This window comes from Phaseolus vulgaris, chromosome 1, assembly GCF_000499845.2.
Source record: "Phaseolus vulgaris cultivar G19833 chromosome 1, P. vulgaris v2.0, whole genome shotgun sequence".
Taxonomy (NCBI): domain Eukaryota; kingdom Viridiplantae; phylum Streptophyta; class Magnoliopsida; order Fabales; family Fabaceae; genus Phaseolus; species Phaseolus vulgaris.
Genome location: NC_023759.2, coordinates 50,160,789 through 50,232,877, shown reverse-complemented (window position 1 = coordinate 50,232,877; position 72,089 = coordinate 50,160,789). Strand labels below are relative to the sequence as shown.

The following is a 72,089-nucleotide window of genomic DNA, read 5'->3' as shown; positions in this document are numbered from 1 at the left end:
AGAGCAAATAAAAGAAACAACATAGAGAGGATAATAGTCAACAACTAAATATTTAAGACAGTAGGGACAAGGAATATATAAGATGATTAATAGTTCAACTCAGAGAATCTAAAATAGACACAGCTGACATGGAATTTAACAATTTATACCTCAAAATAGTGGGAATGGATAAGCTTTGTCAATATTCTTCTGAAATGTAAACTCAAAGTCCCTGTTATATACTTTGATGTAGAATGAATGGTTGACAAAAGGAAACACAAAAGAATATTTTCTGAAATTAGCCGAAGAAACAACGGTACACGTCGAAGAAAAGCAGCACGAAATAGGAAGCCTTGCACTTTAGCTAGCCTGTTGCTTAAAGCAGTTCGCAACACCTGCAAATACATGCAGTTCTAAAAGTCATTAATTTTAAACTCTATGTCATTTATTTCTTTGGAGAGAGGGTGTTACCCCAATATATCTCATTTTCGTATAGTTTCGGATATCCATATACTTTTCTGTATACGAGGACCAGTCTCTCATGGTTTAGACAAACAAATAAAAATATTTCATCTTTAATTTTCTCCAAAATTTCATTTACTAGCACAGGCTTCAATACTGAGATTCTAAGCGCCTGTGTTCCAACAGGTAAGCAAGTGCAAAATGAAATCTTACACAGTCTGAGAGAGCATGTATATTATATACCCATACCCAGTAATAAAGCCAAACCATACTCATATTTAAGATAAGAACTTAAGACCTATGGTTTTATCAAAACTTCATGCTAATAAGATACCTCCTTCCTATTATAGAAGTATTGTGTTTTTCCTTCTAGACCATGCAGCTATCACTGGGTGTATCAGAGGTAGAGAAACTACGGACTTTGACATGCCATACATATAAAATAATGCAGTGAAAAAAATAAAGTTGATACTTTTTTTATTTATCTTCTCTTAAGGAGGGCTATTTTTATATTTGAAAACTTGTAACTCTTTCCATTCTGTACTATCTTCTTTCAATATACAAATCATATTTTTTTTTATTTTCCACTCTACAGTCTACACTTTTATGGAACACTCCACCCCAAATCCAATAAAAGAAAAAGAAGAACGACATAAAGATCTTCAGCCAAAGTTCCCAGAGCATCTAATATGACAACCCAGTGTATATAATTTACATACAGCACTCTTGATGTTGAGTTGCAGCAGGAGAATCTGAACCATATCTGCCCATTCAAGGTGTGCATTACAGCCTTCACATTTGGCCCCCAAATAAATGACATCAACAAACTATTTGGTTTTTATTGATCTCTTTTACCAGTATAATGAGTATATATTACATGTGGTGAGCACTAAATCAGGACTAGATTTCATAATTTTAAACATAAGTAGATGTCATAAAAAAACTTGATGAATACACACACACATACATACACATTAAATTATGCCTCATTTAAAAATTGAAGGCATGCATGAAGCATAATGATCCAGAATAAAACAGACTTACCGCTATAGCAACTAAACCTAAGAGATCCCTTGCACCTAATTTCCCCATGTCAGATAGTAGAATTGAAGCAAGGAGTTGGAGTGACTTCAACCCTTTCTTTTGTTTATTGTTTGACGCATTAAGGCCAGCCTCCTCTGTGAATTCTCTATCATTGTTGTGCCCATTGCAATGTCCAAATAAATCAGGTCTATTAACTCTAGACCTTGATTGCATATATGCAGCTGTTCCGCCAGCAATTAAGATACCAGATGCAAGTAATAAAGTTTTCCTGTCATCAACCCCGCGGAGAAAGCATCAGCAATGTTACAGTGTAGATGGAAATTAGTTAAACAATAGGTTTCAGTGGTACAAGTCAGCAACAAAATTTTGGTGTATTATGAGTACAAGATACTATTGCTAATACATGGAAACAGGGTATGAGCAAAGCAAAACAAACATTTCTCAAATAAATGTATAAAGGTAATGTCAAAATCATGAAGAATAGTGCAACATTTTATGCAAATCAATCAACCCAACATAACATCCATTGCCTTTAAAAATAATTGAAGTAATAGAGAAGAAAATTTCAGATCAAATATGAAAAATTGTACAAATGCTTCTTCCAAGACAGACCTGTCTCCTTCCTGGACAATACTCATTGCAATAAAGTCTGCTAAGTTTACATTTCACAATGCAAATAGACCTGATGATTTGGAAGTTTTATGGGTCCTAATGGCACTCCGCAGCAAAAAAAGGGAGGAAGGGAGGCACTCCATGTCTATTTTACTTGTTGGGAAAATATAGAGAATCTATTTTACAAACGACATTTATTAACTACAACAATCAGTTTTGACAAATGGGAAGTTAAAAGAAGAGAATAAAGATTAAGAGAAAAAATCAGTTACAGTACGCAATTATTATAGGAGTAGAATATGGGGGAATTGGAAACCAAAATGGGATGTTACCTTCGTTATTGTTACAGATCAATGTTATAAATTACCAATTTCTAAGAGCTTAAACTAAATTAGCACGAGAAGTCTCAAGATTGCATCATGGGCATTTTGAAATGGTATATATAAGCATTATATCATTCTATCATTCGATCTTCGTAATTTTAGATGAAACATGCATCACTGCTCAGTACTGCCGAAATTCCCAGGTATCATGATTGTTGGGCTTATGTACTCCATTTTGGCCAGACATTCTTACTAAACCTCCACCACTACACTTCTTTGGATTCAAAAGTTACTTAGTGAACTTGTTATCCCTCATTGTGTTCCAGTTGTTTATTGTGACAATCTTAGTGTTGTTGTTGTTAATATTTCTCGTAATCCCCATTCTACATGCCAAGTCAAAGCACTTGGCACTTCATTTTCTTTGTTTGAGAAGAATGCTTGCCAAGCAACTGATTGTTCAATATATTCCTGACATGATTAGTAGTAGACATTCTTACTAAACCTCCATCTCCTACAAGACTTCTTTTTCTTAGATCCAAGCTGGAAGTGGTTGATCTACAAACTGTATTTCACCCACCTTGAACTTGTGGGAGGTTGTTAGAAATATTTCTCTTTTCTGTTTTTTCCTTTATAACAGTTGTAATTCTCTTATCTATATATAGGTTTTTGTAACAGAGAATTACTACTCTTTTTAGTGTGTACACGTTCTTTTAGCATCAGTTTCTTTCTTCATTCAATAGTAGACAAGGCAGAGTATACAACCAGGTGTGAAACATGAACTTCAAAACATACCTAGGAATAATGAGCAGAATAGCTGATGAAAATATAAAATTGATATTTAAGTCAAAAAACAAACAATTTGAGTCTAATAGTAAGCCAGATTCAATGCTTGGTATGAAATTAAGAATCACCACAAAATAAAAGTACAGTTCAATACCTTCTTGAAGCCAGAATACTCTGGCCACGCCGAGTTAGTTGCAACAGTTGAAGAGAAGACATTATGGAAGATCAACCTTTCCCGTATAAAAAAATCAATGGGTTGTAGCTTCTTCTCTTTTGATCACGAACAAGAAAATCTAGCATACATTGAATTTCATACAGAAATGATGAATCAGCAGCCAGAATGCTTTAGGCACACCATGCTTTTCAAATTAATGAGGATCCCAAAGACAAGTCAAACAATGTGAAAATAATGTTTAGGTAACATCGGTAGAGAATTATGTTCTAAGGTTACACAGAATTATGACCTGAACTAATCAAAAGATTTAATCAAATAATTACAGCTTTGAAGCTAGAAACAAAAAAGCCAGTGTTGCATTGCAAGAGCTATTTCTTGAGACTAAATAGCATTTATGTACACTTTAAGGCAGAAATAATTAGGGTATTTGCATGAATCCAAAAACCTCAAATGTGAAAACATAGCCAAGCGGAGATGATGTACAGACAAATATCAGGAAAATTAAAATTATCTCTATTCCATTCCCCCCTGTATTGTTGTTTAATTCTTGGCAGGAACCATTTTTTCCATCATTACAGAGTGTTAATGAGCACACATAAATCTGAAAATACTAAGAAAGTCATATAATCTGCAAAAGGGATGTTATAGTCTGCCTTTCAAAAGTTTATGGGAACTTTTTATCTTCTCACTAACCATTTGCACTAGTAGATTTTACCCACTGAGTGGATCACATGTTCGAAACAGTCAATGCCTCAAAGCTGTTTGTTTCAGACCTCAATTAAGGTTAAAGCAAGCATGCCACTAAAGGAACAAACAGTACAAATAACCCATTTGCCTATCAAACTAGTTAACCTATGACACATGGGTCCCCTTAAACAATCTCCTAATCCGGACTAAGCCCAAATACTAGTACTTAATGGTAAACATAACTATATATCAAATGCTCACTTATTTCTCAAGTACACAATTCAGTCTATGTAAAATACTAAGTTTTGTCACTTTTGATTTGCTACTACTTCGCTCCTTCGAAACCTGTCTTCTTTAAATATTTCCAACGATTAAATAACTTATTGTTTCCGTTTTGATACTTCTATAAGAAATCCTGCTTTATCCATACCCTAGTTTTTTTTTTTTATTACTGACACTGTACCCCTACGCATAAACCATTTACACCACCAAATGCAGATTGCAGACCTTAACGCTGAGGCATAAATCATATAGAAACAAAAAAAACAACCAACAACGCAATAGTATCAATCAAGTAATAGAAAAAATAAAAAGCGACAGAGATTACTAACATTGAAAGGTGGATAACATTAACCATGCTCTATCACGTCGAAAGCATGGTCAGAGAGCATATTCCTCTCTAAAGAATAGATATCATCGATTGTAGTGAAAAATGAAAAATAATACTCAGCAACTACCAGAATCTGCAACGAAGTTACAGTCATTCCATTAAACACGAGAAGAAAACCTCAATTAGAATTACCACGTGGATCATCAACAGATAACAAAGCAGATTCATGGAATTCAGACGTGGTACAGAGTGTGAAGCAGTGAGTGAATTCAGCAAAATAGGAAACATTGGAAACCATACCTGTTGATTAATTTAGTTGAGAAGTGAGTCACGCGTTTGGAGATTGAAAAGAAGAGCAGAGAAAGAAGAAAATGAAATGAGTTTGGGCTTACAGCGGTATGGTCTGTGATCGGGTCGGGTCTAACGGGTTTTTATAGCACCGTTCCGTCACGCCAACTTTGTTTTCAGTATATTAATATTCTAAATTACTATGTAATGTGTTTGGGCACGAAAGTGTAAAATTTTGTGTATTTTTTACTTAAGGTTATTGCGTACGTCTTTGCAACTCGAATTAGAAACTTTTTTTTATAAAAATTCTGAAATCTGTTTCAGTTCTATTTGAAAACCGACAAGATGTTGCTGTATAAAACTTTGAATAAATGGATCTTTCATTCCATAAAAGCTTAAAAGTGAGTTATTGCGTAGCTCGTGTGTTGCTTTTAGATGAGGTGAATTTTCAATGAGTTGTTGTTGATGGTAACGGTGAGAGTTTGGTGTATGAAGATTTCGTTGATCAAATTGGTTATAGTAGGGATGCAGAATTGAGAGCTACAAGATTATTAGTAGAGATAAATTATGACAGTATTACTGAATAGAAATCTTTAAAAAATGTGATGCACGATGAAAGTATAAAACTCTTTGATAGAGATTACAATTTAAAAAACAACTATCCTTTGTTTATTATATCTTTTAGATATAAATATATTTTCTAGTCTTATAAAATGAATTTTAATTATGGTTTATATAGAAAAAAATATTTTCAGTCATCTATTGGATTAAAATTTCCTAAAGTCGATTTAATGTTATTATTTCAAAATTTCCATTGTCTTTAAATATAATTGAAGATATTTTTTAGCATATAAAACAATCTTAAATACATGTAACTGCTAACTTTAATTATTATAAAAATAATATTGGAGATTCTATATTAATAAAGATATTTCATAATATATAATTAATCTGAAATTAATAAATTTAAGTTAAATTTAAAGTGCATTATTTAATATGAGATGAGAGTTATTGAAAGTGTATAATATCAAAAGTTTGTTTAGTTTATCAAATTTATAGTTTAGGGTTTAGTTCGGTAGACCAGGTTGATTCTGGTTCGCATTTTTTACAATTTAAGTCACTCAATGCGTCTACATCAGTTAATTTAATTTTGAGAAGCATTTGGGTTGCGAGGGTGAGTGAGATTTGGAGGCGTATAAACTCTTGTATCTTTTGAAGGTGGAATGTCTGATTACTCTGAATTTTTTTCTCATTTCAATTAAAGGTTTTGGACTTTGATTTTTTTTAAGGTTCCTTCGATCTATTTCTTTACTCTGATTGGTGCTTCAACTCATGGTATGTATGTTTCTGATTAAAAGTTTGTGATTGATTTAGGCTATTTTGAGGGAAAATTAAGTGGTAGACGTTTATGTTTTACTTTTTTGTTGACTTGGTTGGAATTGTTTTTTTTTTGGGACATTTATTAAGTGTTTTTTTACGCTATATATAGTTTTTTTTATAATTTAACTGAGATTAAATATAAAAGATAATTAGAATTGCGCGGAATTAAATAGTGCACCAACATTAGTGACTGATATAAACATGAGATGAATGCAGTATTAAGCAAATAGGGTGTGTTTGGATTGAAATCGTAGAATGAGAGAGATTTTGAGTAATGTTGAGGGGTAAGTACCCTTTTCATGAGATGACAGTGACTTCCACTCGCTTCTTCAGAAAGCGACTTGCATCTAACCACGACGGCCAAATTAATGAGCGCAGGACCAAAAATTTATGCAAAAATTCTTATGATAGCATGTGGATATTTTATTTTGTCATGTGTTTGAATGCATGAAGTGTGAGATTTCTCAATCTGCAAGCACTGTTGTGGCTAAGAGAAGAGAATGTAAGGAAGGTTGAACCTGTGCTGCTCAAGTTTCTGCCATACCCCACCGACACATGCTGCTCTACACATTCAAAAACCGTCGGTGCTTCATTAAATTACTATCATGGCCTCTTCACCCAAGCACCATTCTTATTAATTTGTTTGCAACCTTGTCTCCATGTCATTTGTTATACCATGAAATCGAAACCAGAATGGCCCGGTCACTAGACAGTCTAACAATGTTTTGGTAAAAATCAACATCCACGACATATAAGATTAAGGATGTTAATCCCAATTAAAGATTAAAAAGTAGAATTAATGTCTAACTTAGTCATTCTAAAGGATAAAACCAACTAAAACAGTATAAATAAGAGAGAACTCTCATAATAAAAAAGTAATGTTACTCTGAATCCTAAACTAGATCATATTCACGCTAATTTCATCTAACTTGAGTATCAGAATAGTTTTGCAGTTATCCCCTCTCAGACATCCAAGAAGAAGAACCAAAATTAAAGAGATGACGGGAAGATTTCGATGAGAGATATTCAACGTGAACATCATTTGTTGCACACAATAAACCACAAATGTACTTGAGTTACAAAGATTTTGGAAAATTAAACTCTTGGAAAAAGCAAATAATTGATAAAATACGAGTGAAGTGACCCGAAAACAATGTTCATGTTCTTTGCATTATTATGATTTAGAATGATGCATTATACAAATTATACGGTGATCTTCGTTTATTTATGAAATGAATATGAATGCGGGGTGATACAAATCAAAAGCCAGAGTCTTACGACACTTGGCTAGAATAATAGAACTTTGGTAGGTTTATTATTTTAATTTAGAAAAGAAAAGGCGAAAATTAAGTATAATGTATCAGTTTTTCTTGCCCTCTTCTCCACCTTCTTCCAAGTAGGTCTTCTTCCTTCTATCAGCTCCGGCAATAAGAGAAATGAGGAAAAAACACGCGGCGTAAATGGCGTGAATCTTCCAATTGGTCTTGGGCGGTTGCTTCAAGACCACCCTGTGAAACACCGTCATGTAGTAATGCAACCCGACGGAAAAGCCCACTAAGGTTTGGGCCAGGCCCATGAACTTGGTGGCGAGCCCGGAACCAGTGGAGAAGACCAAAACGAGGTACATTAGGAGGAGCAAAAGGTAGAGGACGTAAGCGAGAGTTTGGAGAACCTGCAAGCAGAGATAGGTGGAGCGCGAAGTAGAGTAGAAAAACCTCAGAGGTTCAAGGCCAGTGATGAACGAGGAGAGACAGAGAATGAAGAAGTAGATGGCGAGATAGGCTTGGATGAAGATGAGGAGCTTTTGCAGTGAGAAATAGGCTTTGATTTTGTTCAAGAGCACTGAGGCCAAAAGCAGAGGAATCAGAGCGAAGGCGCAAGAGAGTAAAGTGGCAATGGTGGGCGCGTACTTGTTTCCGACGTAGGGTTTGAACCCTTTCGTAATCTCTTTGTTGGCTTTTCTGATGTACGCTTTGGAAGTTGTGGAGATTCGTTCCAGGTCAGGGATCAGTGTTTGCTGGAACTTCATGGGTAGATCCTTGAACTCCGAAACCAAATCCTCGTCCAACTCGTCTTCCATCACCCAACTGGGTTGCTGTTCTTTCTTCTTACCGCCGCCACTCTTCTTCTCGGATTCGGTCTTTTTAGTCGGTTCCTTGTCCTTTGTGGCGGCGGCTTTTGTCGTTTTGTTCTTGCCGCCGCCGCCACCGAGATCCAATGAAGACGATGTCTTGGTGGAAGTGGAATTCAGCTTCTTGGATTTGAAGGTGGTGGAGTTGAGTTTCTTCCCGACAACCTCTGTGTCGGTGATGACCGCGGTTTTGGTTTTGGTTTTGGGTTTGGCTAGCTTGGTTTGGTTTTTGTTGGAATTGGGGTTGATGGTTTTGGTTTGGTTTTTGGAGGAGTTAAGGTTGCTGGATTTGACGGTTTTAGTTTGGTTTTTGGAGGAAGGAATGGACTTTATGAATGGGGTTTGGTTTTTGGTGGATTTGTTTTTGAGGGGTTGTTGAAAGTCGTCTTTTTCCTCATCCAACTCCGACATTCTCCTTGTGGTGGCAGTGGAGGAAGAGGAAACAGAGAGAAAAAGGAAGAAAAGAAGAGAGAGGAGGAGCAGGGTTCTGCAAGCAGGGTACAAGCGTGGAGCCATTTGGATGCTCCAAGATCTGAAGGGCCAAATAGGTTGTGAACAAAACGAAGACAAAGGTATAGAACAGCAATAAATAGACAGAGATATAATTGCAAAGTTATGAATCAATCTGGGAAAAAGAGCAGTGAAATGGTTATGGTTTTATAGTTCGTAGCATAACAATTACGATTCTACTAATAGTTTTATGGGGCCACATGCCATGAGAGAGAAGTGAGTAACTGAAGTTGAGATTGAAAATATTTATTGCGCATGGAGACAGAGAGTGTGGACTTCCTTCACTTCACCACGCGGTTTCAACTTTCAACTATTAATAATAATGAAATCGATACTAATGTAATAAATTATTATTATGACAGAATTCTCTTGTGTCTTAAGAAACTGCTATAACACAATTGGCCTCAGATTTGGAAAATTATGCATGCATATGGGAATTGTTTTCTCTGCGCGGTGCTCGGTGAAAAACAATTTTATATTTCAACAAGAAATAGCAATAAAGCAATTAGGGTGGGGTGAGTGAGTGAGTTCATATACTATGACTTTCGTAGGTAGGTCAATAATTTGAAGGAGTTTGGTGAGGAATTGGTAGAGACAAAGTTTTTAAAGTGTAACGGAATGTGTTCTTCTGGCCCACAATGTCCACAGAGACTACTCCGGTTGCTTTAGAGTAATAATTAGTTCACCCCTTATATATTCACAACCATAAACCATAAACTATATTATAATGGTAAAGAGAAATATTTTTTTTCTAAGATTTGATTAATATTGAAAAGAAAATTCTATTTAGAGATCTCTTATTGTATACAACTCTTCATTTGACAATTTGAAAAAAATTAAATGATATAAAAAATTATTAAAATAATGTTATTATTAATTGTTAAATGATTGTAAAAGATGTTAAAATCTCATGACTTATATCGAAATTACATTAGTCAAATCACAGTTATAATTAATGACTTTTAATTGTTATGAAAAATAACATTTTTCTAATTAATTATGTCAACTTTTTACATTTTCAAGTTGAAAAAACTACTTTATAAACTTTATACTTAAAAGCATGAGATTAACACTTTTCAAAATTTCTCTATCTCCTAATATACATTTCAGTAAAAGATTATTTATCATTTTACTTCTAATAATTATAATCTAGATCAATTAACTATTGAGTTATTAACATATCATAATTCTTTCATGACATCAACCCACTCATCTCAATATGAATTACTAATGCAATTATTATTTGTTTTTATACACAAATACATAAATGCATTAACTAGGGAGCATTTATTTTGCTATGCATTTTTAATGAATAAAATTATAATGTAATAAATATAATTTAATGAAATAACAACCATCACAACTAGAAATTGATGTACCAAAAATAATTATATTTCAACATATTGCGAGGGTTTCGATTTTTTAACGGTTCTGTTAATCACGGTCTTTAATTATCGATAAAACGATTTTCATTAGTAAGAACGTAAGAAAATGAAAAGCAGTAACAACCTACGAGTTTATAAGTTCAAATGTTGTACGAAATATACCTTTTTTCCCCTAACAATTCTGCTGGAGTCAAATTTGCCATTTGAGGAAAAGGTGGAGTAGCTTATTTTCTTTACCAAAATATGTTATTTATGTTTTGATAATAAAATATTTTAAGATTTTAAGTTTAATTCATCAAATTTATAGTAATATAAGATTTATATTTATGGGTCGTGATAATGGTACAAATGTTATACACAAACTTTGATGATGTAATATTAAAAAATAAACTTTAAGTTAAATTTAATATTATAAAATTAATTATAAGCTGATGTTACATTCACTAACATATTATTAAATATTTTGATATAAACTTCAATCCTATTTTTTAACTAAGATTTATTATATTGAAAATTGATAGTTGTTATAGTAGTACAGTGAATTAGAAGTATTTTGTAAAAGTAATTGTTCAGTCGCAAAATAACACAAAAACATGTTAATCTGAAACGCATATAGTTTTTATTTTACACATAAATAACTTTTAAGACAGTTAGAGTTTTCAGGATCTTTTGATAATTTATAGTAAAAAAAAATCTATTAAAAGAATAAAACAAGTGGAGTAAATAATTACTGTAGCAGTAGCATATGCCTTTTCATCTTGATCTATTCTTATATATTTATATATTTCTATATTTTTTTAATAATATTTTTTATTGATGATAAATAATAGTTGTTATTTGAGATATCAGTCTAACTCAAATGTCAATGTAAAGTTCCATAAAAAAAAATTATATAAAAAAATAATATTATTGCAGTAATTAATGGAATTATACGAAACATTAAGTAGGTGGATAATTAACTAACAGACTATTGACATGTGAAATTTAATAGTAAGAGAGAAGGTGGATCAGATCTGGATGATCCTAATTACATTGCATTTTGCCTAATTACTTCAATTACCTCAAAAACCACCTAACACTGCCTATTGACGTTGACATTAACGAAAAGCTACGCCTTTGACCAGACTACACATAAATAATTTAGGCAACAATTCACTCCCACTATTATACATCAATTTAATATAATGCCACTATCATTTTAACTATATTTAAAATTAATAATTAATTATATTATTTAGTTTTTAGTATTGTAATTTACTTAACCAGCCACTTGCTCTCCTTATTTCCTTCAAATTTAGTTCCATTTATTTATTTTACAAATTATTAATAGGTAAATTTAATTATAATTTAGTTTTACTTTCAAATTATTAGTTATCAATCACAGTGATTCCTCAAGAAGAGACACAAGCTGACCAAAGGTGGAAATTGTTGACTTTTGTTCAAGAAATTCTGCTTTCATGAATCTCATACACACTGATAAGTGTGATAAATACTTAAATAGAGTTTTGTCAAGTTTGAAAAATCAATTTGAACACTACCTGCATATACAACATTCAGTTAATCCTCTAATTTTAAAATAGATATTAATTTTTTTTATATTTTAATAAAATCTTATTTATATTTGTACTGTTAGATGTCCAAATGATTTTGGGACATATTGATCGAACAACATGGAGTAAATGTATTAATTAAATCATATATTAACAATGATTAAACCTGAATGGAAAATTAGATAATACTAACGTTAACAAAATGACACATACTTTAATTTAAGTTTAACAGTTAAATGTTTTATCAAATAATATAAATAAACACAACCACCATCACAAAATACGTAATTATTATAATATTTATTGCGAATATATTAAATATTTATTTAAACTATAGAAAATCTTACTTAGGTGAGAGCTAACAAAAAAATAAACAACTGAATGAATAAATCAATTATTTAGTCGATAACAATTATTTTTGAGCCCCTCACATTATAACAATATATTTTATAATTTTTTAAATATACACACCTTTCTTATATATTTTGAATATTTTTTTTATAATTTTAATAATTTGAACTCACTTTTTTTATTTTATTCTTAAAAAAAATATTTTTTTTAATTTTGAAGTGAATGAAAATAAGTGAAGGTTGTTCTTGTCGTGGTGAGTAGCTTCTGGATAGGTAATGTCGGTGCCAAATAAAATCCTGTAACCCTGTGTTCTGGTTGTTTAGCCCCCATTATTGACCTTTTTTCTTCTAATTATTGAAGCTAAAAACTAGTGTCCTCCATTGTTATGAAAAAATTAGTCTGAAAGAGGACATCAACAAAAGCCAAGACAAAACAAGAAACATAAATTTTATGATCCAGAAGCATAAGTGTTTGGTTGTTATTTGTAGTTTCTGAGATGAGAAGAAACTCATGAAAGGTGTTGGGACCCACATGAAATGAAGGAGCATGGGGTCAAATGTTGTGCAGTGTGGTGTTGGTGAATCAACTTGTGTTTTCGAGCCACTCACAGTCAACGTTCCTTTCTTCTGTTCAAATTCAATTATTCCAGAGAAGTGATTTAAGACCTGTCAATTTTTTTGGCACAACGAAGTTGGTGATTTAGATCTTCCAACCAAAAACCAATTCATCAACTCATCAATAAATATTTTATCTTTAGAAATTGTACTGGCATGAGCAAGATCGAGACACGTGGAATTGATTGAGACTTCAGAAATTTGATCGAACCTTTAGAAATTCTCACGGTCGGCTTGACCAGCCGACCTATACACCCATTAACACTCAAACCAATGTCAGTGAAGTTAATCCGTCATTAAAGATTAGGTAATGCAACCCTAAGTGAGATTCACTTCACTAATCAGACCCAATAAGGTAAGTTCATTAAAATAATATAAATAGCACACATACCAAGGAGAAAGGTACGTCATTTATTACTGTGCACCTACCCGAATACTGATTATCCGCTTTACTGACTTGAGTGTCGGAGTGTCTTCGCAGGTACCTCATTCGGTGTTTGCCCGAGACAAAATGCCGAAGGAGAAGCACGGGGACGAGAAGAACCACAATTCATCACCCAACAACTTGTCCAATCGAAGAAGAAAAACGAAGACTTCAATAATTTTATAGGTCTCATCTTCCTAACAAAAAACGTAATACATTAAAAGTATACAATATAAAAATATGCTTTTCTATTGTTTGTTATTCAATAGAAGAAGATGTGAAATTTATCATTAAGACACTCTTAGTTCGTAGTAAAAATATGCTCTCTGTGTGGATTTAGCTAACTTTTTAAAAAAGCAAATAACCTAAAACACGGAACGCGTAGTTAATAAGTCAAACATTTGAGATTCCATTTTAGGTACATTTGATTGTTCTAAAATTGATTTGTGAGTATGAGGGAAAACAGGGACAAACAAAGATTTTGACTTCAATAATTTTGTCTCTGTCAATTCTTGCATCAGACGATGAAGATTTTAACAAAATCAGAGGCTAGAATAAGATATAACAAATAAACTGAGTGTATTTTGTGTGTCAGAATCCTATTTCCATTTCAAGTGAAAAACAATACATATATTTTGTAGAAACACAACGTGGAGTTGAAGCTAGAGACCGAAACCCCTTCACATAATGAAATTAGATTAGATTCTTGTTGCTTTAAAAATGAACCTTTTATAACCCAAAAAATCTTTTAGAACAAAACCTAAAAGAGAGTAAGAGAAGTGAAAAGATAAATAGAAAAACGTTTCACAAGTAGTGAAATAAAAAATTGTACTTATTCCTTGGATGGAATGGCATCAAAGCAACATCAATAATGTTTGTCCCGTAATCATACTTAAGATTTTTGATCAAATAAATTGAAACTTCACTCAAGATTAAAGGTGACATTATGAATTTTATCTTGAACATGAAATCTTCAGTTTTTTCTCATGATTTGAACTCTGAAAACTAGTAACTTACTGTGAAGCGAGAGACATTGGCCTTAAAAGTGAAAAAAATTGAAATTGGGGTGAGAGAGGCTCGAACTCTCGACCTCAGGATCACTCAGAAGCTATGAGACCTACGCGCTAGCCAACTGCGCCACCACCCCATTTGATATTGCATTGAAACAATATATAAATAAAATAAATAAATTAGTACGGCTACAATAGTTTTGGGGCGAACTAGGTCCATGGTTCACTGGTGGAGACGGACCTGTTTTGGGCCTTTTGGTTGATAAAGATGTCTTCTGTCATTTTATTAGATTGCTGATTCTCCGTATGTTTGTTTTGTTTTTAATAATTTATTTATTTTTATCTTCTGGATATTTATATTTGTAATTATCATAAAGTTCTGGATATATAAATTTAGAAATAATATGTCATTTCTGGATTTCGTCATAAGCAAACATAAATGAGTTTCGGATTTTGATCCTCAACACCACTTACAACACATCATCCCGGACATGAAAATTCATAACTCGTAACTCACTTATGGATATGACTATCTAGAAGTTTAAATGAAGCACGAAAATAACGTTTTGAATATCTAAATTCAGAGTATATAACAACTACTTACTGCATTCGTAAGGAAACATGAAGTGAAGAACAATGTGAATTTTAAATTTTATGTTAGGTGCATGTTTTTTATTAGATATTGAGTGTGATGAAATGAATTTTTCATTTTATTTTTATTTTTAAAAGAAGTATCTTTGAAAAATAAAATGTATGTGAACTACTATTAAATTTAATTTGGTACTTTTTATGCAAAGGCAGTGTTTTTGGTTTTTAAATCAGATAAATGAGTCCATGTAAATAAGTCCGGTTTTAAAAAATCGAAAAAATTGCCTCTTGAAGCATGATTTCCAATAAAAAAATATTTTAAAACATAAATTTGTTTTATTTGCAGTTTTATAATAGTAGAATCCGTGCTTTAAAGCATGATTTCAGTTTTTTCTTATTTTAAATATAACGTGTTATTTAAGAAAACAATCTAGCCATATCTTAAATTTCAAAATTAATCTCTATGGTGCAATTTAAATGTGATGAAACAGCATTATTGGAGGGGCTGGAGTTGCTGAAAGTAACAATAGTGGCAGACAGAATACAGTTCATGAAAACCACATCTGACTCACAAAAGATAACGTTAAAACTCTCTTTCCCTTCAAAATTAACCTTTTCAAACTACAATTAAAAAACCATTCACCAAAATTACTACTTTTATATCATCTTTTATAAATCATATGTACACACACTTTAATTACCAATATTTTTCCATTATGCATAAATAAACTTCCAAAAATTTAAATCATTCACCATTACTACCGCTTTGTTTTTCTAATCATAATAGTAATCATTGATGTGATAAGTAAATCAATGATTCTAAAAGGTATTAGAGATTCCAACAACCGTCCATGTTTAATTCATTCATGCACTTGAACCAAAAAACAACACAACAAATATCTTTAGTTTGATTCGATAGATGTTTTTGAAAGACAAAGCTACGTGTAACTGAAAATACTTGAATTAGCTTTAGAGCAAGGGCTCCCATGGCAAAAGTTCCCTTACCTTAGACTTCAGAAAAGGTTTCAAAGGAAGAATGACAAAGACAGTAGATGGAGTGTTTGTGAACTTCAATGCTTCAAAGATTCAATCTCAATTCAAATCTTTACTTCCCACCACTATAAAAAAATAATAATATTAAATACAAATTATTTTTAAACACAAAAAATAATTAATTGTTATATTGAATAAATTAGATACTATTTTAGATACTAAAAAAAATTAATTTTTAAATTAATTTCAATTATTGATAAATAGTTTCTAAAATAATATCTAATTAATCACCAAGATTTTTCTACCGAAGTTAAAATCTAAATAATTGGTAGTTAAAACATTGATAGCCAATTAGAAATCAATTTATAAACCATCTATCAATAATAAAAACATCAATAATAAAAACTAATTTAAAAACCATTTTTTTTAATCTTTAAAATAATATCTAATTTAATCCATATAATAATTAATAATTTTTTATCACTAAAATTTGTGTCTATTTAATAATTTTGTGTTACTCCATTACGTACTATGACTACCTCAAATAATTACTAATATTATTTTTGTATTGAACTTACGCATAAAATATAATCACATGAATATTTAAATAAATACTAATCAAACAATTTAAAATATTCTGATAATATATAAATAATAATCAATCAATCACAAAACTAATACAACGCGGACATTCTAAACATATAGTTTTAACACTTAACAAATATTGTTTATTAGGTGGTTATAATTTAATTATTTTTACAAAATAAAATAAAATTATAATTACATAATAATATATTCTTTCTGAGAAAACAAATTTTTTATTTGTGTAATAAAATGTTATTTAAATTTACTAATTATCTTATGAGTTAGTTTTACCAAACATTTTGAAGTTATTATTAAATTAGTTTGGAACTTATAACTCCAACCTTGAGTGTTGTGACGTAAAGAAAGCAAAAATGAATGACATGATTGGTATAATGCAAGAAAAGACTAAGAGGGTAGAAAACCATAAAGGTTTTACATAGGGAAGTTTAATGTATTTTGAAAGTTAACGAGAGGGATGAATTGATCGAGATGAAATGATGCATTTTGGATGAAGAAAAGAATTAGTGTTATTGTATAAGTTGATGAGTAATTTGATGGTGGTCCTGATCTTGTGTGAGTGCCAAACACAGATATATTTAAACGTTGACTAATGACTAAAAGTGTGCAATTTGAGGAGTGAAAACTCTCGGCTACAGCTGCTTCTGGGGCCATCTTTCTTTAACTTCCATCCATCAACAGAGGACTAGTTAAGGAATGTTCTAAAAATGAAAATCCACCAACCATCAATTCCATCCATCAAATAAACTTTTGAGCCTGGATTCGACCTATATGCTGCAAGGGAAGATAATAAAACCAGGACAAAATAATGCAAGGGTTTCAGATGATTTTGTTTTAGCATGTATGTGCTTCTACATGTACATTATAATTATAGGCTGCATTACCATAAAAAACAATCATATTTATTAATAATATAGAGATAAATATGTTTTTCAATCCCATATTATGTGTAGGGTGATGGATCTAATCTGACACTATAGGAAATATGTCGTTTTTGATCTATATGTCCGGTTATGGTGTTACTTTAATACAAGTCAAAGGATCTCGATTAATTAGTCTTAATGACTCAAGTAGGGCAGAACCATTACCATATTCAGAGAAGTCACTGACACAAAGATATCTCCTACATACTAGTTGAAGGTCCACTTACTTTTGACCACTTTGAATGTTAAAGACTTAAGATTGTATACTCATTTGTTTGAAACACTATGTTTTCGTACTATAAAGTAAATTTGATTGTTGTTGCGGTCACATAAAGGTTAAGATCGAGGAGATCATTCACTTTGAAAAGCGGAAGGATGAAGATTGATCCTCCTTCTTTTTTTCTATATATATCTATAGGATAAAATCATAAGCTACATGTTTATCTAACTCCTCTATAAAGAAGGCTTTTATGGTTGGTGTGAGACAAGAAGTTTCTAGTTTAAATTTAAATCTCTTAAGACTATTTAAATTAGTCTTTAACAAAACAAAATTATGTAAGAAACAAATTTAATAGTTTTTTTATTTATTTTTTATTACACGTGTTACTATACCATCAATATAGTCTCACATTGTTTAGAAGTCGAAATTAATAATAGTTTATATATTTTCTCCTCCTCCAACCTTAAATACAATGATTGATCATAAGAATGTTATCTTTTCTACCTAAGTTGGAACAACTTATATACAGAAAATATTAAGGATAAAACATGAAATTATACTGACAAAGATATAATTAACTTTTAATATTATTATAATAAATAGAGGAAGATCACAGGTATATATATATAGTGCATAACAGCAGGATTGAGGATTGATTGCGCGCATATTCCATAATCGTAGGGGGGTGGAAAAGTGTTAATTAATTAATTGTTGTTTAATGTTTGGAATCACGAGTGAGGAAATCTAAAAACTAGATTTGTGGGACAAGACATTATGTTTAATGTAATTTAAAGGATATGGTGTGGTTTGTCTTTTTCCGGCATAAGGTACTTGAATTGATGCTTTTTCCTGTGAAGGAATGGTTTCAAGGAAAGAGGGCCAAATAGTGCAGCCTTATTCGCGAGGATGCCTAAAGCTGTTCATCTTTTTGAGTTTACCCTTTAAATTGTAGGGCACTGCATGTTTTCCCAATTTAGACACCCAAACCCACTACCATTAATACAGGTTCTAATAATTATTAATGTAAAAACTTTGTTGTTAGTGTTATTTTAAACTCTTGAGAATTTTGGTAATTTTTTGAACTGAATCAATCTAAATTTTGAGGAGGGAAAAGAGAAAAAGAAAAGAGAGTGATGAGAAAAGGCATGATTGCTAAAGAGGAAGTGAAAGGTTTGTTCATTGGCATGGGCCCTAAAATGAAAGGTCAAAGGTCACGGCATCAAATCTAACACAAGGCCTGCCCCTAACAAATCTCCCAAAATCCGATGCCTAATCATTTGAGTTTTATTTAAATTTTCATAAAGTCTTCCAAAGTTTATTATTAGTGTAAAAAAGTGCACCCCTTTTGCCCCCATGGTTTTCCATGATTCATGTGCCTCACCTTTACAACAAGGGATTCAATTTTTCCATTTTATTTTTTTGAATCCCTCTCATGTCTCATCATTCATTTTTAAACCCAAAGGTGAAACGAAAAAGATCATGCATGATATATCAATCAATGAAATGAAAAAGATTACAAACTTTTCATGCAAAGGGACACCTCACTTTAGCCTCACAAATTATAACCATTTCGGTGAGTTTGAAGCACTAGACTCTCCATAATTTTTTCAACCCTTCAGAAAATTTTCATAACTGAACATTAATAAGAGTGGCTACAATGTGCTTCTTTTGTCACAATGATGTCAGACATAAAGATGAAATTCTCACACATTGCTTATCACCTCCCTTTCAAACCTAACTCCCTCTAGACGATTTAAATGCACTATCAAGAGTGGGGTAGACCATCGCATAGTATTATGAACTCTTAAACTTTTGACATGTCAATATCAGAATGTGCTTTGGATTAAATTAAAAGATATGTGGAAAGGCAAAGTCGTGTATTAGGTAAAATTAAGTGAGATTTAAGAGTTTGAAGGGTTAGGACATAGAATGGACGTAGGTGCATCAATGTTAATTAGTGCAAAGAGAGTACTTGTGAAGTTCAACCAACTAATAAACCATGGCATCAAAGTCTGATTCCATTGAGTGGTTTCTTACTTTCTTTCTACCTACACCAAGTACTTTTAAATTTATAGAGGTTCCTTGCAGATCCCACATGCATTAAATCCATCAAGATAAAAAGTCTTATTCATGAGTGTAATAGAACATGCACGCGTACCACTTTTCTTTTCTCTTTCCTTCTTCAGACTAATAAGCGTATGGTGCGAAATCGAAAACAGACAAAAAGTGATGGAGAGCTAAATCAATGCCCCCTTTTTCATTATCATTTTTTCACCCTTTTAATATATTCATAATTCATTATTTGTTCACCTGCCCACATCTTTCGCACATCATGCCTACATATTATCTAACTAATTATACGCATCAAATATTCCTCCTCAAATTCAATCAAAATTATCAAAAATAACAAACATTCAAATAAGCTTACTTTTGTGTCTGTAAATTGCAGTAGTTTATCAAGTCACTCACTGATATATACTTACCAAATATTGCTCATTTCATTAACGCAATAGTTCAAGAATCAAGAAATGATTATAAAAAATGGCAGATGATATTCATAACATAAATGTTTTGATAAGGAACCATAGTTTTAATGCAAATATAAATCACTTCCTTCAATAATGATCACATGGCAGGTTTTGATGCAATGTTTTCAAACTTTACTTGATCTTTTAGTATATAGTAACAAGAAGTGACTCAGATTTAGTTTGCTGATTTATCGGCTTAAACTTTTAAGAGAAAAAACAAAGCATGTGATTAATTATCAAACAGATTCATTCATCATGTGCTGAGAATTCAATGCAACAAATTGTTTAGTATATATAGTGTTTAAAATATATCATAAACAGGGAATGTTTTGAAAAAAAAATTGATTATTGAAGGTGTGAATGCATAGAGCTATCGATAATATATAATACACAATTGGCTTTCGTTTTGTTTATTTTAAAAGTTGTTTTTAAACTTGTGCTTTTGTTTTGTTAAGGAGCAGTGAGAATGAGAAACTGTTTTTTTTTTAAAAAATTTTTGAAATGTCTAAAAAAACACATGAACAAGTCTTTGATTTTGATATAAAACGAGATTGCGGCAACCTAGAATCCCCCAAATCTTGCCACAAATTACTCCTAGAATCTAGAATTTTATAATGACCGTGAAATTAAAAATTGGAAAAGAGAAATAAAGTGTGGATGAACAGAAGAAGAGTGCAAGGAGGAAGCGGACAAAATGGCAAACAAACATTAGAGGTAAAATCAGAATAGAAGGTGCGACAAAAACAGGAAAAGGAGAGGATATATACATACAGTCTTGTCTGTGTTGTTCTATCTATGCTGCACATTGTACATTCTCTGAACGATAATTTCACACAAGTCAAAACCAAAATCCATATACAGTGACATGAACACAAACTGATGCTGCCGTTTCTAGAGACACAGATTATGAAACAAACGTCCAAACGATCGAAACTTCACCAGGATTCTTTCGTGTGTGTATATATATTATGTGGCTGAGTGTGTATATCAATCAAAACCACAATTGAGATTTTTTGACGATAACATACAAAAAAAAGTAGAGAAAGACAAGGTAGTGCTACTTATTTACGCATAATTCTTCTAAAGGACACAAAAAAAGTGTTTGATTAATTTGATGGTCATGGTTAAGCTGAGGATAGCAATTACCCATATTCTGTCTCTCATCTCTCATGAATTAAAGCGTATGAAATTATATTTATGAATCTATCTGATCAACCCTTTTTACTTTGTTCATATTCTTTTCCCATTTGATGGTTGGTTCCTGCTCTAATCAGAAGAACAATTAATCCACGATTCGACCATACCTTCGCTTCTTGCAGCCACAGCACAATCCGGTGCTCCCTTCTCTCCATGAAAATCCGAAACACTGCTTCTGTAGTTTAAGGTGCCAGTGGCAGTGCCTCCACTCAGAGACCTCAAAACCCCTCCATCATTGCTGCCGCCAATTCTTTGGGCCTGGGCCCAGTCTGCTGAAGAAGGACCACGCATGTTGTTGTTTATGCTGATGTTGTTGTTGACCCTCGACAATGCTCCATCCGATGAAGAAGAAACCATGTTCATGTTTTGATGATGATGATGATGACCGCCAACGTGCGCATGCCTCAATCCCAGTTCTTCCAAGCCACTCATCTTAAGGTGCGAGTCCACAGTACCGGGCGTGATTTCCAAGGAGGGTTGTTGTTGTTGTGTTTTGGAACCAACAAGAACAGAAGAGTCGTTGTTCCCGAGAATGGATTGGAGGCTGAGAATTGGGTTGTGCATGTTTAGAGAGTGCTGCTGGTAGTGAATGGAGGCTGAACCGGAACCCGAATTGTTGTTCGAAGCCAAGGTGTTCAACATGGAAGAAAAGGAGTTGTTGTGTGGGATTGAAGAGGGTTGAGCTTGGACTTTGTGAGCAAAGGGGCGAAGAAGATAGGATGGTGTTTGTGTATGCGTTTGCGAAGAAGGTTGTTCTAAATGAGAGGAAGCGGATCTCAATAACACGGAGGAAGAAGCATTAGAAGAAGCAAAGAGATCCAACCTGGTTCTCGGGAAGGGTGAGGAAGTGAAAGGAGGAGCTGGGATGCCTGTAAATTCCTGAACCATGGCTCGGAAATTCGTGGTGTCCGTAGTGAGCACAGTAGTTGGTGCACGCCTAGAAGCTCTCGACCTCTTCTTCGGGTTTCGAACCACGTTGGTGTTGGCGTTGCCACTGTTTTGTTCAAATCCTCCTCGTGGAGAACCACTTTCCGGAGCAAGACTGGTGGGAAAAGCAGAAACAGCAGCGTTCACAGCTCCTCCTCCGCGTGTTTGACTTTGACCCGCCCCCAGCTGACTTAACAGAAAGCCTTGGTTGTTGCTGTTGTTGTGCGGGGAAGGTGAAGAAGAGCTAGGCATCAAGCCAGCGAGATCGGGTTCGGATCTGGCAACCGTGTTCCACACCATGTCAAGATTAAGGATTTGGGTTGCGTTGGGGTGCGACTGCGACCTTTGTGTTGGATCCAAGTAATTGGATAAAGGGTCGAAGACGTGGGTTTGGAAGGGAGCAGCAACGTGGGTTGTTAACGTTGCTAACGTTGTTAACGTTGTCGGTTGCGGCGGAGGAACCGGGTTGTTGTTGAGGAAGGCAGAGAGTGAGGAAGAGGATGAAGGGTCGGCGCGTGAATTGTAGTCGTCGTCCCCGGCGGTGCTGGAGGATTGCATACTGCCACTGTTGGGCGAATCCATGAGAGCCGAAAACGGAAAGACGTGAGAGATTTGGTTGAATGGTTATTGGTTATTATGAGTGAGTGGGAGAATGAGGTATATGGGTATGGGAGAAGAAGAGAGAAGAAGCATTAGAGAGAAAGAGAGATAGAGAGAGAGAGAGAAAGGGTGTTTATTTATTGTTATGTGGGATGAAAAGATATATAGATATAGAGTGTACCAACAACACCCACGTCTCGGAGGCTCTGATCTGCAAAAAGCCGTACAAGGTGTGTGGGTGTGCTCTCTTCTTGCCTCACTTTTACCTAATTTGTCTTTCACCAAAAGGGTGGAATGGAGGATACACGTAAACAAGGGTGTATTTAATACTACTCCCACTCTCCAGAGAGAAGCTGTGGGTTGGTTTCTCTGTTTGGATTGAGAAAGAGAGAGAAGTTGTGTTAGGGTTTCAGAAGTGAAACAGAAAGAGAAACAGAAAGAGAGAGTGTGAGTGTTTGTGTTTTGGGAAAAGGAGGGGCCGGGGGAAGAAGAAAAGGATGGTTCTCTAGCCTTTTCTTTCTCTTAAAAAACACCCTGCTTTGGCTTCTGCTTTCATCTGGAAATAAAATATCAGAGTGGGGTACCATGCTTCCAATGGTCAAAGTATGCGAGACTTGTGGTTCTCATTCATACCAACAAGAAAACAGATACTTAGAATTCAGGGAGAAGATATTATTATGAGTTGCTTGTCAAAATATGAATAGTTATTAGTGGTGTTAGAAGTAGAGTGATGCTGCTATGTATCCCAATCTGGACTCGTATTCATGGCAAAAAAAAGAAGAAATGAATGTGATTTAGATTTGACCCCTCGGTTTGTGATTTATTTATGTGATACCAGCTATGATCAGAGATAAAAAATGCATAAAAAAAGATAAAAGCTGAAGGAATCTTTCACAGTCTTCCTCTGCTAAAAGATGCAGAAGGAAAATCATGATATTTATCATGTAAGCCTATATATTCTGCTTTCAGATGATTGCTTTTCTGTAACATCTTTCTTGTGCTTCTCATTCTTCTATGTTGTTGTTGTTGTTCAATAGCTGAATCACTTCAACAACCATCCAAACTAAATACCAACGGAGCTGTTGCCTTTTATCATTATTATTATTATTATTATTTGCAGCTCCCATCCTCACCATTCAATAATAAATTAGATTTAATAATTTTCTAAATAATCAACTTGGTTTCAAGAATATGTAGCGGTCGTTGTCATTTGTACGTGTAATATTTATATGCTTTTTCCTTTTTCATACACCTATGGTCTGTATTTGCCCCCTATATTAATATATATATATAAAATATCATATAATATAGTGAAATCCATACCAAAACCAAACCATGTACACCCTTTCTCTCACGTCTTCTAGGTCTACACGTAATACATGAATGTAAGATAATTTAGTAACCAGAATTGTTTGAACCACTTTTCGCGCTAATGACTTATTCTGCTACCTCATTTTCAATTTGAGTTGGAACTTGCAATCTCATTTTAGCTTTTGTCGTATAAACGGTGTATGTAAGAAGTTAAGAAGTTAGAATTATGAGAACGATTATTTATTTTTTTAGTTGATCGATTTTTTTTTTCTTGAAATAATTTTCGTGTTATTCTTCTATTGATATATTTCTTGTTTTCGTCAACTTTATACCTAAATGATAAAAGACACTTTGATATTCAAGTGAGACTTTGATGTTCGGTACTCGATGTTATTAGCACTGAATGATGACATATCTAATTCTTAGAATCTGTGTCTATTTATATGATTATCATGGACTTTTTATTATTATACCAGATTAAAATTTTGGATCATAATTAAATAGTGTATTATCTAATATTTGATCACTGATTAATCTTGTTAATTTTCTGATTAAACGTAATGATGATTTTAAGTATGTCAATCAACGTTAACCGAGTATTAAACTTCCAAATGTCATAAGCACCCAACGGATAAAATATTGTTATGATGGAAATTTTATTGCAAATTACAGAAGAAGCTGGGAGAGAGGGTGTTGTGATTTCCCAATATATGTTACACCAATACATGAAAGTTTAGCCTTTTACTATAGTTTTAATTAAAAATGAAGTAGTTTTTGGTCTTACAAGGAGAAGCTTTTCAGAGTCCTTTAACGTGAACAGCATGGGCCCTGATATGATTTTCTGAATTCAAAATTTGTTTCTGATTAAAGATTTATCGTGGTTACATTTATTTGAAGTTCTTCTGTATTCAATGCCACAAACACGCATTTAAAGTAGATGAATATAGAACATAGCCTCACTGCGATCACTGAAAGCCTGGTAAAAAATGAAGCACCCAGAGAAGCAACGTGCTCAGACTCCGCCACTATTTTTTTTCTTTTCATTTTTCATTTTTCCTACTTGCTAGATAATAAACTTACTATATATAATAATATATGATTTAATAACATATAAAAATGTATTTATTTCTCTCATTTTTTATACAATTTTCTTTTTAGATCACTTTATTTTTCGTAAACATTTTTCCCTGGTTCTAAATACACATTATTTGAAAATGTTAACCATAACGATTTAACAATCACGTATATAATAAATGGCTATTATAATCCAGGCATATAATTGATTAGGTACGGTAAAACTAGTAATATTTTTTTTTAAAAGTTATATATCTAGAAACAAATTATGACCAAAACTGGTTATTAGATGACTGAGTTTGAAATTTTTAAAAAAATATAATTATACATATTTTACTGGTACGACCGGTCGAGTTGGTGACTCGGCCAGCTCGAGGACCAAACCGTGATCCAAACGATAGGGTCGATCACATCGCACACATGGCCGACTGACACATAATGCTCAAGTCAAAGGTTAACCGGATTAGCGAGACTAATTCATGGTTAAGGGTGACCTGACACAATCCTAATCGCAAACCAACTCCCTAACCTGACCCAACAGCGAAGGCCCATTGAATTAATATAAATAGCACGCATTTAAAGAAGAAAGGTACGTCATTATCTACAGTACTCTGATAGTCGAGTGCCAATACCCCATTAACTTGAGCGTTGAAGTGTTTTCTACAGATACCCACTCGCCAGAGAAGTCGGACGACCAAGAAGGCGAACGCATCAAAGAACATCAAGAATGTGAAACCGACCGAACACATCAACAAAAGCAATCGTTCTCCAGAACCCCAAACTCCAGACCCGTTCAAGAACACATATCATGTCATACATATATGATCATCTCTTCCTTTTATTATAATATGATCATTCATATATAAAATTATATAAGTTATATAAATAGTTCCATTTATCACGTGATAAGTTTTCTAAGATTTAAAGTATGATGATTTTATTTAAATGTTTTTTAATTAAGTTTATTTTTTTAATAAATAAGTTAGGCAAAATTGAAGGCTTCCCTAGCCGCCTTTGACCTATTTTATGGTGCATGGCCCAAGATCTTAGTTACCACTAATCACATTAACTAAATAATTAATAGCAGAACTTTGATTAGAGGAATAGTGCATTCAAAAACGGGGTATATTATTATGCAGCATTTTCAGAATCTAATTAAATATTGAAAGTAACCTTTATTTCGATATAATTTTAATCAATGATAAAGAAAATTGGTTTCATTAATTCCACAATTAGAATTATTTTTTGATAAAATATAATTTTTAAGTAACTATATTATTTATGTTAGTTGAAGATATAAAAGTGGTTTAAGTTGTATTATTATTAATTAATTGTATGTGGTGACGTACCCTCCACCTAGAAAGATAAGTGGTAAATGAAAAGAAAGATTGGGAAATGATGATGGGACCTCTAACCTCTAATCTCCATGGCCATTATTCAAGAATTCATGCTTCCAATCTTCCACACACTCAACATCTTCCTTCTCTCTTTCATTTTTCTTTATCCACCCTATCACAATAATCACCATTTTTGTTGCTCAGCACAAAACACAATAAATTAATTTAACTTTTAATTATTTGTTTTTGGATTTGGGGGCCTCATGCCCCTCCTCTATCTTCTCCCTGGATGCTTCCACCAAATTTACATCAAAATGCTTTTTCTTCCTTTCTCTTTACGATTCCTCTTGGCAGTGCCCTTTCAGCATATGCACCAACCAATTAAACAAACTAAGTATGATTGTAATATTAATTTGTATAAAGGGAAATTGGTTTTTCACTTTAATCCAAACTTTAGATATTTTAGATACTTGTAATAAGAAAATTATCGAAATAACTATCAGTTCACTACAAGAAAATCATCAAATAGAAACCAATTTTTAGAAATCAAAATAATTAGTTGCAATAGTAACTAAATTAGAGACCATTATAGAAACTAAAACAAAAATGAGTTTCTAAATTAGTTTCTATTATTGTTAAATAGTTTCTAAATTGGTATCTAATTAACAACCAAGGTTTTAACTACCAATTATTTAGTTTCTAAATTTGGTATCTAAAACCTTTGTTGCTAATTAGATACCAATTTAGAAACTATTTAACAATAATAGAAATTAATCTAGAAACCAATTTTTGTTTTAGTTTTTAAAATGGTATCTAATTTAGTTACTATTGCAACTAATTATTTTGGTCTCTAAAAATTGGTTTCTATTTCATGATTTTCTTGTAGTGGTTTTTTTATGCAACAAATTAATTTTTAGCGTTAATTATACTATAGTATTATAACATCTACGCTAACAACTTCCTAGTTTATACTGAAAATTTTTTTGACACGTAAATTTTTTTTACAATGATCAATTCTGATAGTTTTCTTACTACAAATACCTAAGTTTAAAGTTTGGACTAAATACGAAATCAATATCGCGTAAAAATAATGGACCAACAAAAAAAAATTAACTCTTTATTATATATTTTTCATATACTGCTAGAAAATTATTAAATAGAAACCATTTTTAGAGACAAAAAATAATTAGTTGCTATAATAACTAAATTATAAACTATTTTAGAGACTAAAAAATTATTATTTCTAAATTAGTTTTGATTGTTGATAAATAGTTTTTAAATTGGTATATAATTAGTTACCAAATATAATTATATTTAAGTTTTATAATTTTTCTTTCTTATTTGTTTCAAATAACCATTTCAAAATTCTTTTTTGGAGCCTTTCATTAAAGTCCAATTCTATTTTCCTTTTTTTTTTCTCCCTCTCTTTGCATTTTAAGTTTCCATGCATGTTTTTTCTTTTTCGTTTTCTAGCTCTTCTTTTTTAGATCCTGACTTGAATCTTTTTCTTCTTAATGAGATTCTACCTTGTAAATAATAGTTGATTAAATTCTACCTTGTAAATAATAGTTGATTAAATTCTACCTTGTAAATAATGTCAAGTTAAGGACCACACGCGAGAACACATTTAATTGGACTTTTATAAAAGACTAAACTTATTTTTGTTATGTAATCTCTTTAATCTTCATAATATTTCTTAGTTTGTATAGTTGATAGCTTTAATTTTTCTCAACTAGCTTAGAACTTTAATTGGTATTTTGGTTGTTTTGGAGTTAAAAGCTTAGATGTTTATAGTTTTGGAATTTTAACTCCATCACATTTCCCTCGATTTTAAGTTAATGTAAGTTAAGAAGAATTAGTTTAATTTATTTAATTGAGTTGATTTTTTTTATAAGAATTAAAAATATGATAATTTATTATATTGTTTTAAAAAATATATGTATTGATGATCCGAGTTATATAGACTAAAGGTGAGGAAAAATATCAATTTCTGTTTGCACCATATAATACCAACATACACCCAATCTACTATTGAAAATGACAAAAATACTATTCCTAAATGATGAAAATAACCTTACACAAAAAGAAGATCTAAATAAAAATTACTTCCAAAACCTTTTATTTGGAAATATTCCAAATTTTGATTTCCGGAACATATTTTTGAATTCCATAAATTTTTATTCATAATGCATTTTTAATTTTGTGTTTCGAATTTTTTTTTCATAATGTATTTTTTATTTTTGAAATTTACTTACTATTTCAGATTTTCAAATCCAGAATAAGGGTAATTGTGGAATTTAAAAAAATATATAGGATGTTAGTCAAAATTACATGTATTGATGATCCGAGTTATACATGAACCCAATCTACTATTGAAAATGACAAAAATGTCCTTCCTAAATTTTAAAAATAATGGGTATAAATAAAAATTACTTCCAAAACCTTTTATCCAGAAATATTTCAAATTTCGATTTCCGAAATATATTTTTGAATTTTGAGAAATTTTTATCCATAATGCATTTTTAATTTTGTGTTCTTAATTTTTTTTTCCAGAATTTTTGAATTTTATTTACTATTATGAATTTTCAAATTTGGAATAAGGATAATTTTGGAATTTAAAAAAAATATAAGATGCAATATGGTGTAGGAAGAAATTGCCATGAAAAAGTTGACGTGATCACGACCCAATTTGATGTATAAATATGAGGTGCACTAAACTCTCCTTTATCCATAAAGTTGACAAATGACCCAACAATTGAGGTTGTTATAACTTACAGTGTTGGATTGGTAAAGCGAGAAAAGTGTGAAATTCAATTGTCTTCTTATTTCCTTGTAATTTTCTAAATAAAGTATTGCAATTTCTAAAATTTTAGAGATACATGCAAGGTTTATCATCGAGTTTCTATTATTTTGATCCATATAACTTACTCCTTTTATTATTTTTTGGAGTTTGTTTCTTTTGTCGGAAGAGAGAGAACACAAAGCAATTTTCTTTTATCTCCTGCCTTCCGCTTTGGTCACTGTTTGGAGGGTGATGGAGAATAAAATTGCTACTAAGGTAAATTTGGAAAGGCGAGGGGTGGTGGTTGAGAATCTGGTGTGTGGTTTGTGTGAGAAGGTGGAAGAGTCGTCCTGTCATCTGTTTTCCGTCTGCGAGTTTACCTGGCGGGTGTGGTGTCTTTGTTTTGAGTGGCTTGGAGTGTTGTTTGTTATTCACAAGGACCCTTTGGTAAACTTCCAACAATTCAGGTTGTGTTCTACTTCTGATGTGGTTAATGACGTTTGGGGAGCGATTTGGGTTGGTGTTGTGAGTGGAATTTGGAGACATCTCGGTGACCTTCGACAGGGGCGTGGTAGATGCGCTCGAGGTATTTGCACTAGTTCAGGTAAATGTTTGGTCTTGGATTTTTGCAAAGTCCTGTTGTAATTCCTTTACGTATCCCAACTGAGTTTTGAACCCAGTGGATTGTATGAGACTGGTTGTTTAATGCTTTCTTGAGTTGCTTTGGTTGTTCCTTATTTAGTTGAAAGGTGTTCATTGGTTGGAGGTTGGTAAGGCGATAGCTATTTATGTATAAGGGTTGGACCACCCTGAAGTGGTTCCCATTTATTTATTTTTTATTGCTGATAAAAAAAAATTGTAAATTATCTCCTGGGTTAAGCAATTCAATTTTTATATATATTTTTGTATTTAAATTGATTTCTTTCAAGTTACTATTTTTTATATTTCTTAGTTGCAAGAAATCAATTTTCTTGGGAATGGCCTAAAGAAAAAGACCAGCCAAAACAAAAAAGTAAAATATTGTGTTACACATGACGATAATAGAACGTGAAAGGAAAAAAATGAGGAGCGATTGACCTGAGAGGAAACCTGGTTGTGGCTTAATAACAATAATATTTGGACGAAACAAATCAGTCTCTGCAGGTTCTTCTCCCATTGCCAACAATTTTGAAAATTTACCAAAAGATGAAAAATGGGAATGTGTTGGTTCTAAAGATTTTGTTTCAAATAATGATGTTACAAACTCCTCATCTCATTCAATCTCCAATCCTCATAAGCCAACTCGTGTTGTTAGCCATGGGAAACCACAAAATTTGAATGAAATAAAAAGGAGAAAACCCTCACCCACTCAAGGTTATGTGAATCAAGGAAGAAGGGTTCCAAAAGAAGTTGATGGTATCTTTGATGAACTTGAAAGCATGATCAATGATCAACTAGTGTCCAAGAGAGGTAATAGCCCTGCTCAAGCTTCTTCCAACAATGTGATGTTGTATGGTAATTTAGGTAACCTCGGAGGAGGGGGAGGTGGATTGGATCATAAATATTACAGTGAAATGAATTATAGTGTTGGTAATGTTTCAAAGAGAGGACATGAATATGGTAATAGTAATTATAATAAAAAAACCAAACGAAGCAAGGAACCATCAGATTTTCTATGCAGGACTTTGTCTACAAAAATGGATCCTGAGCGATTGAAAATAATGGGCAATGAAGATTACAAGAATGGAAGGTTTTGCGAGGCATTAGCCTTGTAATGCTGCCATTGAAATTGACCCTAATAAGGCTACTTATAGGTATAACAAAACTGCTGCACTAACTGCTCTTGGTAGGCTTTTGGAGGCTGTTTTTGAATGCAGGGAAGCCATTCAAATTGAGCCTTGTTACCATAGAGCACACAATCGATTGGGAAAATTGTATTTCAGGTAGGTTTGCATGTTTCATTTTGATATGTGGAATGTGTATTTTGTTTCATGTCATTGTTAATTGCTATCACTTCTAATTTGTGTTACTTTTCATGTATTTTTTCTTATAGATTAGGAGAAACAGATAAGGCTTTGTATCATTATAAACAAGCTGGAGCAGAAGCTAATTCAGATGAGATTGCTAAAGTAAAGATTCTCCAAGTATATCTAAACAAATGTTCAAAGACTCTTAAGTTGGGTGATTGGAACACACTTATAACTGAAACCAACATCATTCTATCATCTGGTGCAGATTCTGCTCCACAAGTGAGTTGCTACTTCTTTTACATTATTATGTAAATCAAAGTATTAGAGTTTTGTTTCTATCTTATTCACCCTTGTGTACTTGTGTCCATTTTGTTAATATGATTTTTCTTTGGTCATTAAGATATATACCTTACAAGCCGAAGCCCTACTAAAGCTTCATAAACATGAAGATGCAGACAAAGTAATGTCAAAATGCCCAAAATTTGAAGTTGATGAGTACACTAAGTTCTTTGGACCAATTGGTAATGCAAACTTATTGGTGAAATGGGCTCAAGTTGATTTAGTTAATGGCAGGTTAGCTAAAACTTCAGCATTGTTAATGAAGTAATTTTGCATCACTTCTCTTGATTTGTATACATTCATTATTTGGTAGGTTTGAAAATGCCTTGGAAGGAGTAGAAAAAGCAATTAAGTCAGATCCTAATAGTAAGGAAGCACATAAGGTGGTAAGAAAAACTCAAGCTGTGACAAGTGCTCGTGCAAAAGGAAATGAGCTTTTCAAGGTAGCAAATTTTAAGGAGGCTTGCATTGCCTATGAAGAAGGCCTTGAACATGATTTATATAACTCTATTCTACTGTGCAATAGAGCTGCTTGTAGATCAAAGTTGGGCCAATTTGATAAAGCAATGGATGATTGCACCATTGCCCTTAACTTGCGTCCCTCTTATAGGAAGGCTAGGTTGAGAAGGGCAGATTGTAGTGATAAGGTGATTCATCTATCCTATTTATATTCACTTCTTTGTGGCACGTTTTTTACTAAATCCTAAACTCTAAACCTTAAATCCTAAATCATACCAATTTTAAAAATAAAAAATAATTAATTTTTATAGTGACCAAATTAAATACTATTGTAAAGACTAAACAAATTATTGTTTTTTAAATAAGTGTTTATTATTGAGAAATAGTTTTTAAATTAATATTTAATTAGCTACCAAGAATTTTGCTATCAAATTTACAATCTAAATAATTGGTAGTTAAAACTTGGTAGCTAATTAGATACAAATTTAAAAACTATTTATCAATATTATAAACTAATTTAAAAATCAATAATATTTTTAATTTTTAAAATAATTTTAATATAATTACTATAACAACTAATTATTTTTTGTCTTTAAAATTGATTTTTATTCAATGATTTTCTAAATACATGTTTTTAAGTTTTAACTTTCTATAAATATGACTGCGTGATGCTTGTTTTGAAATTATATAGTTGAAAAGATGGGAAACTTCAATACAAGATTACAGAATCTTGTTAAAAGAGACACCAGAAGATGAAGAAATAAAACAAGCATTGTTGAAAGTTCAGACACAGATTGAGAAACAAGATCAAGATCCTGAAAGAACTGAGACATATGAAACATTGTAAATGTGATAAACATGTAAGAAAAATAAAAGATTATAGTGAAGTAGATATATAAAGTGTTGTAAGTATTAAATCCAAGAAAATTGTTTTTATCTTCTTTAGCAAAGAGAAATATCCGAAATATATGAGAAGATAATGAATCGTTAAAAAGATATTTTTTGAAAGATGAATTCTTTTCATCAGATATGGAAGATGAATAAAAAAAACATTTTGGATTTTTTCTTAAAAAAACTCAAATGTGTGCAAGGTTAAAGGAAAATGTTGAAGTTAATGCTTGGAGTAACTAAATATGTGTCCCATTTAACTCTTTTTTAAGTTTCTTTATTCTTTTGGGATCAATTGTACCACACTTATATTTGAAATATATTTTACTATTCAAAGTCTCGTCTTAATGTTTTTAAATTTCATTTAATAATTTCTTTAAATTTCATCATTCCTATTTTTTTTTTAAATCAACTAAATCAAATTAAATATTTCATTGTTCAAAGTCTCGTCTCAATGTTTTTCTTTTATAAAGCTATGCCAAATAACGCCACGCACATATTTATTCATTTTAAATGAAACATGAAATAAAAGCACAATCTAAAAATTGAAAAGTACAAAGATCAAACGTGAGTAATTCAATTTATAAAAAAAATCTAATGTTACAGATAAGCCAAGAAAGCTACTAAAAGTATACTCAATAATTTGTTTCCCTTTTTTAGAGTTTTGTGGACACATGTAATGCAGTTGTCATTTTTTCGAACATAACCTCACAACATAAAACTCCAAACGCAACATCCTTTATTCAATACTAATAAACAATAAAAATACAACGTGGTACTTCTCAGCAATGCCAGAACAAGGTTAAGGAGAACGCAAAACACAAATTGTAACAAGAGCATCCCCAAAAAAACACGTGTTTCACAACACATCCACAACGACCACTTAATAAATACTACATCCCTACTCCCGAACGTTTGCGGGCCAAAACAGAGAAACCCGACCCAGGCCTATTTTGAGAGCCCACAACATCGCGTATCTGGGCTTTATAACGGGCCTCACCCAAGACTTTTGGGCAGTTGTTGTATGCGGCCCAGAGCTGATACGGCGACCTGTCGGTTGCGAGCCACTCCTCCACCGTGAACTGCAACTGAGAGCAGGGCGCGTGGACTCCAGTCGAAGTGACCTCGATGTAGTTAACGTACCAGCCGTGGTGGGGCCCCGACCCGTCCGAAGTTAGATTGACGGCGCAAACGGGCCTGTCCAAGCATGGGCCTCTACCGCTGAAAATGTCGAGGTTGCCCCGCTCGAAGTAGTTGTGACCCGGATCCATTAACCCGCCCCAGGCCTCGAGGTTGGTGATGTATAACCCGTAGCCGAGCGCGTCGATGAGCTTGAGCCCAATTATTGAATCAGTTCCTCCATTGATGACGGAGCCCGTCCGAATATAAACGGTGTAGACACAATCATCGTCCTGCATCAAATTAACATAAATATTTGTTTTATTATTTTTGACAAAATTAAGATAAATAAATATAAAAAATGAAGAGTAAGGTAACAAGAAGGCTTACCGATCTAACGGTTGAGACAAAGCATAGCGAGAGTAGAGAAAGGATCAGAAGGAGGAGGCGCGTTGGGGTAGCCATGCGAGTGAGAGGAAGATGAAGAAGGAGTGGGAGATGAGTTAAGTTTGATGAACAATGAACAGAGTGTAATAATATAGCTGTTGAATATTTTCTTTCCTATTTCTTCTTATTATTCATTTTTTTTAATTTATTATAACTCGTGAATTTCGTTGAGTTTTATATTTAAAATATATATTTTTCTTTTCAAAATAATTATATTAAAAATGAATGGAGAAATATACATTTATAATTTTTCTTTTTAATTTGTCTATGATGAATTATATTAAAGTTTGTAATAAAAAAAAACTATTTTATGATTATGAAATGATGGTATGATTGTGAAAATTGACTAAATCATAAATTTACATAATAAGATAAATTATAGTTTTAAAAATGAATGGAGAATATCCTGTGATTCCACTGGTTGAGATTTCCGTCATCGATTTGGTATCATAATAATAATTGGTAGCTGTCTCAATTTAATGTCATCAAAATGGTTGTCATAGCCATAAGGTACCATTTTACATAAATAAATTAATTTTGAAAAAATATCAGATTTCAAATAAATTCTTATTTTTTTTTCTGGCTTAGATATATTTTGAGTTTGTATGTTGACTTTGGCCTTTTTATATCTTTCTGGTTCTTCATCTTCTAAAAGTAAAATTATTATTATTATTTACCTGTATAAAATAAATTAATTTTGGTCTTTATTTCTTGAATGATGATTCGATTTTTTATTAAATATATAAAATATTAATATGTATTGTATAATAACATGAACTACAAATAATATTTAATCCTTTTTAAGTGATGAAAACTGAAGAAATAATTTCAATAACGAAAATAAAAAATATTTTAATTTTTGGATTAATTATATATTTAAGAATTTGTTTTATAGAAATTTGCATAATTTATATTATATATTAAATAAAATGAAAAAGAGGGGGTCCATGGTTGCCGACGTGAATGGGACCAGAACAAGCAACTGAAAATATGAACCCCCAGCCATTCCAAATTACAGAAATAATTTCTGTAATAAAGATTAAATTAATCTATTATTGGAAATTGTACTTAGAGATAAATTTAGGAATATGTTTAGTTTAAATAAAAGGTAAGTAATTTAAAATTCAGAGAACAGGAAATATAAAGCTAAATTCATAATACTAATAATTATAATAAAAAATAATACCTTTTCCATAAGAGTTGAGATTTAATAATTTTAAATCATGTAAACTAAATTTTAATATTAACAAACTGCATCGTACGAAAATAAGAAGACAAAAATATTAACAAAAGTTTCTTCAAAGTATTAAATAAGGACAAGATTATATATATAACAAAACAAAATAAACTCAAATATTTAACATGTACTGTTTTGTGGCCTATACGTTATACAAGATAAATATTTTTGATGTAATTATAATAAAATAAATTAATATTTTTTAAAGGTGAAAAGTGTATCGGAATTATATAATTTTTTAAAAATTTAAAATTATAAACAAAATTATATTTAGAACCATTTTTTGTCAAAAAAATTAAAAGAATTATGGAGTTGGGGGAAGAAAGTATGGAGGTGCAGAAAGAAAACGCTAAGTTATCAGTCTAGACCGAGAAACCCTGATGAAGTTCTGCTTCGGCCTTCTTTTGGGTTTTCTTATATGAAACTGGGCCTAGCTTGTTTAGTCTATGCACCAGGTACTGGACTGTTTCTTGCTGCACCTCCGTACTTTCTTCTCTCACCTCCATACTTTTGCACACATATTGACAATAAAGGTTTCTTTTTCTTCATATACCCCACTGATGGTTGATGTACTGGGGGCAACAATTTAGTTTCTGCTAACGAATAATATTCAAAAGAATTTACGTTTAAAGACTTTATTTTACAATTGAAAGCAGGTGTTGAAATCATTAATTGCTACTTAAACAATAACTATATATTTTTTTTTTGTATGTTATTGTACACAATTTCCAATGGGTTTATGGATGAAACTGAATAAGTTTAGATTATTATTTATATAAGCAAATGGGTGGGTGTTTGGCGCCATGCATCTGTTGTTAGTATGATTTTGGTGTTATAAAATATTCACATTAATATTTTAACTTTTTATGATAAATAAAACAAATTTTGTACTATTTATTTTCTACATTTTTTTTTCTCAAAAGTAAAATAATTATAAGTTAATATTCTAATTTAAAATAAATGTGAGATCAATAATTATAAGTTAATATAGTAATTTAATTAATTACTATATTAATTAAATTATATACTATCTTATAGATTAAAAAATTATTAATATTTGAATTATTTTTTATTATTGATAAATAATTTTAAATTAATATCTAATTAACTATTAAATTTTAAATGTTAATTTTAAATCTATATTAAGAGATGTCTTTATCGTGTTAAGAGATTTTTTTATCGCGTTAAGGATAACCGGCTTCATAAACCAATTATTTTGTGACTAAACTATTAATTAGTTGAATAGTTATACGAAAGATAATTTTTTATGTATGATTGGATTCAATATTTGTTATGTTGGTTGTTTATAGCGTTAAAGAATGATTTGAAGGCGTAATGAAGTGAACAATCGTAAACGAGTTTATTGTAAGCATGAGTGTTGTGGTAAAATGCGTGGTAATGAACAGTAATAAATAGTTGTAGTATCAGAGAACCCAGCCCAAATCCCGTTCCAGAATATCACAGATATTAAATAGAACAGTGATACCATGACACGACATCTACGTTAAATAATTCATGAAGACATAACGTGCCATGCAACAGTTCCCTATCGTATCCTAATTTGTAAAATTTGAGGAATTGGAATAAGGTTATAGCATATTCTTTGTTTGTTACCTCATTGGAAACGTTATAGCAGGTAACAGTAAACCTTTGCACAATTTTTCTCAAACTAGGACTTATGCCACTTTCGCCACTCCATTCAAACAAATTACAAGGATTCTCTAAATATATTTCTATTGTTTCCGAGATATGGTCACTGTTACTTCAACTTGTTCGAATATTGTTTAGCAGCCATTTTGGAAATATCTTTACAACACTGTTCAAATTTAAATTAATGTTGGTATAAGAATCGGTTTTAATATTTTGAGCCATGAATCGAACTTCAAACAAAGCCGCATACAAGTATTAAGAAAAGAGTGTCTTGTTTGACGAACATTCTATAAACTTGGATAACGTAATTGACCTACTGTTCAAATTGACCATTTTTAACATCACGCGAATGTCGAAAACTGTTTTGGTTTCTCCAAATCAAACTCATGATACCAAAGTTAGCATAAATTAATGTTTTCTAGTAATTTAGTGATACAATATTGAGTCATTCAGTAGCAGGACCATAACATTGGAAACCTTCTGACCTGGCAAATTTTGGAACTATCTGAGACGAGTAATCCAAAGCTATAATTATATAACCATAAAAGGTTATATCTACTTTCCTAAATTTAGACTTTTGTGAGTTCACTTTCTTCAAATCGCTGGCTCGTGTTTTGTTTTCTTTATTTCATTTCGCATATTGTGGGAAATACTTTGAACATTTCAGATGCTTTCACACTGTTGTTTGTTCTAAATAAAAATGGAGTTGTCAAAGAGGACAATTTTAATGTAACTGGAATTGTTCATGGGACTTGATCCCATAACAGTCCAGAGGATCCCAGTGCTTTTTATTTACTTGAAAAATATTCATCATACCGAATTCAAAATCAACCGGCTTTGTTTTATTTTTATGGATTCACATGAGTACATTCATTTACTCATTTTAAGGTAGTGTAAACCTCATCCCATGAGTCGATTTTATGAGATTAAGTTAGACTTAAAGTCCACTTTATAATATAGTATCAGAGTCATTTCGAACCTATCCTAACGAGGGTTTGTGTTGGGTCTATCGTGCCACCCAAAATCGGCCGCTATCGGACCAAGAGTTGGCAGTCTCGACGTGAGGGAATGTGTTGGAGATCCCAAATCGATTAGAGATTAGAGTCTTTTATAATATATAAGTGGGTGCAAACTTCACCTCATTTCATGAGCCGGTTTTATGGGGTTGAGTTAGACATATCTTTTTCACCGATTGGTAAACGGAGTGATTTTGTAAATCACCATATCAATAATCATATTAATAATTAATAATAGTAAATATATGTAGGAAATTAGAAGATTTAAGTCACTTATAATAGGTGTGTTTGAGTAATTTCTTTATAAAAACTTTTGGGATGAAAAAGTTAGAAGGAAAGATTGTGTAAAAAATTAGCTAGGAAGAAAAATTAAATATTTTTTAGGCATATATTATTTTGATTCATAAACATATATTAATTTAATTAATTAAATTATTTTTCTCTTTTGAAAATGTTTGTGGAAATTTATGTAATAGACCAATGTTTCTTGATTTGAAAGAAAAGATAAACACTACACTTTGAAGATAGCACCTTGTTGTAAAACAGAAGCAACATAAGCCAATGGGTGTGGATATTGTGCAGTTTTTGGGAGTGGTGAGTGAGATTTGGGTTTCTTTATTCCAATTGAAAGGCAAGTGGGTGTTTATATCCAAGAAAAAAAGGTGGGAAATAAAGGTCTTAGTTCTAGTCGTCTTAAAATATATTATATGTGCATGTTGACAACAACAAAAAAAATCCCAAAAAATTAGCCAAAGGGTAATAGCCAGAGATTATATTTATTAGAATTGATAAGAATACTTAAATCAGTTGATGAGATTCCCATGCTGATGGAAGGAACTTAATTATCAAAAGCTCCAATTCCAACCCAAGATCCATGTCTCTTCCTGGATAAGGACCAGTCTCAACTTCCATTTCAATTATTTTTAAATGTTTCAAACGAGGTACAAAAATAAATGTGAAAATATAAAGTTAAAAATGAGTTATTTCATATCCACCTCTTAAATAGTGTGTCTGTATCGAACATATGTATCAAATACGGACACTTGTAAAACATCTAACAGTGAAATGTTCAATTTTTGTTAGATTTTTAACAATTTTAACACGGAAAAATAGATTAATTTTTTAAAAAAAAACTTAAATTTATTATATAAATTTTTAATATGATTATAAAAATAAGTAACAAATCATTTTGCATCACCATTAAAAACATCTTTCTGCTAAAAATCTGAAACATACTTCTGCACATAAATCTTTATTATCAATTTATATAATTATGTAATATATAAATATGTGTTACTATGTTCTACATTTTAAAAATTATTACACGTATATATGTCCATGCGTGTTAATGTTTATATTCTACGGTTTAAGTTTACAATAATTTAAAGAAGCGATGCGAAGATTTATTAAAAAAAAAATATATATATATATAAGGTTGAGAAAAAGAAAAATGAAAGTTTCTGGAAGGCAAAAGAGGGAAAAGGAGTGTTGGATTAAAGGAGTAAGATGTTTAAATTAGTTGTTGATTATGAAGAAAGTAGGAGTATTGAAAGTTTAAAATAAGCGTGGTTTGTAGTGATGAAAGGGGCCTTCCACCTTTTGGTGACTGTGCTAGAGCATGAATAATACAATGGCACATGCCTAGTGGAACCAGTCATTGTAACAGCAAAACATGTTTTATTCCTTTTTCAATACCAGGGAAAACTGGGGGAGGGAGGTTACATCAATAATCATTATAAATCTGTATTTTCCTTGCATATACAATCAAAATAAGTCATGGGATTTTAATGAGCCAAGAGGTGCACATGAAAGGAAATGAGTGAACTCAGATGGGGTATAGCATATTTCAAAGAGTTCACAGAGAGCATACAATTCAAATATGTACCTAAGATTCATGTATTAAATACTAAGTTTATGGGTTTTCTTTTTAGCAAAATTTATGGATCCGATGATCGGTCAGCATTACAGATCATTTGATCACTCACTTACGATAACGAAAGTTGCGAAGTAGAGCGTGACCGACTGACCCATGACGACGAGTCATAAGTTGAAGTCAGCAGAGTTAATCTATAATTAAAGGTTACTTAACGTAAATCTAAACATGAACATATTTCCTAATCCGATAATACCCATTAAGAAGAGGAAGATTGAACACTATAATAGTTTGAGTACAACAATCATTTTCTATACCCAAATACACGAAGGAGAACAATATTTTTTGTGTACAACTATATATAGTTTGAGTAAGGGTTTTCTGCTTACCTTTGGATTTGAATGATTTGAATTGTATGAGCTCATTCTCACAGTTATCCCGTAGAAGTTGCATGCACGTATAGTATTTGCATAAATGCCTTTCAATTTGTATATTTTCCATATGTAATTCGTGGAGCCACGTAGTTGTTTACCCCCACCATCCCATTGTCATGAGCCAGTGGTGTATGAACACGTAAGAGTGGGAAAATAATTGTTTGAATGCACGTGATTGTGTACACTGGAACATCACCACTGAGGAAGAGACATTGAAACAGTGGTGGTATAGTTGAAGGAGGTTTGAAGTATGGTATAATTAAAAGGTAATAATAGAAGTGATTATAAGAAAGTAGGTAGTAGCAGCATTTTAAGGGATCACATGGAGGCCCATGTGGGGAAGGAATTTAGACTTTAGCAGACAGAAGCACTAAAAACTCAAGTAAGGTAATATTTTATAGCTTAATGAAGTAGATAATGAGTGAGAAATAATTAGTTATGTGGGAAGAAGTGAGAAAACGATGGTATTCGCAGTCATTTGTGGGCTCGACCCTCAAAGCGGGGAGCGATTCCCCAAAGAAACGAACACAGCATTTTTGGTTTTGCAGCAGTCACAACCAAACACGTGTAATCAAACACCATTGCTAACCAGCTAAGCTTCTGACACCTTCAATGTCAATGCCACTCTTCCTCTGCTAAGCTTCCTAATACTTTCTCAACAACATTATTGCTTCAAATACTTCATCCACTTCTATAAATACACACTTCAAAAACTCATCATCTTTCAGGACTTTTTTCTTATATTTAAAACTAGATTTTGTTGTATTGCTTTTAGTTTTTTAAGATACCATTGTCTAATTTTAATCTTCTCAGTTTAATTGAATTGGATTTCAAGTATTTTATTGTCTGATTCTTGTTCTTTCACTGTTTTTTTTTTTTTAAATTTAAGATATTGTAATGACATATGTGATAATTAAATTATTACATAAAACATAGTTAACATAGAAATTTTCACCAAGATAGCACCACACTTAGAAAATTTATTATATCAAATATTTATCAAAATAGTATACTGTGTTAAATAATTAATCTAATTTTTATTTTTTTTAAATATTATCTTAAAAAGATATAAATAATTTTGAATAAAATTATAAAAATATATATTTAAAAAAATAAAAATTTAGCAAGGTAATTATATTGAAAAATAATATTTTAGAGAAATAAATATATTTAAAAAATAATAATTTAGAAAAGTAGTTATTTTGAGAACTAATTAATTGATAAATTAAAAATGTGTAAATTTAATTTGTTAGGAAATTAGATATTTAGGTAAGTGATTATTTAGCTTTGTATTGAATTAAAAAAATATTAATAATTATTTATTTATAAATAAAATACAGATTAAGTAGATGTAAATGTAAAAAATGCAAAAGAAAATTATATATTGAAAAACTATTCTAAGTCAACTTTCAAAAAATTTATTTATACAATTTTAAATTTTTTTATGATCATACACTATTAATAAAATAATTACGATAATAACAATATGGATACAAATTAAGGAATAGTGTTCTTTATAAAAAAATATTTTTATAATTTATTAATTTTCTTTGAATAATTATTTACAAAAATAATTACTCATTTATAAATATTATAATTATTATACTTACTAGTCACAAATCAATAATTGAAATTATATAATTTTTTTCAACTATTTTCTTAAAAAAAACCCTTTTTTCTATAAAATTTTCAAAAATAAATTACCTCAAAAATTATAAATGTTAATTTGTTAACAAATTTTTCTTATTTGCATATTTTTTTAAAAATAATTACTGCTTAAAATATGTGTTTTGTAAATAATTATTTTTCTAAATTATTATATTCTATATAATTAATTTTCTAAATAATTTTTTAAAGAAATTATTGTTAAAGTTAATTTGTTTAAATAATTTTTTTAGAAACTCAAAATTATCAATTATTTTTTCTTTATTTTTAAATAAAAAAAAACAAGTTCAAAATGGAACCATATTCTAAGCTACTACGGCAAATCTTACTATTTAGATAATTATTTGAGACAATATAATATTTAAGTAAATATTTAACGCAATATACTTTTACAAAATATAATCAAACTCTGTTAGGTCAAAAAATCGCTAACATGATACTTTCTTAGGATTGTAAATGTGAAAGATTAAGAGTGTAATTAGGGCAAGTAAGCAAAATATTACCATAAAGATATCTGCATGAGTTAATTTGGGCAATTGAAAGTTGAAAAACTTGTATAATTGCAAGAGACTAAAACTATATATAATTTAGTGTTCAAGTAAGTAATAATACTTATATATTCAATTTAAAATTATTTTTATTTTCAGAAATTAAATTTAAACTTATAATCAAAGGTTATACAAATCCTAATAAAATAAATAAATGTTTTGATAAAAGTGTTACTAACACACTTTTAATTTTTAATGGGTCGCCATCATATTTATTTTAACAAAAATTCTCTATTTGTTAATTTATGAAATGTTCTTAAGATATTAGTTAGCACATCTCAGTTTAATTATATATTGAATGTCATGCATTATGTTTTGCATTGAAGAAGTTATTTTGTAGGATTTTAATTTAATTTTTATATATTTCAATATATAGGAAAATTTGACAAGATCCATATTTTAATATTTAATCTTGAATATATTCCAGAGGTACAATTAGTGATTATTCTAACTTTTGTTGTAAGTTAAGTAAGTGTCACCATCTCCCATACTAAATGTCTGAAAAACATGTATTTTGAAAAGTTTATTTAAGTTCGTAGAAATAGTTTAGAGGGTCGTTTCTCGTTTTTAAAATGCTAGAGAATGTGAATCTTGTACCTCAACTTGCAAAATTGAATTATATCATTTATATAAATTTAATATTAGTGTTGAAAATCTCACGTCAACTATAAATAAGATAAAAATATTTTATAAAATATAAGTAAGTGCAAACTTTATATTTTAAACCAATTTTATAAAATGGAATTTGACTAAAAGTTTACTTCTTAAAATTATTTTAAAGTTATTTAAGATTTATCTTAATAAAAATTAATTAAACTTATCATATCACTTATTCCTGACCATTATTAAACTATTATCAAATTATTTATAAATATATAGTTTCTTTTACGAGTTTAGTTTGTAATAACTTCAAAGACTTATCAAATCACCTATTTTATATCACTATCTATTTATAAATATGTAGTATCGTGTACGATTTTATTATTTGTAAGGATTAAGTAAAATTTTCCTATTGTTATCATTGTAAATATGCATTGACTTGATTTTCGAGTATAGAGTAACATTTTGGGTGTGTCAGAATTGGATGGAAGAAAAGTAGAGAAGGGGAGCAGTAGAATTGGTGGAGAAAGGTATATGTTCCACTTTTCCTACTGGCCAATAATTGAAAGTTACAAAAACCTTAGTTTAATTCAGCGAAGGCATCAATCATAGAGAGAAATCTAGTGGAGTTCCTCTTTCCACGTCTGAGAAGGAGAGGCTTTGTGAATTGTCTCTTCTTCAAATATCTATCTATCTATCTTAATCTTATTCTTCCCATCAAACATCTCACTTTTAGTGGATTCCAACTCTTCTTTCAACCAGATTCCCTAACCCAACACTACACTTTAACTATCACTAACCTAACCAAATCATTAACCTTCCTCCTTTTAGTTTCCTTCAAAATTCAATATTACAATCTTCTTTTCCGAATTACCCAATTTTCCTCTCTGCATAACATACACAAACCAACCTATAATCTCAGGGTCATTACATTATGCAAGTGGATTTTTTTTTTACCATATTTCTTGTTTAATATGGGCACAGCTTTTGTGCATGTGTATAATATGTGTGGTCAATTCACATGGCCTGTGATTATTTGTATTATAAGGTGTTATTATAATATATGATGCCAACTCACATTTCTACTTAAACAAAGCCGGCATTTTGTTATTCTTCCAAACAAGAATATAGATTATTTCCGATTTAGAATATTCAAGGTGGTTAAGGTGTGTGTATTAGATGATCTTTTATGTAGAGTGTCACAGAGTGTATATAGACCAAATCTTAACCTTCTATTTATTGTGATGATTTTCTCTTAAATGAATAAAACTAATTGATTGAAATTCTATAACTTGTACGATAATATTACATTAGATACATAGGTCGATTAACGATAATGAATGGAATTATACCAAAACAAACCTTTCTCACCTTTCCTTCATCAGAGACTCAGCATCGGTATCTGTTACCAATAAGTAAAAACGAAGCACCTTTTTCATACATGGGACACCAAGTTTTGTTTCCGAATTTAACGCCATGTGATTTAAAAACTTAATTGTCCATTCAACTTGCATCTCTAAATAATTCACAAACACTGCAGTATCCAAAGATTGCTGAATTAGAATCAAACCAAGACTTAATTTATTGGTGTAACTACCTGTGAGTATTGGTGTTACTCCCTTTTCTGTTGCTTCTCTGTCTTCGTTTGGTTGGTCTACTGCAGTACATGATTCCATGATGCTACCTCTAGAACTAAAAGGAGCATTCAGAAATGTCAGTACTGCATCACAGAATGAAAGACATGAGATTTTTAATCTCTGTACGGACAAAGAAACATTGATTGAAACCTTCACTAATGATGGCATGCCCTTCTTTGAGCACCAACCCGGCCTAACCCACAACTGCAAACTTTTGAGTCAGCTTCAGAAATCTTGTAACAAGGTATAGTTCATCAGGGCCCCTCTTCATGCTTCAGTCTCCGAGTATTCAATCCATAATTATTAATGGTCATGGATCTTATCTCAAACTGAAGGGTATCTGTTTAGCCTACTATTATATTGCATATTAGTTCTTGTTGATTATGCACGAGTGTGTTAAGACAACATTGCATATTAGGGATTAACTGGCTCTAGAATATTACTTGAGTTTATTTTTCCATATCAGTACTCAACTTGCTTTTACAGAAGATTAATGTCCATTATTACGACCGGTCTAAGTCTAACCAAGACAAAAAAATATCCTTGCAGAGAAGGAAACCAATAATTGAGAATGATCGAGAAAGAGCTGCATCAATTCAGCCATGCGACCACTTTCTCTTGTGTTTTTTGTTTTATTAAAGCAACAGATATGATTGATGTGAAACGACATCACTCCTTTCACTTCATGTTCCAATGGTGAACACAGACTATCACTTCATAAGCTTATTCAAGGTGTCATAATCTAATAGCTTGTCACATTCCTTTTCCATGGACTGTTTCGTAGAGGAGAGGAGAATACACCTAAATAAGTTTTTCCTAGTTTCCGAACAAACAAACAAACGTTGTCAACCTTAGGATTCTCGTTTGTCACTCTTTACTTTTGTGAGATCGAAAGCAAGAAGGTAACATGGAAATTAAGAGTAAGACAAGGAAGTTAAAGCATGAGTGAGAAACCATAGTTGATCGTACTTTCATAAATATGTAACAAGGAAGAGAGAAAATTTAATCCATTCAGACTTGCATCTGAAGGCTACATTACTACATGACTGGCTAATTACGTGAATGTAGACAACTTCAAACTAAGAACGACACTTTTGTCTTTCCTTTTCCATACATTTTTGTTCTGATCTGAACAAAATATACAAAACATCCATTCTAATAACCAAGCTGAACTTCCTTTTTATGGCAGGATAGGGATGTACATGTCATTTCACATTCTCATTTACACCCGGGAACGTGCTCGTTGGGACATATGTTTCCACTCCACCAAGCGTTGAAGAAAGTTCATCACCTGAAACAAATCAATACATAAATAATACTAATCACTTTTATTGAATAAAATGGTGTAAAAAAAATATGAACTGAGAAAATTCTGCTTACCTCGTTTGGTTCTTGTAAAGAGTAAGATGCACTTGTGTCTTTTGGAAATTTGGAGACAAGAATGCCAAAACCTTGTCCTCTGTCTCTCAATTTCTGCTCGTTGAAAAAATGGGAAACCATTTAGTTTTGTTTCAGCTATAACTATTAAGAAAAAACAATAATTGAGATCTTTGGATACCTTGAAAGCATCTTCATCGGATCGATCATCGCCAATATAAACAGGAAAGACGTCACTGCAATTGGCCAAACCTGTGGAAAATTATTTGTAATTGAGACGATGGTGGACAATTTAAAACAAATTTCAATATAAATTAAGATTCTCGCGTGTTGAAACAATGTTTAATGAGTAAAGTAATCACGTAGGGCATGGGAGTTTCCGTTTATTTATTTGTAGAAGTCAAAACTATGAAGAGTTATCCAACAACTGAAGAGCATCATAGACTTGTACGTGACTTTGAGCCATCAGTAATACGTGTTACATAAAATATGTTTAGCACATGTTGAATTGTGAAACTAAAATGAAGAGCGTGTTAAACAAAAACTCACCAAGGGACTCTAATAAAAATTCCAGGGCCTTTCCTTTGTCCCATTTAATAGTGGGACGAATCTCTAGCACCTGTGTAAAATAAATGGCTATGAAAAAGATTCATCTCTGTGTAATTAACATGGCAAGAAAATAGATAAAGAAAAGAAGAAAACAGAAACATGGCCCACCTTTCTTCCTTGGGTAAGTCGAAGCTTGGGGTACTCCTTTAAAACTGATTTCACTTGGCGTGCCAGGTCACTCCATTTCTATGTATAGTGCATTTGGTTTAGACTTTTTCGTGAACAGAGAAATGTAAAAAAGAAAAGAAATTCGGGCAGGAACAAAAACACTGCAAATAGTTATAGCAACTGTCTGAAACATGGTTGGCTTCATAGTTTATAGTTTGCACCTTTTCATCAACACAACGAAAATGAACAGAGAGGCAGAACTTGTTGTTCTCAACCATGGCTCCAGGAGTTGATTTGGTCTTCTCAACCAACTGTTGGTACACCTGAAATTTTTCACCCAAAGGAAATTACAAAATGTAATCTTAACATTGTAGAAACAAACCCATTTAACTTGTCTAGACGAACCTCATCTATCATGGGAAGAAAATCGCTGGCAGGTTGAAAAAGAATTGCCTCAGCTTTGGCATCCTAAGGACCACAACCAATGTAAAATTATGAGATTCCATGAATTTGAACATGTTAGGTGTTAAGAATGTATGCAGTGTAATAAATAAGGTGTACGTAGGCTACAGTTAGCTACTCACTTTGTTGTATTTGGAGCTTCTTGTTGGCCCTTTAATATCCATTCCATGGCTTCCTGCATAGTATAGCTCTGCCAACTGAACAAAATTGTATACCTGTTGTTTCCAAAGCTACCCTCGTGTTAGTTCAGAGAATTAAAGGAAAAAGAAAAGGGAGAAGAGGAAGTACATAACAAAAGCACGAGAATTTACTCTAACCCAAATAATATTGTACCTTGTCTTTGCATCTGCCAGTCACTATGGCAGTAGGAAAACACCTAGCAAGTTTCCTCACTGTTTTTCTCATCTGGTAAAAACATACACACAAGAAACAGTCTTGTAGATTTATAAGACAATATGGATAATAAGTCCAAGGTTGTGAAACATGATAAAGAATGAAACTAACCGAATGAGACATGAAGGCACGGTCAGGATCTTCAACAATTGGGGAGAGTGTTCCATCATAGTCCAGAAACATGACAATTTGTTTTCCCTTTGACGCGTCAATGATTTGGTCAAACATGTCTAATGCCGACGGATGGTGAAGCTGTTTGGCAATCATGAAAACATATGTTAGATCCAGCGCTGGAATTTGAACTTGGTGAAATAAAAAAGTGTGTTGATTTTAGAGTGGTTCTCACAATCCAAGAGTTTTGCTCCTGAGAGAAAGAAGGTGTGGATTTAAGATGGGTTGGAGATGAGGCTCTCATGGACTCAACCCATGCATTGATTCTTTGGTCTCCATTGATTTCAAGGTTCTTCAAAACCCTCCTCCTTGAAATAGAAATGTACCCTCCTGGTGCTGCAGGTGGCTTTTTTTGTGCAGGTGTTGGAAAAACTGTTAGGGGAACTCCAGATTTGGTGTCAGACACTACCACATTCTGCTGCGTCATTTTGACACAATAATCTCTCCGAAAAAACAAACCCAACACTCGCTTATGTTTTTTTGAAAGGGTGTATATGTTTTTGGCAATTGGTTAAGTATTAAACCAAGTTTGAGACACTAGCTTACGTTTGAGAGGAAGCAACTAACTAACCAACCAACTAACTTCAAGTGTGGTTTAATTATTGTGAGAAAGAAGAGAAGTTTGAGGAGTGAATGAAGAAAAAAGGAGTGAGATGAGGGAGGAGGCAGAGTCCCCTGCACTGAATTTATAGTTAAGAAAACAGAAGCTCCAAAACACCTTGGTGGGACCCACGATGGCCTTCCATAGGACTCGGGGGGCCCACGACGTTGCCAACCCCATATCACTGTGGTCCCCACCGTACTCCTTCTTTCCTCTTTACTTCGTGTGTGTTTGACTACGGACAAATGCTTATTTAAGTCACTGTACATCTTTAAACTATGGCAACAAAGAACAACGATACTTGTGTTCTCTGCATGTCATTATACATACGTATACATACATACGTGTCATGCCATGTGATCTTTCAATAAACGCAAATACACCTTCTTAAGCGATTAAACATACAGATTATCAACTTATCTTATTAATCATTGGATAAATATTTCATAATTAAAATAAACTTTAGTTTTTTTAATAAAAAAAACAATAAATATATAAGAGGTATTTCAAAAATATCTCAACTATTGTACAAAAGTTTAACTTATTTCACATTTCTCTTTAACCTTCTTACACTAATAAAACTAATATAAAGACGTCGGTAACACATTCACCTATAAATATAAACAATTAAGTCATTCAAATTTTTTTACTCATTAAAAGAACTACCATGTAATTTTTTATAGATCTCACATAAATCATTGGCTCAAAACACTAATCAAAATATGAAAAACTTATCTCTCAAACTTTGTTCATTACTCATAATCACGTCTTCAACTGTACCATTGTGAAAAATTTGATATAATCTATATTGTCGTTTTTAAAGATTCTCAATTCATATGTTTCTACAATTCACCTACATTTACTAAACTCTATTAAGTGATGAATGTACCTAAGTGCAATATGTATCTTTCAAAATATTTGAATTTGTTAATAAAAATGCATTTTTTTTAAACCGTATTATTTTTTTAATAGATATAAGACAAGTTTCATGAGCCAGCTCAATTAACCTACTAACTAATGATGTGTTGCGTTACGTCACTTGTATTGAGTACATTTTGGATTCACTAAGAAAATCAAAATCGGGATTTTATTCACTTTATAAATAATGTATTGTTAACAATCTCGTATGAGTTAACGTCTTGATACTTATATAAAAGATGTGAATATATCACAAGCAAAAAAAAGAAAATATTGGTCAAATATATTTTTACCACGCACCCAATGAATGATATATTGAAAGTGTGAAAAGAAATTGTGGCATATGTAGCCGACATAAAAAAGTACCCAATGATTATCTTAGTTTAATTATAATTAACGTAATAATTGTATAAATTAGAATGTGACGAAGCATATATAATTGAGTGGGCAATCATTAATTGTTAATGACATTAGTTAATATTTTATTAATTGGATTTTGGTTGGGCCTTATAGGGCTTTGAGAACTAAAATAGGCCTACGCAGTTAAGAAATGGAATGCAACAAAAGAAGGAATGGCAGAAAAAACGAACGAAAGTGGAATGAAGAAAAGTAGTAGTTGCATGTGCGTTTTAGAAATGGTTTGGTGCTACATTACGTCTATAGATACATAGGCATCAACACAACAATAATTTCATACTCTTTTAAACCAATGAATGCTTCATTAGTCATTCATAGTCATGCATGTATAAAAGGAAACAACCATCACTTCTAAAACTTGTACCTCTGATTGTACAAAGAAAACTAAAGACAATTATTTTTCAAGATAATTAATTAAAGGAAAACATGTTTTTAATTAAATGAATGAAGACATTTTTTCTAAAGATAAAACATTTTAATAAAATTTATTAACCTAATCATGGAATAATGATTTTTTTTATTCATATTTTTTTTGACAAATTTTTTAATAATTTTGCCTCTACTGTTTATTTTAGTAATGTCTATCTATTTAAATTACATTTCAAAAGTAATAACTTTTATCTATGTTTATACTATAATTCACTTTCACTCATTTCGCTCTTCTACTTAGACATTCCTTAGTATATGTTTTAGAAATGTATTTCACACCTACTTATTGACAAACAAAAATATATTGAATTATTTGAAGGCATTTTTTTTTCAATCTGTCTTCTCAAAACTACATTTAAATTGTTTCTTTTTAAAATAATCTGTTAATAGTTAAAAAAATTGTATATTATAATTTAAGTATCTATTAATGTGTAAAATAAAAATTATTTATCAATTTTTATTACATAATATAAATTTCATATATAAATATTTATTTAACTTTTTACTTTTATATATATATATATATATATATTCTACATTATGTAGAAATGATATAAATGAATAAATTTGATTTCATATAATAATTCATGAAATAATTTATATTATATTAGCTTATGTGCCTACAACTCTCACTACAAGAAAATCATGAAATAAAAACCAATTTTTAGATATCAAAATTAGTTGCAATAGTAACTAAATTAGAGAACATTTTAGAAACTAAACAAAAATTGGTTTCTAAATTAGTTTCTATTATTGTTAAATAATTTCTAAATTGGTATTTAATTAGCAACCAAAGTTTTTGAGACCAAATTTAGAAACTAAATAATTGGTAGTTAAAACTTTGGTTGTTAATTAGATACCAATTTAGAGACTATTTAACAGTAGTATAAACTAAATAATTGGTAATTAAAACTTTGGTTGTTAATTAGATACCAATTTATAGACTAATAACAATAGTATAAACTAATTTAGAAACCAAATTTCTTTTTAGTTTATAAAATAGTCTTTAATTTAGTTACTATTGCAACTAATTATTTTGGTTTCTAAAAATTGGTTTCTATTTCATGATTTTCTTGTAGTGTTTTAATCAAATTATTATTTATTATATTTCAAACTTTTATATTTTACAACTTATTTTTAAATAACATTTCTCACAAAAGAATACGCGAGGAATCACTCCAATAAATAGAAGCATTAATCACTAAATAAATTCAGAAAAAATAATTATTTTTCTATCATTAATGCTGAAATCGCACTAATTTTTTATAATGAATTATTCCTTTCATATATATATATATATATAGTCAAATATTTTTCTTACAGTACTCTTTATCTGCTGATAAAAATTGGCAAAGGTTGGTTTATGGTGAAAAAAGGAACAAGGTAAAGTGTGAGCCATCCTTTCTGAATAAAACAATTTATTACTAATGTTTGTTTGATCTAGTTTATCAGTTCTAGATGCATGCATGTCACAACCACCAAGTTTTGTGTCTGTTTTCTTCGTACTTGAGAAGAAACAAATTTGGACACGATATCCTAAGAATTTATTTCTTTCCACAAATAAATAAAATGACATTTTTATTATTTATTACTATCAAAACTGATTTAATATATAAACTTTCTTCCCTCATTTATCTCTTTCTCATTATCATTTTTCTTCATATCTCTCTGCTTTCCCCAATCCATGAAAAACATTCCTCCAATCTCCTTTTTCTTTTTAATGTAACATCTAGTCATCATTTGATGCCTAATCTCCTTTTTGTCTCCATATCTTTCGCTAATTTTTCTGGTTTATCCTTCTTAACTTTTTTTCAAGATCTTTAATAATTTGAAATATGGAGAAAGAACCCTGCAATATCAATAAAAACAAGTACAGAACTCTCATACGATATCTCTTTTAGCCAGCATAGTGAAAAGTGAGAAAGTTTATCAGAATTTTCTTATAAGGACACTTTTCAATCTTACTATGCATCTGTATACGTATCTGATTATGATATGATCATGATTATGACTAGCAGCAAACTTGTGGATTGAGCTGTTATAGCGGTTGGTGTTCGACGGCTGAAACAGTTGGTTTAATTTGCATGCGCAGAATTTAAAAAATATTTTTTTTATCAACAAAATATAAATAAAATAAAATAAATATTTTATGAGTGTTTTAATCTTTATAAACAAAATAATCATCTGTCGAGCTATAAACATATTTTAGAATTGCAAACCATCAAACCCTAAATAAAAAACAATGTTTGACCCAAGGAACAGTTGCACAAATGAGAAATAAAAACTCATGTAATAAATTAGTTAACAATCGTATTCATGTGAGTTATAGTTGGTGTGCATGCTACATAATTTTTAGAGCGGGAAAAAAACTTCTGGTTATGTATAAATACCATCAATATCTGTATACTTTTTAGGGTAACTTAAATCGAATTCATGCATGCACTATCATCTTACGTAAGGATAAGAGAACGTAGCTATAGTTGGACATAATGAAGGGAGACAAATGACTTGTAAGGTACAAAAAAGGGAAAGAAAAAGATGACAAAAACGGGCACAAATTACAAATGAAGAGGATTATCTTCACAATGACTCGAAATCGCATGAATGAGTTTTTGAAATTGAATCGGAAGATATTACTTGCTAGAAAAAAGTGGTTTTGCAACATGGTGTATCTTTAATAACTCGAAACTCATCATCCTAAAATAATGACAACATGAAAAGTTGAAAACACCAATTTAATTATATACTATAGTTTGCACTTTTTCAAGAGATATCCAAGGACGTCATGAATTTATAATAATGTGGGTTTATCCTCACTGCCTTTTATCTCCCTCCATGCATTCCATTTCCATGGATATATATCATATGAAACTCTTGTTGAGTTGAACATTATTTTTTTTCAGTGATGGCGGAATTAATTATAACTAGATCTTGATCATAATTAACCAGTGAAGGGACATCATCATGAAGGAGGTGCTTTATCTCAAAAGATGATTACAGGAAAAAGAGGTCCCATTTTTCTAATTTACTCGTTATTAGGGTTGATGGAACGTAACTTCATTTTTTGTACGTACATTTGGCACATCCAGAAGAACCATTGGTTATGTTTTACTTCTTTTGACATAAGCTTTTCCCATTTTTTATTGCAAAAAGCTTGCATATGGATGATGTTGGATAAGAGATGAAAAAACATATCCCTTACTTTATCTTTGCTTTTGTTTATCACTGTATATATCCAAAATTATTTTTAAACCATTTTTGAAATATTTTGGAACTTAAACAGTTGGAGATGTGATGGAAAAGAGACACTTCTTACTAAGCTCCAGGTCGGCATGATGCACTCATACGAGGCAAACATTGCTATCGCCATTAAAATAGAAAAAAATGGTTGATATATACCTCCAATCAAAGATATAAAAAGAGGGAATTTAAAGATATGTTTGATCACGTAATATAACAAAAAGGAGACATAAAAAAATATACGTGAAAGAAAATAAAATATTATATATGATTATACCAAGATCAGAACCTTTTTAAACGTGGATTTAATTAAAATGCAATATTGAGATTTTTTTTTTATTGGGTTATCTATTATATTATATTTATGATGAGATTCTTAACTTTTGTAGTTTATATATGAGATCATTTTTAATGAATTAAGTAGCATTTAAAATAAAATTCTTAAAATATATCAATCGAGAGGTCGTTGATGATCTTCTTTTTCTCTAATATTATTCTTCTTTATAGTAAAGTAATTCAAACTACTTTTTCTTAAAATGACTCTGCAGGATGTAAATCCAACTAGGATGATTACCTATATAAAGAGGAAAGATTTATAAAAATACTCACAACTTTTTTGGAATTTGAAAGAGAATATTTTATTATGGCCTTTCTGGGGACTAAAATCGTTGGATTTTTATAAATTAAGAGGTTCAAAAGTTTTAAAAAAATTTATTCAGCATTTATGATTTTAAAGATTAATTTGGGACTCTGGTTTATTGTACACAGAAAAACGCACGTGTTTATCTTTGTGTTAATTGATTTTGTCAATAGAATAATGATAGTGCTCATCTCATGTGACACCAAGATCTACTTCTACATCATTACTTCGATGAAATTCATGTAATACTTCTATGATGTTTTATGCATGTTTTCTTATATAAACACGACTAAAAAATGTCACCATTTAGGATTAACCTTTATAAATCAACATTCTTGTTCAAATATAAACATATATCAAAATTGAATAATGAGTTTTCAAAATATTTATGCGTTATTAGTAAAATGACTTCCTGACTATACATCTCCCCTCATATAAAGAGAAATCAAATTCTGGTAATAATTTTAGCTAAAATTATTTCTTTAACAGTTGAATCATTGACTGTTTCCATATGTATCCAAAATCATGAACACTATTTTTATAGATAAATCATATAATTATAGTTATCTGTTGTCATAATATATACTTCTATTTTTTTAAATGAAAATATTCAGTAAATTGAATTAAGCTAATAACGTATATATTGCAAATAGTTGTGAATTATGTTTTGTTACCTAGTAATAGTATTTATTTAGGAAAATCAGTGGGAAACAAGAGACTACCATTTACTTGCTTCAAGCTTTCTAGATAGGTTGTAATAGTGGTCCATTATTCAAAAATTCTTAGTTTTTTTTTTATACAAGTGAAACATTACAATAAAATTATTAAATAATAATTCAATTTAAAGACAAAAATAATTAATTATTATATTAACTAAATTACATACTAATTTAAAAATTAAAAAAATATTAATATTTAAAGTGATTTCTATTATTAATAAAAATTATAAAATAATTTTTAAATTGATATCTAAATTAACTCTCTAGGTTTTAGTATCTAATATTTTAGATTTTAAATTGGTATCTAAAAGATTAGGAGAGACTAATTTAGAATATAAAATAGTAAGTAGTTAAAATCTTTGAGATTAAATACCAATTTAAAAAATATTTTATAAATTTTTATTAATAATAAATTTTATTTTAAATACCAATAATTTTTTTAATCTATAAAATAATCTCTAATTTAATCAAATAATAACTAATTATTTTGATATCTAAAATTAGTTTCTATTTAATTTTTATTTTTTTTGAAATTTTACAAACAAGTAAAAATGAATTCCTAAATCCGAAGAAGGCAGTGATCATTCACAAATATCCTTGTAGCCATGTTGGTTCCAAATTACATAGTGCAATGAAATCCAACCATTTGGAAAAAGTCTATGAGTCTAGAATTAGCATGCTTTTGACTTGCTAAATTCCACCTTGAGGTAAAATCAATGGTGAAAAAATTGCTGTGAAGGATGGGTGGAATAAGAATAAGAGAGGTTGGATTAAATAAAAATGGGGAGTTGTCCTAATCAAGAACTTGCATCAATGCCAATTTCAGGTGTAGATGATAACATCACTGTCTCCCTTTTCCCTCGATCCCCTTTCTTGTTCGATCATTTTACAATGGGAATAAAATAGTACAACACACAGTGCTCTGAAAACCATCTATGAATCGTTTGGTTGGTGTTCTTTTCCTTCACCAACGTCATAAACCTAAAGAATTTGTGAAAGATAATTATGCGTAAGCAACAGCATTCATGCATGGAATCTGGTTGAGACTGAAGGGTACGTAAAGAGAGAAGCATAAGTGCAGTCAGACCCAAATTCGTGTGGCGAATCATGCCAAAGACATCAAGAATAATAGTATCACCATGCCACGCCAAAATAATTCAGGGAAAAGAGGAATCAAGAAGGAGTATATAATATGAAAGACAACTAAAAACAATGCCATAATAGAGGTAAATGAAATATATATACGACAAAAAATAGCTCTAAAAATACCCTTTCTTACACACTGGTTAACATTTATTGAAAACTATAAGAGACTCTTAAGTTAAGAGTATAAGATTCGAAAAAACAAATAGAAGTTTTAAAGAATTTTCAACCATAACTTAAAAGTATTGTTGGGAATCTCTCCTTAATTAATGGGATACTTTAACCAATAAATTTTGATAATTTATCCATTGAGCATATTCAATGATAATCATTTTAAAGTCTTGGAATTATATATCTCTCGAAGACCATAAAGTTTAACCTAGAAAGTTGAAGATAATATTTTCAAGGTATCTTGAAAATGTAACAATCATTATCTCTCTATGAAAAAATCTTTCTCTTCTTTTCTATATAAAAGAAACTTGTGAGGAAGAAATATACAAACAATAGAGAAAAGCAACTTAAAAAGTAAATGAGAGAATAGATATCCAATTTATCCTCATGAAAGAAACAAATATTGTAATCCTACTTTAATAGTGAAGATATTCTCTGTATTAGGTCCCGTGTAATTTGCTCTAATTTCTTTTGTTTACTTATTGTTTCCGCAAGTGTCCATTTTTTGTATCTACATCAAATAGTGAAAATTATTTCTTATCTTCCCAACAAGTATATTTAAATAAAAGTTTAGATTACAATTTTTAGTTATTTATCTTTTTATATGTTTATTAAGAAGTGAACTTTAAGTCTAACTCAATCTTATAAGATGAAATTTGCACCCACTTATATATGCGTGGAACTATATATTATGAGTGGTCTAATAGGAGTCCAATAACGGTAGCCTGATAAATCCAAGAAACACTTGCTTAAATATGTTATATATGATTCTGACAACATATTAAGAAGTAAACTTTAAGTCTAACTCAATCTTATAGGTTGACATTCAGTTATATACTATAAAATGTTATAATCTTTACTTGATGTGGATATTCAATAACGTCTTAGTTTGATACTTTATATCTAAACAATTTAATTTGTTTTTTTTTAATTTGGATCAATTTAACCCTTTTTAATATAGTTGTTATTTTTTATTTTAGGATAAAATTTAAATCATTTTTCTAACGATTCAATACGTGAAACTTATCCTAGTGGGTTATAACATAAAAGCTATAAAACAGCAGTGATGTTAAAAAGAATCATAAACATGATGAACTTGAAAAGTTGAGTCGTGGGAAAAAAACTGAAAAAATCAATATCAAATTCTTTCTGGTGGGGTTAGTGGAACTCAACTTTCACGTGTATTTTTCTACATTTATGATCCTTGTTTGTTTGATCCTGGGGAGTTAGGTTTCATAGCTTTAATGTATGTAAATCTCATAAAACAAGTTTCATGCTTTGAATCAATATAAAAATGGTTGAAAATAAACATCTTAAAATAAAAGACAATAAATATTTTAATTTAAAAGTACAAAATCGACACAATATCAAAAGAAAATATGAAAATAAAATTTCAATTTTTTTTTATCTGCACAAGTATCTATGAGACCACAGATGCACAAAAACTACATGAATTTTAAAACTGTACCAAAAGTTCCTTCAATTTTTTTATATTTTTGTAATTTTTTTTTAGATTGAACTTTGGGATGTGGGTCCTGGTAGGAGGTGAAGGTTCAATACTTAACATTTAAAATTTTAAAAGAAACAATGGTAATAATTTTGATGCAAAATGTGAAAAATTTAAAACCTATACATAAATGCGTCTTGCAAATAAAGATATATTTTTACAACTATAAAACATATTATGTTGACTTTCTTGATTAAATTTTAAACTATACTTTTTAGAGACTATCCTTTTCAGTGGATTCAATCTCCTGAGTCTGAAATTCTTTTCTACAACCAATTGTGTGGTAAAAACCATCTATGTAAGAACGTTCACTAAAGACTAATTATATCTATCTAACAAAATTAATATTTTAATTTTTAATTTAAAATACTAATATATTATATATTATTATAATAGATTGATAAATAAATATTTTTTATTTTTTCTGTGAAAAAGTATACTTTTTGTTTCTATAAACCTACTTTCATGTGTATAAACCAAACATGGGGTAAAAGAAGTTGTATTTTGCAAATTTTTCTTCCATCCATCATATACTTAAAAAAAACCATTAAATAATAATTAAATTTAGAAATATAAATAATTGGTTATTATATTAATTAAATTAATATGATTTTTATTATTAATAAAATATTATAAAATATTTCTAAATTAAATTCCAAAGTTTTAACTATTAATATTTTAGATTCAAAATTAGTCTCAAAAAACTAATAGAGACTAATTTAAAACATAAATAGTTAGTAGCTAAATATTTGATAACTAACAAATAGTTAGATACCAATTTATAAACTAAATTATAAATTTTTATTAATAATAGAGACTATTTTAGATACCAATATTTTTTAATTTATAAAATGATCTTTAATTTAGTCAAATATAATAATTGATTATTTTGGTCTAAAAAATTAGTTTTATAGTAATATCAATTTGAATGTCCACCCAAATTATCTATAAAATAACGAAAATAACCTTAAATGAAACGAGTATGCGAATAAAAAAAATATTTTTTGAATTATTTTTTGAAATACATTTTTGGATTTTTATTTCCAAAATATATTTCTGAATTTTATAAAAAAATTTAAAATGTATTTTTGCATTTCAGATTTACTTTTTTTAATGAGATTTTGATTTTGAAAATGTATTGTTTTAGTTCTAAATTTTTATATCCGTAACGGATAGTCATTATGAAAAAATTGAAAGGTGATAAGGTTCGGTGCAGAATTTGTCCTTCTTACGGGGGGGCATTCAGATTGAGGACAATATATACAAGTTTTTTTCTGGAAGCCCATGAATGTTTATGGGCCCTGGCATAAGTTTTTTTTAACTTTTCAATCTCTCTTCTAGAAAACCCAACTTTTCAGTCTCTGGAATGTACCGTTGTTGGCATCAATATCAGGAATGTGTTCAAACAATTTAAGGTAATATGTATTGGGTCAGAGAGTGTGAAATCAAACTGGATTAGTCAATATTCTGAATTTGATTACTCACTCTAACTAGTGCTCTAGTCAGCAATTTGAATAAACTCTAATTACAAATAAACCAAAAAATGGAAAAAAAATATAAAGGTATTTTTTATTGTTGATGTTTTCCTTTTAAAAACTTAATGTTCTAAACTTAAGTTCGAAATATAGCATTGCTAGGGTCAATCACCGCATTCAAGGTATTGTCCGTTTTGGAGGTCGGTGCTCTGTCATAATTTTGTCCTTAAAATGCACCTCAGTGGATAGAGGGATGAGAGAATATATAAACTGTCATTAATTTCGACTCCTAAGCAATATGGAACTATATTAGCATACCGGAACAATTACGAAACAGAAACCTTGCTGATTAATTAGATTGATTTAAATTAAAGATTGAAAAGTTTATTGGGTCTAAGTCAGCGTGATTAAGAAAAAAGATCCAATAAAAAATTATAAATAAAAGAAGACCCTAATGATAAAAAGGTAATGATTGTTAATCATATAATCAAAATATCTTATTTAACTTGAACGTCAGGGTATATTTGCAGGTAGTCACCCCGGTTGGAGTTGAAGAGAAAAGAAAGCAAGTTTAGTAGAGAATATTCAATCTCATTAACTATAAAAACAAAATTTAATTTAAACATGTGAATAAATTAAAAGAGTTCAACAATTGTAAAGAAAATTCTAACAATAAAGATAAAAAAGAAGATAAAAAAGAGGGTTGAAATGTTTGAGGGGTAAATTATTTATAAAGGAGGGGATGGCATGTGAAATATAAATTGAAAGTAGAAAAAAATATTTAAAATGTTAAATTAAAAAGAGGGAGAATGGGAGTTGTGTATTGTAGTTTATTTAAATTGAGGATTATTTATTTTTTGTTTTATGTTGCCGCAAAGGCACAGAATAGAAGGTTGTAAAGTAGTAAATGATGAACGCGGAGGATTAGCTTTATCTCTTCCTCACGAAATCGATCCTTACTATCTTTGAGTTGCAACTTCCAGATCTCGTTCACATTCTTTTTCGAACATAATCAAAATGTTTATGGAAACAGTTGCATCTAAAGTAATCTCAAAACCCAAAAATGGAGAGAAAAGTTATGCGCATCTTCTTAATTTCTCCAAAGATTCTTAACTATCATTACTGTTAGCTACACAAATCCAAGGTGGTCTATTTGTTAGCTCCACAAACACAAGGTTGTGTGTACTTTTGTCAGATCTTCTTCACACTATATTTGCTTTGTCACTATTAGAAATTGGAGATTAGACATTAATAATTGGAGATTACAAACATTAAACATTGCTTAGAGCATGAGTGATTACAAATATTATTTTAGAAACGAATTTTATAACGTTGTATTAAACTAAAAGTTACTTTTTATCAGGAAATCATAATAACGCTATCAAATCAGTTATAATCGATTTAACAAAGTTAAATTAGGGTATTTAAATAAAAAATTTCTCACATGGAATAATATATTGAAAAGAAAAATATTTAATTCCAGAAAAAAAGTAGTTAATTTATAATAGAGGTTAAAAGGCACATTCTCTACCACGATTTAAGATTCGAAAGTATATCAATACACTTTTAAATTTAAACTAGTTTAATTACAAATTGTGAATTTTTTTCAGCAGCACCTTTGCTTTTGTACCATGTTTGACACGAGTAAGTTAGTATATGAATATGAAGAGAATTGTTAATTTGTCCGAAATGGACTATTATTGACTAAGTTTTGTGCAAGTGCAATACCTTTGGGAACGTGGATTCTCTGTAATAACTTCTGTAACGGTTTTAAAACCTACCCACAAATACCCTCATAACTGCTATAATCTTTGACAATATATTAAAAATGCACATTAAGTTCAGCTTATAAACCAGAGACATAAACTCTAATCCAGTGACAAAAAACAAAAAACTAATCCATTTAACTCGTTAGTTTACAACAACTTCCAAAGCTTGTATTACCAAGATACTTAAATTACATTGGAACTAGAAACAAGTACATGAGAAAAGTAAAAGCCTCCATGGTCACGCAGGGAATAAAAAAACACCAGCAGACCAAGAAAACCATAACCTATGCAACCTCACTCCGTAAAGCAACTGCAACACTTAAAAATTTGATTGCAGTGCCTCTGACCAAGACGCACAGAAAAACAAAAAAAAAAAACTAAATACAAAAGCACACCAAACCTAAACCAATACTCAACAGAGAGAACGGTGCTAATTAATTAATATTGTTCATGACTCAGATAAAGCTTCCCAATCAATCTCCACAGAAGGGTACTTCTCCAAGTCCAACCCAAGATTGTCCATTGCTTCGTAAGAATCCGAGAAATCCAAGAAAGTGATATCGGATTCAGGGGAAGAGGAACCGGCACAAGAAGAAGATGAAGAAGAAGAATATTCATCCGACAAGGGCGAGGATGCTGTTTGGTTCCCGACCTTAACATCCTCGAACTCCGATGTTGTTGCTGTTTCTTCTTCCTTGTGTGTGTTGATGGCCAAGCTTTGACAAATGGCTTGGAGCTTGGCGTCCACTGCAGAGGGGAGAGGCTTGTAGGTCCCAAACGCACCGTACACACTTCCTCCATGGTGACGTAGATGATGGAAGTTGAGCCTCGCGTTTTCTCCTCTGAGCTTAAACGCTGCGTTGTCGTATGCCAAAGCTGCTTCTTCAGCGGTTTCGAATGTACCAAGCCAGAGACGAGTGCGGTTCTTGGGAAGTCTGATCTCCGCCACCCACTTGCCCCAGTGTCTCTGCCTCACTCCACGGTAAAGCTTTGTGGGCTTGGAAACAACACGACCACCCACCTGCTTCATGGGAACGGGCTTTGGGCTGAGAAACTGGGCTCGTGTAACCTGGATTTGAGCTTGAATCTGGAATGTTTGAGATGGGGTGAGCTGGTTGAGTTTGATGGAACTGGGTTGGTTTAGACCCTTTTGGGACTCATAGCTGAAGGAGAAGCTTGGAAAAGATAGTGAAGGGTAAGTTATTGAGGAAGTGGTAGATGAATCACTTTTCATAAAAGGTTCAAGTGCTTTCATCAGCTCTTGATCATTACATGGGTCTAAGAAATCTGAGAGCATCATGCTACTGTTCTTGTACATATCCATAACTGTTGCCATGCTCTAGATAATAAGAAACAGGTGAAAAATGCAAACGAAGATAAAGAATTTTTGAAGGGAGAAAGAGATTAGGAGAAGTTAATAAGCAAAGAAATGTTTGTTTTGTTGTATCTCAGTCGGAGTTTGAGACCCTTTTCTGGGTTTATATATAGTATCGTTGGCGCCCACAGGTTTTGTGTGCGTGCCTCCAAGTTCTTCTTCCTTCCTCTAATCTAATTTAATATAATCTAATCACGTTCTTTTGTTGTTTAATTAGCGGCTAATTACTTGCGTCGTCAACTTCAATGATTCCTTTCTCCGATGATGGTTATCCTATGGAAGAGTGACACGTGTCCATGGCATAACATGAGAGTGGACACATATGACCTCCACCGAATAGCGCTGTTTACACGTGGCGATGTATAATTGGGCTAAGGTTAGCTGAAACATGTGGTATTGAGCACACCCTCGAAATGTCAACTTTTAGTATTTAATAGGGTTTTTGTCCTTTCTACTCTCTAATGGGATTGGCCCTATCCTCCCCCACAACCACACCACGTTATCCAAAATGTTTACACATTTTCTATTTTCATTCTACTTTTTTCAACAACAATTAAAAATACTTCCTTCTATTCAAATTATTATCATATTTTTATACTTATTCTCTCTCTTACCACTTCAATCATTTTTGTTTTAATTTAACACCATCAAAATCATTCTCTTAATCTCAATAACTATCGTACTAGAAATTTAACATACATAAATAATTTATAATTTTAGATGATTTAAAGTTAAAAAGTAAAACAAAAATTAATATGTAAAAGAAAAATGATGAATTGATTAATCAACTCATTTTTTTTTCATTTGGTCTGAGTTTCTCTTCTTCTGTAAGTTTTTTCTCTTCTTTCACTGGTAGTTTTGAAATTAGAGAATGTAATGATGTTCACATAAAGTTAGGATTCACTTGATGATAAATACAAAAGAATTATGGTTTTACCAAAAAATATACTTGCTTGAAGAGTGATTGAAAAAAAGAGGTTATTTTATTTTATGTGACATTTGGTGTGGGAATCAAATGAGAATGAGGGTATGCGAAAATCATAAAATATTTGCTCTACACCAAACAAAAAAAAACAGTCATGAAGAGGAACCCTATTTATTTATAGGTATTGATTATAAACTAAAACTAATTATAACATCATCGTACTACAAGAAAATCATTATATATAAACCAATTTTAGAGTTAAAAAATAATTAATTGTTATATTGATTAAATTATAAATTATTTTAAAGACTAACAAAATTATTAGATTTTAAATTAGTTTCTATTATTGATAAATAGATTTTTGCTATCAAATTTAAAATTTAAATAATTGATAGTTAAAACCTTGATAGTTAATTAAATATTAATTTAGAAACTATTTATCAATAATAAAAACTAATTTAAAAAATAATAATATTTTTAGTTTTTAAAATGGTCTCTAATTTAATCTATATAATAATTAATTATTTTTTATTTTTAAAATTAGTTTCTATTTAATTATTTAGTGATATCAATCATTACTTCTCCTATTATACTTATTTAAATTTTTGTCATTATTTTGTTAATATATATTTTTGTCATTATTATTATTTATGTTTTTAATATAATAACACTGTTATTATTTTGATCAATCACCTTTTTGTTATGTATTTTTTTTAAATAACAATATTGTTATTATTATTACTATTTCTGATAATCACGGTTTTGTTATATTATCATCATCATTCTATCATCCCATGATTATTATACATATATATTCTTTATCATTATAGTTATACTAACTTATTATTATAATCATAATGGCCACGACCTCCTTAATTTATTAGTATTGCTATTATTATTATTATTATTCATTATTTATTATAACACAGAACTAACATTAGATATATTAATATTTATCTAAGTCTTATTGTATTATATTCTTGTATTTTATTTTATCATATTCGGACCATCTTATAAATTAGTCAATGCTTTATTAAAAGCATAAAATGTTACAGCTTTATTTATGTATAAGAAGAAAAAATAATTCAGCAATTATAAAACCTTTAATTATCTCACCTAAAAGACTATATATATATATATTACTTATAGTATTATAAAATATATCTTTTTCCATATGATTTTTAAAATATGCCTTATCAGTTGCAGGATAAGTTATAATGAGTAACCACAATTTTAATAATCTCAAACATTAACTATTATGAAACCCATAAAACCGACTTATATGATTGAGGTTTGCACCCCTTATATACAATGAAAGGCTTTAATCTCTAGTCGATATGAGATCTCCAACATTAACAAAAATAAAACAAAAATTGATAAAATTTAAATTATTAAATTAAAATTGTAATTTTTTATTTTATTATATTCAAACTATACCAATTTTTATTATACTGAATCAATTATTTATTATTATTTTATTTTATTGAAATACTGGTGGAAAAAATAGAATGTGGTAATGGTATTTATTTATTTATTATTGAAGTGTTGAGACTCGATTATGATGTGGCCAATACCACGGTGGTGCGGCTGAATAGACAGTGGAGATAAAGGGTGAAAGAACCGTCATATGCGGCGCCACAATGAACACCACCAACCCAATTTCTTATATTATTAAATCAATCACTTAACAAAAACACCCACTCCACTACTTTATTTTTTTAAATTAAATTCTTCACACTCTAACCTTAATAAGTATATCATCTTATCCTTTATTTTAATTTTATTTTATTATCTGTGAGAAAACATGCAAAAGTTTCATTTGAACTGGAAATACGTAGTTCGTGGTGATATATTATGGTGTACCACTAGAGTCGCCACAATGAAAGTATTCCTACAATTATAAAAAAAATAGCATTTTATTTCGTTGACGGTTTCATTGCATCTCCAACTTACATTAAATATTAAATAAATCACATAAATTTAACTACTGTTTTTATAACATATCTTATATGATAAAAACATTTTATATAATATAAATAAATATAAATTTTATAAATTAGTTTGAAAAGATTAAATTATACTTAAAATTTACTTCTTAAAAAATTAAAAGTATGTGATGAATATATTTTTGGTTTTTGTGATGGCTGAGAGACGAAGAAGAAACTAATGGACATAATTTAAATAAACGAAGTCTAATCTTAAGTGAAAGGTTGAACGTTGAAAGCAGTGTGCGTGTGCCATGAGTTGCTTTAGATGTAAGCCAGAGAATCACGCTAAGTGCTTATCATTTTCTAACTATATGTGCCACAAAAATGTCTTAGATTAGTTACATCATTAAAAATCTAATTAAGAACATAAGAAACAGGAGACAATACATTATTATTGTAAAGAAAATAAATCAATTTATTCTAAAAATAACTTTAAACTATTTTCATTTCATTCTTTATTGTCAAAGTTCTAATCTATTACTTGGTTTCTTAATAATGTACAAATTTATAACTTACTTATTGTGAGGCAAATTCTAATAAGATGGTTAATGCCATTTGATAAGAAAGAAATCTTTAAAATATATAAATCAAATTTTGAGGAGGAGGTTAAAGATTTTTATTCTGGATATGGGTCGTAAATATGTTTTTTCGTCCATGTACTTTCATGCGAGATTGGTTTTCATCCCTAGTTCAAACTTTAGACTTCGTGAATAATTGTAATAAGAAAAATATTGGAATGAGTCATTTCATTTTTTTTTACATGACAAACGAATTTCCAATGTAGACTAGGATGTTAAAACATTTTATGTTGACTCATTGTCGACGTAGATGTTATAATATTATAATATAGTTTATATAACAAATTTATTTGTTACCTGTAAAAAAATTAAAAATGACTCATTTTAATAGTTTTCTTATTACAGATATTTAAATGTGGCAGGACTTGATGATTTTTGTCTTGGGTTACGGTAAAGGAAATATTGACGGACTTATATTACTCGATTTGGTGTTTGGAACCTTTATGTTATATGAGTTATTTGAGAGACTGATGCTTGATTGGTTATCCATGTTTAACACTTTGTCCAGATTTGAAAGTCGTGGTGTGTTTTCTTTAGGCTTTTTGGATTATGTATCCTGCTCGCTTGGTCGGTTTGATGGTTTTGACGCTTGAGTGTTTGACTTACTTTTATTTGATGTTTGTTAGATTTTTGTGTCTTGTTTTGAGAATATGTTTTTTTTGGAGAGTTGATATTGTACTTTGTTGTGCTCTTATCTTGTTCTGGTATGTTAAAGTGACTGATGTGCTATAAAGTCTGTTGGATCCTGAGCTGGTTGAATGAATAAAAAACTTGTTTTTTTATAATTGTGTAAGAGTTAAAACACTCTTAAAGTGTATTATTTTATTTTATTTATTTTTTACTGGTAAAAAAATGAATATTTAAATGTTTGAAATTTGTAAAAGAAAAAAACAATTTCACAGTTATTTAACCCATTTTATTATAGTTATAGATTATTATTGTTATCTTTTATAAGTTTTAAAAAATATTATTGTTTGATAAAAAAAATATTTTAAAAATATTGTATTAACGTGCATAATAGTTGGGCCACTAATTGTAGAATTTATTATTATCTTTAGCAAGTCTACCAAATTTTATTATTATTGTTATTATCATTATTATATTCATATATCTTTGGTATATTTTAGTAAATGTCAACGATGGAGCAGAACACTAAGATGTATGGTGAGTGGCTGAATCCTCATTAAACCCTAATTATAGGACTTATCTAAACAAAATAATTGTTGACGCCAATTATAAGCCTTGCATTTGCTGAAAGCTGATGTTGGACGCAATCACATTGGCCACCATTCAGAGGAGTGTTCAAAGTCAAACCATTTCTTTTATTTTATATCTATGAACATTACATATTTATAAAAATTATACTATTAAATACATTATATTTCATTACCAAAAAATACAACATTTTATTGAATTCCACACACTTAACTATATATTTTTAAAAGTATGTTTAGTTATTTTCATTCATAAAAATATATTTTAAAATAAATAAATTTGAATACTCCATGCTTTGAATTGTATGATTAATAATAGATACAAAAAATTTATTAAATAATATTTTATCATAGATGAAAAAATCTTATTAATGTCTATCCTTCCTACTTATGTAAACTCTTTTGTCACCAGTATAATCCTTAAGCTTTGTCCTCTACATTTGGTATTCTCTCTTTTTTCTTGAACACTCACTTGTCTCTTATCACCTTATGATTTCTTTACAGATTAACAAGTGTCCATGTGTAGTTCTTCCTCATAGATTCAATCTCCTGCTCAAAGACAACCTACCACTATTGATTTTCTAAGCCTTTTATAACCATTTGAAAGTTTTTAGGCTTTAAACCATCACTCTCTACCAATCACATAGTTGATACGATCAACATATCCAAACCTATGTGTAGGATAATTTTTTTTCAATATTTTGGATTATATAATGTGGAAGTCTTTTTCAAGATTTGTAATTAGTTTTCAGATTATGTCATCAGGAAGTCTTTTGTGATTAACTTTCATATTACATCATTTGGAAGTCTTTTCTATACCTGAGATTAGTTTCCCGATTATGTAATCCAAAAGCCTTTTTTTTTACATGCGTAATTAGCTTCCGAATTACGTAATCCATAAGTCTTTTCTGGATATGAGATTAATTTTTAGATTATATAATCCAAAAGTCTTTTTTCAAAAGCATAATTAGCTTTTAGATTACATAATTTAGAAGTCTTTTTCTAAATATGAGATTAATTTTCAAATTATGTAATCCGAAATATATCTGATAATCCATAGACTTATCTCAAATCCAAAAAAGACTTCAATCTAAAGACCAAAAAGGATAAAAACTTCCGAATCCAAAAACATCGTCTCGATTATGTATGGATTAAAAAAAAAAAGAAAAGTATTTCCACGTTTACTATAGAGGTGAGGTGACACTTGGTATCTAGGTGCAGGAAGCAATCGGCCATAAGATGTAAGTCGAGTCAGGTGTTGAATCTAATTTTTGGCTCACATGTGTGAAATCAAAATAAAAAAATGGGCCTTCCCTGACTGTGTCTCCTTCTAAGTCTCAAACTACAATTTTTGTCCTTTCATAGAACAGAAGTTGATGGGCCCAAAAATAATTGTGTTTAGTGTTAAGGTTGTATACATTAAAAGAAGCAAACGTTGAGTCCCATCCACATGCGTTGGGCATTACATCATGCAGCAAGTTGGTGAAAGACAGTGTTGAAAACTCAGAATCCATGCAACAAAACTACCCATGCCTTCCCTTGACACACGGCAACACTGCCACCTTTTCTTCAGATCACTGGCCACACTTCATCATTCACCTTCATCTTGGTAATGCCACCTTGTCCTTATTCCTCCATCATTTATTAATACTCTTATAACTTTTCTTCCCATAACCTTAATCCAATTTCCCTCCCTGCACCGCCATATATCGCACACCACTTATGCGTATAAATACCCCTCTACCTTCCATGCTCATGCTACAACTCTCCTATTCATTCTTATCCCATAACCTCATCTGAATCAAAGTTGATCTAGGAACAACAACAACAACAACTCACAGAATTAGTCATTGTCATGGTGCTGATCAACGAAGAAATTGACCCCTACATCACTGAAGAAGAGAACCAAGATGAGAGCATCGACTATGACCAGCTGAAAAAACGCATGTGGAAGGATAGGATTCTGCTACAGAAGCTGAAGGAGAAGCGTGAGAAACAAGAGCCGGACAAAGAAGCAAAAATAGAGGCATCGAGAAGGAAGAAGATGTCAAGAGCACAAGACTTGGTCCTCAAGTACATGGTGAAGATCATGGAAGTCTGCAACGCCCAAGGTTTTGTTTATGGCATCATCCCAGAAAAGGGAAAGCCCGTGTCTGGTTCCTCCGACAGCTTGCGAGAGTGGTGGAAGGACCAAATCCGCTTTGACCAAAGCGCCCCCAGTGCAATCTTGAATTACTTGCCACTCTTGGAAAAAGACAAGATGGATATAACCTCCTATATTCACCTCCTCCAAGACTTGCAAGACTCTACTTTGGGTTCTCTGCTATCTGCTCTGCGGCAACACTGTGTCCCTCCACAAAGAAAGTTCCCTTTGGAGAGAGGCTTATCTCCCCCTTGGTGGCCCACCGGGGAGGAACTCTGGTGGGGTGAGCAAGGCCTTCTGGCCCAAGAACATGGGGCCCCTCCTTATAGGAAGCCCCATGACTTGAAAAAGGCCTGGAAAGTTTCTGTTCTGGCTGCGATTATCAAACACATATCCCCTGATTTTGATAAACTCAGAAGGTTGGTGACTCAGTCGAAAACCTTGCAAGATAAAATGACAGCCAGGGATAGTTCGACTTGGTCCAAAGTCATGAACCAAGAAGAGGTTTTACTAGGAATAACTGGCAAGTTATCTCTTTCAAATGAAGATGTTGAGAACCATGAAGAGGGAGAAGGCTCTGGCTCTGACTCTGCTCAACTTTTGAAGAGGAAGGTCTCTTTTGGTAGTGGCAGTGAGGATGATAAGTTATATGCATGTCAAAACGTTGAGTGTCCACAGAGCAAGTTGTCTATGGGGTTTGTGGACAGGAACGCGAGGTTGGACCATGAAGCTCTCTGTGCCTACCGCATAGAGGATAGCTACCTTCCTTTTCACCGTTATCTCTCCAATGAAGCATCACCAATCACGAGTGTAGATGATTGGATGAATGTGGCAATTCAGAATGATGCGAAGGTGGTGGAGGCTGCTGGTGGGAGTGGAACATTGGAAGATAACGCTTGTTACTGGCTTAATGGTGTTGAAAATCTTGAATTGGAAGCTGCACTAGAGATGTTACTCAACGATAACGAGGACTTTGATCAAAACCCAGTTCAGATTCCGCAGGTTCAAGAGGATGCAACCTCAATTTGGGACTTGCCATGGCATCCATCCCAATAGAGAGAACTTTTGTTGTGATGTTTTTGATTTATTTCTACTAAGCTAGCTAGTATGCAGGGTATTTGCAATTAGTGATCTCATTAAGTATTATTTTGTCAATAAGATAAGTGATGCATTAATTGCCAAACGTTTGTTCTGTGTTTTTTCTTTCTTCTGAAAAACCTTTTCAGTGTAAGTCTTCAATTATCTTAACATATATACATGTGAGCGACTCACTGAAACTAAAAAACCTTGCTGCAATGGAAGATGTCCAATTGCTTGCACTAAAAGCACATTAATTGTAATGAAAAAAGTCAATAAATGTACAAATATGTGACAACAGAAAGTGTGATTATCTATTAGGAAGTATGTTTGGAAGTTACTTTTGCTTAAATTTTAACAAATCCTCACACTTGTTATTAGTTACTATCTAGCACAAACACCGAGTGTCATTTATTTATACGATACAAATACAAGAATTCATATAATTTTTAAAATGGAAACACAAAATTATATATTATATAATTATAAATTAAGAATAAAAAATAACAAATTATGTATATAAATATGTTAAAATTAAGATATCCTAATAAAGACTATTATTTGATTCCGAAGAAGAAAATTCCATTGGCGGTGAGTATATGCATGAGACTCATTAACTTCCGACGCATGGGTGTGAATACTGTGGGAATTGTGTGATTTGTTGAATCACTTTCGCACTGTAACAAAAATAATAATTAAAACATGAATATAATCTTATTGACTTTGGAAAAGAAAAACTAGAACTACGTATATACATCAGACTTGTTACACTTACTAAAAATATTAGTAGAAAAAAGTAATCAATGTTAGTTGTGATATTTATACACTTATTATGTAAAGAAGATGATATATGTTTAAATCCTTCCATCTCATATAAGTGCCATCGTGTTTTTTTTCACAAACCAAGAAAAATTTAAAAAAATAGAGATGAAGATAGCAACAAATTTATAAAGCTAAAATAATTATAATTAATCCATTTCTAGTTTACGTTGTCAATCACATAATTATTAGAAGTATGAACGAAAAAGATAAAAGATGTTATATTAAAAAAAATTAAATAAAATGTATTTCTTAACAGAGGGTATAGTTTCTATTTGTTTCATGCAAACTATATAGTGAAATAACAATTGTTTTTTGTTTTCCTAACAATTATTCTCTTAAAAATAATTAAATCCAATAGTGAAATTTATTGTTTGGTTCATATTTTAGTCAATTAATTATCTGCACTCCAATAATTTATTCGTACACTGTTTTCATTATTTGGAATGACTAATCTCAAATCGAAACTTACATTCTAGAAATATTGGTTAGGGCTACCGGATTCCTGTTACTTGGTGCACCTCCATTTCTTCTTACATTACAAGAAAATAGTTTTGTA

General features: G+C 30.8%; 7 protein-coding genes, 1 non-coding gene and 1 pseudogene across 9 annotated transcripts in view; 2 read left to right on the top strand and 7 right to left on the bottom strand.

Moving 5' to 3' along the window:
* Window positions 1-5,141, bottom strand: part of LOC137815159 (ABC transporter D family member 1) — a 15,736-nt gene extending 10,595 nt beyond the window's left edge. The window contains exons 1-5 of one of the 2 annotated variants that reach the window (XM_068618223.1): window positions 4,976-5,141; window positions 4,677-4,808; window positions 3,358-3,496; window positions 1,486-1,753; window positions 150-374 (exon numbers count right to left, since the gene is read on the bottom strand). In XM_068618223.1, the coding sequence (XP_068474324.1) occupies window positions 150-374; window positions 1,486-1,753; window positions 3,358-3,419 (555 nt within the window). In that variant the 5' untranslated portion in view covers window positions 3,420-3,496; window positions 4,677-4,808; window positions 4,976-5,141. The remainder of the gene's footprint in view (window positions 1-149; window positions 375-1,485; window positions 1,754-3,357; window positions 3,497-4,676; window positions 4,809-4,975) is intronic. The other variant, XM_068618224.1, reaches the window with a different exon arrangement.
* A 2,342-nt stretch (window positions 5,142-7,483) lies between these two features.
* On the bottom strand, window positions 7,484-9,482 carry LOC137815155 (uncharacterized). The gene has a single exon (XM_068618219.1). The coding sequence runs from the start codon at window positions 8,988-8,990 to the stop codon at window positions 7,704-7,706; it is 1,287 nt and encodes a 428-aa protein (XP_068474320.1). The 5' UTR covers window positions 8,991-9,482; the 3' UTR covers window positions 7,484-7,703.
* Window positions 9,483-14,370: 4,888 nt separating this feature from the next.
* On the bottom strand, window positions 14,371-14,455 carry TRNAM-CAU (transfer RNA methionine (anticodon CAU)). The gene is given in 2 exon segments: window positions 14,371-14,406; window positions 14,418-14,455. It is a non-coding gene; the product is annotated as a tRNA-Met (tRNA).
* A 6,413-nt stretch (window positions 14,456-20,868) lies between these two features.
* On the bottom strand, window positions 20,869-23,991 carry LOC137815154 (uncharacterized). The gene has a single exon (XM_068618218.1). It carries the CDS (start codon window positions 22,877-22,879, stop codon window positions 21,440-21,442), a length of 1,440 nt encoding a protein of 479 aa, XP_068474319.1. The 5' UTR covers window positions 22,880-23,991; the 3' UTR covers window positions 20,869-21,439.
* Window positions 23,992-29,653: 5,662 nt separating this feature from the next.
* On the top strand, window positions 29,654-32,995 carry LOC137816120 (TPR repeat-containing thioredoxin TTL4-like; annotated as a pseudogene).
* Window positions 32,996-33,752: 757 nt separating this feature from the next.
* LOC137815158 (PLAT domain-containing protein 3-like) lies at window positions 33,753-34,745 on the bottom strand. Its single transcript, XM_068618222.1, has 2 exons — window positions 34,546-34,745; window positions 33,753-34,448 (listed from the first exon to the last, which is right to left on the bottom strand). The coding sequence occupies exons 1-2, from the start codon at window positions 34,618-34,620 to the stop codon at window positions 33,930-33,932; spliced, it is 594 nt and encodes a 197-aa protein (XP_068474323.1). The 5' UTR covers window positions 34,621-34,745; the 3' UTR covers window positions 33,753-33,929.
* An 11,451-nt stretch (window positions 34,746-46,196) lies between these two features.
* Window positions 46,197-49,037, bottom strand: LOC137815153 (probable trehalose-phosphate phosphatase J). Its single transcript, XM_068618217.1, has 11 exons — window positions 48,558-49,037; window positions 48,323-48,463; window positions 48,152-48,223; window positions 47,941-48,033; window positions 47,762-47,824; window positions 47,578-47,679; window positions 47,357-47,434; window positions 47,189-47,258; window positions 46,821-46,891; window positions 46,643-46,735; window positions 46,197-46,553 (listed from the first exon to the last, which is right to left on the bottom strand). The coding sequence occupies exons 1-11, from the start codon at window positions 48,807-48,809 to the stop codon at window positions 46,485-46,487; spliced, it is 1,104 nt and encodes a 367-aa protein (XP_068474318.1). The 5' UTR covers window positions 48,810-49,037; the 3' UTR covers window positions 46,197-46,484.
* A 12,520-nt stretch (window positions 49,038-61,557) lies between these two features.
* LOC137815157 (ethylene-responsive transcription factor ERF060) lies at window positions 61,558-62,970 on the bottom strand. The gene has a single exon (XM_068618221.1). The coding sequence runs from the start codon at window positions 62,745-62,747 to the stop codon at window positions 61,860-61,862; it is 888 nt and encodes a 295-aa protein (XP_068474322.1). The 5' UTR covers window positions 62,748-62,970; the 3' UTR covers window positions 61,558-61,859.
* A 5,986-nt stretch (window positions 62,971-68,956) lies between these two features.
* Window positions 68,957-70,817, top strand: LOC137816264 (putative ETHYLENE INSENSITIVE 3-like 4 protein). Its single transcript, XM_068619341.1, has one exon. The coding sequence runs from the start codon at window positions 69,347-69,349 to the stop codon at window positions 70,688-70,690; it is 1,344 nt and encodes a 447-aa protein (XP_068475442.1). The 5' UTR covers window positions 68,957-69,346; the 3' UTR covers window positions 70,691-70,817.
* Window positions 70,818-72,089: the final 1,272 nt, after the last annotated feature.

Coding starts and splice junctions, on each gene's coding strand:
- LOC137815158 (XM_068618222.1), bottom strand. CDS start 34,620: ATGGCTACCCCAACGCGCCTCCTCCTTCTGATCCTTTCTCTACTCTCG. Junction 34,449..34,545: donor TTGTCTCAACCGTTAGATCG/GTAAGCCTTCTT, acceptor AATTTGATGCAG/GACGATGATTGTGTCTACAC.
- LOC137815153 (XM_068618217.1), bottom strand. CDS start 48,809: ATGACGCAGCAGAATGTGGTAGTGTCTGACACCAAATCTGGAGTTCCC. Junction 47,825..47,940: donor GAAGCTCCAAATACAACAAA/GTGAGTAGCTAA, acceptor TGTGGTCCTTAG/GATGCCAAAGCTGAGGCAAT. Junction 46,736..46,820: donor CCGATGAAGATGCTTTCAAG/GTATCCAAAGAT, acceptor TTCAACGAGCAG/AAATTGAGAGACAGAGGACA.
- LOC137815154 (XM_068618218.1), bottom strand. CDS start 22,879: ATGGATTCGCCCAACAGTGGCAGTATGCAATCCTCCAGCACCGCCGGG.
- LOC137815155 (XM_068618219.1), bottom strand. CDS start 8,990: ATGGCTCCACGCTTGTACCCTGCTTGCAGAACCCTGCTCCTCCTCTCT.
- LOC137815157 (XM_068618221.1), bottom strand. CDS start 62,747: ATGGCAACAGTTATGGATATGTACAAGAACAGTAGCATGATGCTCTCA.
- LOC137816264 (XM_068619341.1), top strand. CDS start 69,347: ATGGTGCTGATCAACGAAGAAATTGACCCCTACATCACTGAAGAAGAG.